General features: G+C 43.5%; 1 protein-coding gene across 1 annotated transcript; it reads right to left on the bottom strand.

The window, feature by feature from the left end:
• Positions 1-6,931: 6,931 nt before the first annotated feature.
• RPAP1 (RNA polymerase II associated protein 1) lies at positions 6,932-45,023 on the bottom strand. The gene is made up of 24 exons (XM_054400181.1): positions 44,834-45,023; positions 43,727-43,869; positions 43,110-43,202; positions 41,556-41,730; positions 39,400-39,576; positions 36,286-36,486; positions 32,252-32,367; positions 31,735-31,833; positions 30,580-30,681; positions 29,680-29,847; positions 27,076-27,258; positions 24,517-24,651; positions 24,175-24,354; positions 22,179-22,336; positions 20,683-20,862; positions 19,475-19,676; positions 17,107-17,216; positions 15,244-15,439; positions 14,324-14,473; positions 13,734-13,876; positions 11,652-12,456; positions 8,604-8,780; positions 7,866-7,922; positions 6,932-7,116 (listed from the first exon to the last, which is right to left on the bottom strand). Exons 1-24 carry the CDS (start codon positions 45,021-45,023, stop codon positions 6,961-6,963), a joined length of 4,296 nt encoding a protein of 1,431 aa, XP_054256156.1. The 3' UTR covers positions 6,932-6,960.
• Between the last annotated feature and the right edge of the window lie 15,925 nt (positions 45,024-60,948).

The following is a 60,948-nucleotide window of genomic DNA, read 5'->3' as shown; positions in this document are numbered from 1 at the left end:
AGTATCTTGGTAATAGAAAGGTCTGATGCAAGGAAACTATTTATTGTCCTTAAGACAATATTGGCAATTACATGCTACTTCTAGAGGAGCTCTGCAAAACACACACAAGCACACCTATTAACTTTTCCAACAGTGCAATTCTTGGCATTTGTGGCACAAGTGCACACTGAGAATGAAGCCATTTGACTTGTGATGCACAGGAGTAGTTAATTGTTACTGCTGAATGCAAATACTCAGATTTCTGCATCCTATTTTTAACTTACGACCTCTACTGCTACAACAAATATAAACCCCCTCACAAAATAAACTCCAAACAAACAAACAAAGCCCTACCCCCCCAAAAAAAAAAACACCAAACACCGAACCATGAATATCAGAGATGACAGTAAAACTTGGTGGTAAGAGCTCATTGCAAAGAAGCATGGTCAGCAAGTCCACACTTTCCTCCATAAGTATTTTAAGTGTTCACAAAACATTAACAAAGAGAGAGAAAGACACCAAAAAAAGTATATTTTACACCCTTTTTCCTCCGCCTTCTTTTAACAGTGGACAGACAGGAGGAGAGCAATGGCAGCTTCTGCCCAAATAACTTCATCGATCCAAACCTGATCAATCTTATAGCAGACAGTACCAAGAGGAACAAAAATGAGCTACCATCTGTGGCGTCTTTTGGGTGGCAGCACAACTAACATTTTGTGAGTGAGCTGACACTCATATCAGAGACAAGAGATACACGATGCTTTAGCAGAAACTTTTGTATCATTCTAAATTTATTTTGATAATCTATATTGAAAGAAATACTCATGCCAGGAGCGGCAAGCTGCTTTTTGTGAAGGATGCTAACACCCAGTTGCACGGCACACTTGTGTGACTGTCATGGTACCATCACAGTGTGACACAGACCAACCCCCCTTCAAAACTACAGTTCATTACCAGAAACACAATACCTGAAATTAACTCCAAGCTTCCTGCTGCTCTGAAGAGACCAAAGAGCCACCCTGAACACGCATTGCGATAGAAGCTAACAAAACCTCACATGCACTAAGGAAGCCTGGAATATTGTTTTGGGGATGTGAAAGAATGACATCTTTTAAGGCAAAAACTTAGCCTGATGGAAGTAACAACGGTGCAGAAAAGTCACTTGATACACAAGAGCCAGTCTTGCCTCCAGCAGGCAGACCCAAAGGATTAATTGCTGAAGTGTCATCAAACATCCAACAGCTCAGACCCAAGCGTCATGGTGTGCTTACACCACCTACACAGCAGGCAATCTGAGTCTTAAAAGTAAAGTTACAGCCTTCCTAGCTGTAAGGTTTCCAAAACAGGCATGTCACAGCCTGATTTATGGACATCTGCCCAGACCTTCAGATGAACACCTCAAGAGACACAAACTTCTACCTCAAAATCAGCAGCAGCTCAGTTCTCCAGTTTAACCACTGAATTACTGAGTGCTTCTACAAACAGCCAAAAGAGCGGGGAAAAAAGCCAAGGAAGAAGAACCAAAAGTTACTCTAATGGGGGAAAATTTAAAATAGAAGGGCAGACTGGGAGGGAAGAAAAACCTAGGGAAAGAAAACACACAAGAAAAGTACTAGGGGAGAGTGACACTGTGGAGAGAGAGAGGGAACCACAAACCTCAGCCCAAGGTGAGAGACCCTTGTTTCTACAATGGCACCCGAAAGCTGAGCCACCCTCTGTGCTCACTGGATCACACAGTCCTTCCCTTTGTCCCTTTCTAAAGCCTCAGACTGGTCACTGTGGTCAAGAAGCAAGGCTGTGCTGTGGTTGGACCCACATTCTCCCATTTCTCACTCTCCTGTTCCCTCACCACCAGGGCTGGACTTCCTCCTGCCTCCCATCTCCACACCCAGCAGCTAGAGGAGCCCAAGGCCAGCAGGTGAACCCCACGGCCCCCACAAACCACCCCACAGTGAGGCCTCCCTGAGGACAGCGCAAGGCTGGGGACTCAGGCAACTCACCTTCCTTCCTTGGGGGAAGTGTGAGGCAGCCACCAGCATAGCCCCAAAGCCACAGCAATCGCCTCAGCTGAGCAAAGGCCTCAGCCCAACAGGAACACAGCAGCCCCACCTCACAAAAATAAGAGTTTAATACTACTAACCTGGTCCATGGCCTCCACGGCCCCTGCCAGCCCCTCAGCACTCCAGAAAGGTGAAGAAAATAGATGGAATGCAGCATTCTCCTGCTGCTAGCTCCCCCACAAACTTTCTGAGGAGCGGTGCTAGCCCAGGTGCCCCTCATTAAACACCCAGCCCCACAGCTGCCACCCCTCAGCACGGAGAGTGTTCCAGAAAACTCCCGCCCTTAGCAATCAGCATAAACTGCGGCACCTGTGGCTGTGCTTCCACATCAGTAATACCTCTGGGTCATGCAAGCTCCATTTGTTACGGCCAAGACAAGCTGCTCCTTTGTAGTGGACATTAACACCAGTGGTCTGGTTTGTCACCACTGTTAAGACTGGGGCAAGGGAAAACACAGAGTAGATGTCCGTGGCCTTCTCATATGCTTTCAACTTTGTTATGATGTCCATAGACTAAATTTTCTGAAAATATTCATCGCTCTGACTGGACTTCCTGAGCCAGCTGCTCAACAGAGTACTGCAGAAAAGCTGCTCTGGGGCAGGATGAAGGACATTGCTCTGTTCTCTGGAGCCACAGGTGTCTGCAGTTATCTGCTAGTTATGGGCTAGCAGAAAATAGAGAATTGGACATAAAGATGGAGCAGGTGTCCCTGTCTAAAATGTCCTTCATTAGGGAACTTCTCCTGCTCAGCTAAGTGGGCCAAGTCACCACACAGGGATCCTAAACTCTGCATGTGGCTACCACTCAAGAGTCAGGGTTGGCTGGAGGCTCACCCTGACGCTGTCAGTGCAGCACTTGGTCCTTTTGCACAATACAGCCTCAGTCAGGTTGAATTGGAGCTCTCCATGCTCTTCTTCAGGCTGGCTAGAAATCCACACACAGCATTTTCACAGCAGCTATTTTGAAACTCAAGATTACCACAAAAAAAGTGTGGGGGAGAGGAGCACATCATGGCCATTTTATCCCTGCATACAAACACCACTCTTCACACAAAACACATCAGTTTCTGCGAGCAAGCCTTCACTGTGCACTCTCCAGTCAAAGGGACAGAGGGGAAAAGCCATTTTTAAAAACTAGGGCAAAGGCCAGTAAATTATCATAAAGTTATTTATACAAGGGAAATCAGAGGGCCAGATTTGTGAATGGAAGGCTTATGTGAGCTTCTGTAAGCTGAAAGAAAACATGTTTTGCCCCTCAGATTTTTCCAGCTGGACGCAGCACTAGTTCATTGATGAGACATTTCCAAGGAGAACTTTGCAGAACAAGGAAGGAGCAAAGGCACAGATCAGCATGCCTTTCTACTCTACTTTTTGTCTGACATCAAAACGTGTCTGACCTGTGGCATATTTATCCACCCACACCATATGGCTTGTTCTAGCTGTCCATGACTTCATCAGCAAGAGATGTTTAGGGTTTGTCTGGTATTAAGTGGCCAGACAGAATGCATTAGTCTAGAAATTAAATTCCACTGTCAAACTGTAGTCAATAATTACAGCAGAATACAAGCGCTTCAATCTTACAGCTTCATGCATACTTTACTGTTAAAAAGTTCCCACACAGAGGTGCTTCACTCCCATTTTGATGCAAAACTGTAACAGATCCACCATCTTAGATGCTACTCAGCACCAATACTAGGATGATCTTCAACTCATTTCCAGTCCAATCTGCCACATTGCTGCTGCCTTCCAGCAAAGTCCCTGCTGAATTTGTCCCTGCTGAATAGATTCTCACTGTTCCTACATGGTATAACATCACTAGCTTGATGTCCAGACACAAAGGACAAGAAGATGGTGGGTATTCCTAATTAAAAGACAGCATCTGGAGGAATTTTTTTATTTGGTTGTTGGTGTTCTTTCGTCTTCTGATCAGAGTTATTGGACAATATATGCTGTTGGGAGTTAGAACCACTTCAACCCCAGAAACTTATTTGACCAACTTGCTTCAGCAAAATTATTTTCTTCTCAAAGGTTTTGATAAGGAGTTGTCACATTTGTGTGGGGGACAGTTTTCATTTTCTTTATCTCTCACTCTGAGTAAACTGGATTAAGAGAACTGGCACATTTCTGTCCTGCTTCAGACTGCACTCTGTTTAAGCTTCCATTCACTTTACCAGGATTCTTCCACAACGCTACTGCTAGCATAGCATTTAATGATTCATAGCAACCAGTCACTTTAGAAAGTATTTAATTCTCCACACTTTCTCCAAAAGTATATGAAAACATTTTTTTAAAGGCATAAAATTTAAAACAAGTGTACAGGTTGGTGGTTTTTCAGGTTTTTTTTTAAGTTCCAATAGCAGAGCAGTTAAGTTTGCCTTAAAACTAAATGCACCAATGCCCTCTAGCGTCGTTCTGCAGAGATACCTGTTACAAGGCTGCTCAAAGCCTTCAAAAAGTCAAGCCTAGGACTGCTGTACCATTTCAGCTGACAGGCAAAGTGTTGAAAGTCTAAGGCTCACATGCAGCATCCTTAGAGCGTTCTGCACACAACTGTGGGATCCTTTCCTTCCCTCTGTTACACATCATTGCATCAGAATTTCACATCAAAAGATGGAGGTATTTTCTGGGCTTCAGGATGGCTTTTCTGATGGCTTGAGGAACATCTGGGAACAGGAAGGACTTTGGTGAATCATGATCCTTTCCTTCCCAGCGTTCACAAAATAAATGAAATCCACCTCCTCTCTCCTCACCTACAAATACAGCTGCAGACAGGGGTTTTTACTGTCATCTCCCCTGTGGCATGTAATGAATGACGTACTACCTATCCTTCCCCAGCTACACACAGTACTTGGTACCTTTTGGTATGATGCACCACACCAACAGTATGATGCCTTAGGCTTGAAGAGCGCTTAAGGAGCTCCAAAGATTAGCAGATTTCCTCAGAACAATAGCACTCCCAACACACGCTGCAAACAGAACTCTTCCAACTCAAGAAAGTATTTAAATAAGGACTGCACTCCCATAGTTTAAAAAAAGAAAAAAAATCAGTGCAGCTATCAAAATTTTTATTTACACCATGCACACATTACAAAACTCAGCTCTGCATTGCAGAAAGGACTGGAGGAGTTTTTGTAACTGGATCTGAGAAACAGAATGCAAAGTCCCTGGTGAAGGCTGCTCTTCAACAGGCACCCGAGAGTCCTTACATTTTACCATCCATGGCTCTTGAAAGACAACTGTTGGGCTCTCTAGACAGAAAAGAAACTTTAACGCCTTTCATTAAACTTTTAATCACATCAAGTACTTTTAAATAAATCATTAACCACCCCCCATGTCGACCACTGTGCTTCTGTTATTTTCTGTGCTATTGATCTCCAGCTGAGAGAAACCACAGATCAAAAGCTGCACTAGAAAGAGAAAAAAAAGAAAAATTAAAAAAGATTAAAAGGAAACCTCAGTTCTGCCCAGGTCCTATCTGAAATAAGAGAGGGAAAGATGAAACTGTATTTTCTGGAAATCTAAACGTTACTGATAGGCTTAGAAAATTGTCGATGCAAATACAGCACTACAGCCCTAACCTGCTAGCTGGAATTTGTTTCTTGTCTGGAACAATTTCAATCTTACAGGCTGGCCTATTAAGAGTGTTGCACATTCTTATTAGGCCATTCCCTGGAGCAAGGTTAATAAAGGTGTGGTTTCTTTGGAGAGAAGCTAGCTTGGCCTGTTTGATAGGTAAATAGGCTTAGGTCTTCAGGCTAGGCATCACCCTGCACTTTCCACAGGAATTTATTCATAAGAACAAAACATAACAACAACCCTCAACAAGTTTTGTATACATATAGAAGTTCTCCAAACAAAGGCCTGCCAGACTAATCGTAGTTCTGCAAAACTTTTGGGATATAAATGAAATATCCATGAGATCACATCTAGTGTAAATTCTGCACTTGACCTTGAACTTCTGGTGAACCTTTTGGAGGGTACTGTATTTGTACCCTGTGTGTCTGAGGCTGCAATACCGAAGTGGGATCAAATGAAGAATTTTTAAGATTAAGTTACGCTCAGGAACTCCACCTTAAAAATTAAGTTACATTATCCTCAGAGGGCAACCAATACATATAGCAACTAAATAGACAGACACCTCTTTTCTCTCTACTGGGGAGAAGTTACTGCTAGGCATTCTTCCCTGCAAAGAAATTAATTTGATCTTGTTATACATGTAAGCAAAGTAAAAGAGAAAATAAAGCAGTTTAGAGACCATGCAAAAGACAGCTAAGGGCAGAGAGCCACTGTTTATACCACTGCAATAGGAACTATTATTTCTTAAGAGGTCTGACACAAGACGTCTGTGTAACTGACTGTCCACAGGACACTGTCCTGGAAAAACTGCTTGTAGATACATTTTTAAAAAGCCCGTAGGGTTGGCTTCTTCCCTGTTGTACTGGCATCTTATTTGCAGGGGACGACATGGGGAAAGGACTATTCAAAATTCTGGGTCCCAAAAAAGCCAGGGAAAGACAAACATCACACTGATAACCCCCAGTCTCCAGCCTGATTGAATGAAAAAAGCTTTTCCACTTCTTTCAGTTAATTCAACAATCCAGTGTCTTTCAGACACATTCCCACATTTTCTGGGGAAGAGCAGAAAACCTGGAAGAGAATGGAGGACAATGCTCCAGCATTCATCACAGGGAGGCCACATACACATATCATCACATGAAGATGTGTCATTGTCATATTGTCTTGAGAAGATGTGTATTGCTCTGCAGGGCTGGGAGCATTCTACCAGTGCTTCACTTTGTGAAGATGCCAAAAGTGTCCACGTAAGACACTGGAACTGCTGAAGTGCACGTAGCTTCATCAGCGAAGCATAAACTGAGCTCTTCCACCCTTCACTTTGGTTATCTTGCTGGACAAGTGTTCTGCTATGAGATCAGCACTGGTGAATTCTCCTCATTTTCTTTCTGTGTCACCATCTGGAGGTACTTCAGTCGTATGGGAGGGAGCTGTTCATAAAGGTCAAATCCCAAAGGGCTCTCTGCATTCAGCAGTCTGTACAGGAGCAGGTGCTTTTTCAAGGACTGAAGAAAGAAACCACAGCCATTAAGCAAGTCTGAAAAGAATCTAATCTTTTCCACCCTGCCTCAATCATAGCAACCTCCTTCCATCATATCCAACATATTTAATTGCATCTTCTTCAACAGAAGAGCTAGAGAAAGTCAATTTCATCCAAGAAAATTCACTTTTGATTTGCATGTGATTTCCTTTTCTGAACACACCTCCACTGTCTCTTCGACAACCCCTCACAATGACTTCTTGCCAGAATCCCAAGTGAGGTTTTGAGTGGGATCTAAGAAATTGCCCTGGATGCTATAAGGGCCGAATGACCCTGCCCTGTCACAGGGGTGACAGACTTTGGCAAGCTCTGCAAGAAAAGGAGAAACCTTCCATCTGTTTTGTTCTTCCTGGGGGAAGCATCCAACTATGAGTTTAAGGAGATCTCTGCTGGCCACCCATTCATAGCTGTGCTGGCACCACCCCTCTACATCCTGTCACAATCAAATATAACACTGCTTGAGCAAGAAGCATGGAAATACAGTACAGGAGACTCATCTAGGTTCCAATGTGGTTTGAGTTCAATTAACTCTTAAGAACCGGATAACGCTTATTCATAGCCATCACAGGTCAAAATACTGTTGTTAATCTCCTCTTACTCTTGAATTAACAAGGTGGTTAAACACAAATTTCATAAGCCAAGAGGCAAATCTGTAAGAACACTGCATCTGAAAAACTTAAGTCCCAGTGGCAGACTGAAGCCTACAGTTCCTACCTCATCCACCAACAGCCACGTCTTCCTCAGCATGCTTTTCCGAGCAGCATCCATCTCCTGGGAACAAAACACCACATACTTTACCTAATATGGCACAATGCAACCTCTGCCCACAGGCACACAGCACTCCAGGGGATGCTTTGCTCATTATGATGCTGCTCCAAAGCACAGCTTGTTCCAGCAGAAAAGGCTTGAACTTAGATTCTGCCTCTCTCCTCCTTGCCCTGACCTGAAACTCAGATGACTTCTCAACTTTCAGGCAGAACTGTAGATCAGAGGTGATGTGTCAGCACCAGTAATCATTGCTAGAGGCCCCAAGGCCATAGGAGATCTTCTGCTTAGTTATTCAAGCAAAGTGAAAGGAAAGAGTATTCTGCACCTTAAGAAAGCCTCAGGAAGAGGCTAAATCTCTTACAAGCTCTCTGCCTGATGAGCTCTCTCATCCTCTCTGCTTCGTATTTCCTTCCACACCATAGTCCACATAGCTGCTGACTTTGAAGGTTTATGTAGGATCAGATATCATGAATTCAAGTGCTTTAGGGTGTAATCAACAAGAGCTGTAGTCCACGACTCACATGTGGATTCTCAAACAGATGATCAGTCTTCAAAACATTTGCTTACAACCTTTGTTTTCAAGCCCAGGGGCAGTGATTCACCACAAGCCACAAAGGACCCTTGGGAAGAGCAGATGTAGAACCCAAAGCTCTTAGCCCTGAGGCTCTGCTATCCATTGCCTACCTGTGTTGTGCTGTCTTGAGAGAAAATAAAGCTGTTCACATGAGCCACAGCCACCACGTAAAGGACAGGGCACCAGGCGTGGCGCAGAGCACCAGTGACCAGTGTTCGGAAGTAGAGTCGCAGAAGGTTCAGGTTGTCCTCAGGAGGGGAAGTGTATCGCTCCAGAGGCACAGGAAACTGCAACAAACCCACCCATAGGCAACATGACCATTTTGGTGTCAGTGAGGAGAACTTCACGACATTAGGGCACCCTTCCCCAGCTGTCTGGTGCGCTCCAGACTAATGTTAAGCTTACAACATCTGACATCGCTGTCCAGCTTCAAGAAATAGGTTAAAAAAGCTTTTAGTAACAACTCAGGTTTTTGCTTCTTCCCTCTCTACAAGCCCATTTTTCATTCTCCTCCATGTTGAGATAATTTCTCTAAAATGATCTATTTCACTGTGGAGCATCTTCTTTGCAGGATTAAAGACAATCATTGATTTTACTCAATTAAAGAAGCAGCCTGGCCACTAGGTAGGGTATTCCTACTGCCTGCTGGGTATTTTTAACTCCACTTAAGACAAAGTTAAAAACCAACCAAACAAAAAACACCACCTCAAGCGGCCTTCCTCAAATTTTCCAACATACTTTGTTTTCAAGCAGAAGGGCAATGTAAACATTGTTCACAGTACTTGTTCTAAGCACACAAAAAACAATCTGCTTTGAAATCATAGAATAGTTCAGGCTGGAAAAGACCTTTAAGATCATCTAGTCCAACCATTAAGCTAAAGCTAACAAGTTAGCTGCTAAACTGTGTCCCTAAGCACCACTTCTACAGTTTTTAAATAGCTCCAGTGATGATGATTCCCTGGGCAGTCTGTTCCACTACTTGACAACCCTTTCAGTGTAGAAATTTTTCCTGTGTCCAGCCTTCTCTCCACTGTAATATATGCCACAATTCTGACGGTACTGAGGGATCTGGTATTGATGAATCAAACACATGATGTGGAACTAAGGCTTTCATCTGGAACATGGTGTTCAGCTATGTTCCTACATATGTGAGTAGAACATGAATAGAGGTAGGGAAGGGCTACTGGGAGCATCAATAAAACAGAGCTTACCATACAAAGCAGGTGACAGTATTTTGGCTTGATGTAGGAAGGTAGCAAACCTTTGAACATCTTTTGAGAAGGCTATGTTTTGTCTTTGAGTTGGAAAGAATGTAAACATCTTGTAACTGAAGAGAAAGACTAGGCAGAAGTCGACTGGGTATGTTGAGAAGCTTGTTTGTCAGTATGAACCTATTGTATGCTTTGCTTGGACCCATGTCAATGACAGGATAGCCAACTGAGATGTGACAGCTCTGTATTAGAAAACTATGTAAGTTGACTATGTAACAGAGTAGAGGCTTTGGCTTTAGGCTTTGGCTTATGCTTAAGCTCTTGCTTTGCTTTTGATTGTGCTTAGTGCTTTGCTTAGCTGCTTAGGCAATAAATGCTTCTGTCTTCCTCAAAAAAAAAAAAAAAAAAAAAAAAAGAGAGAAGAAAGTAGAAGAAGAAACGACAAAAAGAAGTCAGAGCAGGACCTGAAAGGAAGGTTAGAAGTCCAGATGAAATTTACAAGCAAGACCTGACAAAATTTAAAAGCACCTCTAAGAAAAAGAAGAAGAAAGAAGATAAAAGTCAGAGGTGAGCAGTTGGGGCAATTATAAAACGGAGTTGTAATTTTTTTTTTTTTTTTTGGTGAGCACAAAAGGGGGAAGCTAATGTCTAGAGAAGAGAAGTCTATGAAAAGAAACTCTGTTTTGCTTGCATGGCTTAGAGAAAATGCAAAAAATTGCACGGTGCAAAATGCTGCTGAACCTATAACCTGGGAGAAGAGAAAGAAAAGTTTTGATTGATGCTGCTAAAGTTGCCACTGCTACTGCTTCAGATCAAAGCTCTGCCTTTGTGCCTCTCCCCCCCCCCCCCCCTCCAAAGCCACTGCTGTTGCAGCTTGGACTTTGTCGCAGCTCTCTGCTCTACTTTAAGAGACAAAGGCTCATATGGCCATATTGATATAAAAAACCTGGCCACAGAACAAAAGGCCTGCAACCACAAAGCGGAGAAAACCGATCACACAAACTGCTGGTTCCATGTCGTTTGGAAACAAATCTTTTGAAAAGTTCTCTTTTTATTAGCAAACTTGAAGCGAGATCAGCTATGGTTTGTCAACTGACACAGAACTTAAAGCCAGCTAAATTCTGTCTCTTGTGCTCTGCTCATTCGAAATAAATGCAACCCTGCGCTCAGCAGATCAAATTTTCCTGCTGAGCTACCAAGCAAAACTAAATGCGGAAAACTGGTTAAGAGGGAAAATGACTGTTCATACATGGGACAATGAAAAGATTCTCACCAAGGTAAGAAAAGACTTAAGGGAAAGGTAATTGCTGGCAGAAGAACATGGGGTGCAGGCCAGCCCTTCATACATATGGGCTATAAAATTACAAGTTCTCATCTACCAAGCAAGATGTGTGGCAGTTTACACTGAAGATTGAACAATTTCACAGCTCCTGCCCTCCACAAAGACACACTATGTGCTCTCAAAACAAAGTTCATCAGGTTTCTGAAAATTATTTTGTGACATGGGCTTACATTGACAGGAGCTTGGCCCCTGGAACGGGCTGCCCAAGGAGGTGTTTAAAAGAAGGCTGCATGTGGCACTTGTGCCATGGTTTAGTTGATTAGATGGTGTTGGGTAATAGGCTGGACTTGATGATCTCAGAGGTCCTTTCCAACCTAGTTAACTCTGTGATTCTGTGAGCTGGACTGTTCCTCAGACCCTAAACTCCATCAGCAGAACACTGCTCTCCATTCCTATTCTATTTTACATTCCACACATTGGACTTTAATCAGAGAGAATGAAAAGCTTCTAAGGAAGTATGATTAGTCTACTGGACAAAGACTTCCCCTTATCAGTAATCAGGGGAAGTCTTGGGAGGATGACCAAGTCAGTACTGGAGAAACACAGGCAAGAGCCCAGTAATTCAGGAGTATGAAGTGACAGGCAATTACCACAAACAGGATTACCTGCTGGAGGGGCACTCGCAGTGCCTGCAGGATACTTGTGTGCTCCCCAAAAAGAGAGAGTCGCAGATGAACACTGAAACATTTCTGTAGAGGCAGAAGAACAAAGGCTCCAAAAAGAGGATCTCCAAAGGAGACACCTTCAAACTGCTCCAGCAGACTAATGTAGAGATCGTGGAAAGATGCCAAACCAGGGATAGAAGCATCCAAGTTCAGGGAGTCCAATGCCTTGGGTTGGCAATACACAGAGAGAAGGGCAGCTGTGTAACGGTGGATTGGAGCTTCTAGAAAGAGGTCACTGCCTGTGAGGAAGACACACATAAGCCGTGCAAGTTTGGCAGCAGTAGGGATGCTCTGAAGAGTTTTAGCACGCCAGGTTTCTAGCAACAAGACCCACTGCAGGTTCCAGGTCACAGTGTTGACGAGATCAAGTGGGAGAGAGTTCAGTACAGCCCCACGTGTCTCTGCATTAGTTACTTTGTTGTAGAGGCTGATAAGTGGAAAGAATGGCCAGTCTGAAGGCAGGATGGGCCCTCTGACCTCAGGAAGCAGCAATGACTGGATGAGGTAATTCCGTCCTTGGTAAGATGCTTGGGAACGTGCAAGGGTAGGCTGCAAGTGGACAAAATGAGAGAGGTAGCAGGAGCGGATGGAAGGCAGGCTCTGGTACGATTCTCTCAGCAGGGCACCACGAGTAGCCTTTGGAAAACAGGCTGCTGCAGAGCCAGGCTGTGCCAGTTTGGCACTGGTGCCCAGATGCAGGATGTCAGAGAAGTCAGCTGCTTCTGGCCCTCCAACTTTCCCTTCACTGAAAGATAAAAGACAAACATTAGTTTAAGAAACATAGAAACTGCAAAATACCAAACAAAAATTCATCTCTACAACCTACCTGGATCAAGGGCAGTAGGTATGCACAGGATTCACAACACCTTCTATAGTATTTGGTGGTGGTAACACTGAGTGTCTGTAAAACATCAGCTCTCTAGGTATTTACAGGAATACTATGAACTACATTTGGAGTCAGCAACACAAAGGACTCACCATGAAAAACCTCCACACAGTGCCAGCAGTCTGGTGTGGAGACTGCAGCCCCTTGTCCACAGAGGCACGCTACTTGCCACACCAGCTGCCAAGGTGTTGAGATGAAATATTGCATATCATGTAAGGCCTACATGAAGCAGTAAGGTAATTCTCTAAATAGTAGCTCTGCAGCTGGTCAGAGGAACTATATAGACTGGGAGCTTGAAAGTTAGAGCATGGGTGTTTGTCAAATCCATGTGCCATGACCTCAGACCAGAAACTGACCATGGTCTCAGGTTACTTGCCAAATTTGATACGCAATAGTATCTATGTAGCAAGTGTTTGTTAAAAAAAACAAACAAACAAAAACCAAACACCAAACAAAAAACAACCACAAAAATCAAGCAAACAAACCAAAAACCCACCAACTTCAACAAACCGATTCACTCAAACTTTCCTTTTCTCTGGAAAACTGCAGTACTTTCTTGTAGCACCCAACCTACTACGGGGACACACCACAGCATATTTCTAAAGAGACTATGATGAGCAAGATACACTGCTGCCATTTTCATAGCCAGATATGGGAGGACTTCACATTTGAGATGCTCATGATTTCCTCCAGCACAAGGTGGAAGACATCACAGTTAGCAAATCAGCAAAAAATTTGTCTAAGACGTTGTATAAGAAGGTAATTATTATAAAGTTTAATGAGGACTTAATAAGCTTTTCAGGTTATGTCAAATGCCTATGTATCTTCTAGACTCAGGACTCTCAGGACAGCAGATTCTATCAGGAATCACAGAACTCCTACCACAGAGGAGATCAAAACAAACCGGTTACATTTCTCAGCATTGGTACATCAGAGAGAAGTCTGCAGCTTCAGATCTGCTGGTCTGATTAGAAGGCTCTGTGACTGCAGAATATGCCAATGAGTAACTAAAATTTGAATACAGGCCCCACCAAAGGCCACAACTGATGAGCAAAGGCAGTCCCAACACGTGCTTTCTCAATTCCCCAGGTTCCCGCATGCACCAGGCTACAGCAGGGAAAGAACGCAAAGCTTACGGAAGAAACTCCGGATTAAAGGCAAGATCCAGTAAGACCTCATAAGCCAGATGCTCACTCCCTGGCAACAGACGGCTTAGCAATGCCATGGCAACAGAGTGATGGAGGGAGGCATGCTGGGCGTCATCCGGACAAGTGCCTGCCTGTACAGGAAACAAAACAAGAGAGAAAAGCACCGCACCATTTGTCAACAAGGCAATCAACGAGGACAGCAGAGTCAACAGATCTCAGCTGAAACTGAGAGACTGAGGCAGGCTGGGACTGTCAGTATTCATACCAAGATCTTTCTGCCTCTCCTGACCATCTTAGATAGCCAGACATCTTTTTTAGAATCACACATGTGAAAACTTTGCCCTAAGACAGGCATTTTACCACCCAAAGTATTTTGAACCTAAATCCTCACATCAGTAACTGTAAAAACATTATCTGCTAATGGGGCATGAAAAACAGCTAAAGAATCACCAGACCTAAGTCAGATATGAGAAAGAACATGGATGCAAGGAGCAGTTGCCAGCTTGACACTAAGATGGAAAGGCCGGGGGTGAAGTCAGTTCCTCAGGTGAAAGAAATGGAAGGACAAACAGCCATACCATTCTCCGAGCCAGTGCTAACACAAAGTACTGCAGATGGTATTCATGGCGCAAGATCCACGCAGATGAAGGAGTCACAGAGGGAGGTCCTGTCTGCCAGCTTTGATGCAGGTAATCCTTCAAGCCTTTGGAGCCCAGCACAGAGATGTACTATAGAGAAGTCAGCAATGGAGACCATTAGCAACCAGAGGAAAGCAAAACATGGGCCTCTCCAAAGCCTACCCTGCTGCCTTCTCACATGAGAATTCCTGTTAGCTACTCCAAAAGGGGTATTTTCAAATAGCCTGATAAACATCTGCTTTTCTCCATCACGGCTCACCTGCACCCATGGTGACCATTACCACTACAGGTAACCAAGCCACTGCCTGCATTTTCCATGGTGCTTTGTGAGGCAAAAGTCTGGCCAGTGGCTCAAGATGTTTTTCTCTCATCTTCCCAGACATTCCTGTCAGTAACCAGTCAGCTAATTCAGCATAGAGTGAGGGAGGATGGCTTTGAGAAAGCATATGTCAGGCACTCCATCTCTCTTTCCACTTAGCCAAAAATCACTTATTTAGAATCAGAGAATGGTTTTGGTTGAAAGGGACCTCTAAAGGTCATCTAGTCCAATCCGAAATTTAACCCTTGTCAGCATTCTTTAGAATCTCATCCTTTAAATGACATCATCGTTTATCACCTGTTCTGCAATTCCAGTTTCCCAGTGTCAACTGGATATTGGAATTCCATGACAGAAGATATTTTTCATATTCTTATCTCACCTGTTCTGGAAACGGGGGGATTTCTCTCTACAGCACTTAGATATTCTTACAACAAAACCACACAATTCCTTTTTAATAGTCCTACTGGAAACAATCTTAAGCCTGAGAAGATACAGATATTAATTTCCCTCACAAACTTACAGTGAAGAAGTCTTCTCTCACCTTGCAGGTCAGGCCCTTGTGAATGCGAGTGACGCTATTGATGAGAAATAGGAGAGCAGTGAGGAAGGGGAAAGGTGACTTGGAACCAACCAGACTCAAAGGAGGTTTGCCTCCAATGCAACTCAGAGATGCAATGCTGGGAACAGATTCTGGTGCTGGGGAACAGGACAGAGGGTTGCACAAAGCAGAACATGGCCTGTGTGAACAGAAAAATAGAGAGGGGTCAGGTCACACTGCTGAAGAATTATTTTACAGGAATGTTGCTATCTGAGCTGTGCCATGCATTACAGTAAAATAGATGCCCCAAGGACCGGGGAAGAAAAAAAAAAAAAAAACACCCACTTGGTATCACAGTTACACACAGTTAGTCAGATAAGCACTATTGCCACGGAAGCTAATGCCAGAGAGCTGTCATGAATTCTAATCTTCAGCTAAGTTGTTCATGATGTGCAGAAATATCGATGCAGTGACGCATCTCTGACAGCAAACATCTGAAAGCTTTGGGCTTTTGGTCTAAAAAAACCAAGCAAACAAAACCCCTCTTTCCCCCCCCACACACACAAGCCAGGCTAATGAAGCTGCCGACCTATACTCAAGGCATTCCAATAACGAACTGACAGGCAAAGCCAAAAAGCCAGCTTACACCTAAAACTGACATTGCCAAATGCTGCCCCTCATGATGTCCTCATGAAATGCCTGACTTAAAAGTTTGTTCAGAAAGCCCCCGGCTTTAATGTGCATGAACATGACCCTGCATACTGTTCTTGGTACGTGTGCTCACTCTCCATGGGCAGAACTAGAACTTTTTGTACCAGCAGTGCTTGCACAGCCCACACTAGACAATGTTTGTACAGGCAGGACCACTGCAAGAAGAGTGACTACACTGAACAGTAACAGGGCAATGGGGCAAATCCTGTCAAAGAGCCATACCATTAGTCTGTGGCAGAGAATTAATTCTGCGCATGCACTGCTCCTCCTCCCACTGGCATTATCATGCAGGGGATACATGAACGCATCTGGGGCTCAGAGTACCCTGAAGTCCTGGCCCTAATCTGCCCAGAGTGATTAGACAAGGCTGTCAAAATACTATGGCAGACTCTCCATTTTTGCAACCAGATGTCTCCCTGACTACTAGTTGGGCATTTTAGGCTTCCCCTTTCAAGAGGATTGATCACAGACTAGTAGGGAGGCTCCCTCTACAGCAGAAAGACAGAATCTCTGTAGTAGTTAACAGTTCCCAGAGCCAGAGACAAAACTTATATTACCCAAATGTCTGAAAGAACAGTTTGGTATCTGGCCTTTCACTTTCTTGCAGGGGCTTTCAAAGCCTTAGTGAAGCTCTGCAGGAGCTTAAACATGAGTCTAGTTGAAATTTTTATGAAACAGCATCCCACAGAACACATGAATGTTACATGCACACACACTCACCTCCCCCCATGAAAGAGGGGAGTGAGAGGAAGAACTGACGCTATTTTTTTTCTTAAAAAAAGAAACAAAACAAAAACAACACAAACCCAAACAAAAATAAACCAAACAAACAGTGAAACTGAAGAAAAATAAAAGCCCAGAGTGACCGAAATCAGTCTGAAATTGATATGAAAAACACAGCTGCATGGAAGGGCAGAGATACAGACTCTGTGGAAGCACCAGTGGGGAAGGAGGAACTGGAGAACCTCTGTGGCCATCATACTTTTTGCTGTGAGAGGAGAGAGAACAAAGCAGGGTATAGCACTACTACTGCACTTTGACTCACACATATATGGGGCACATATGTATGGGGGAAGAAATAGAAGGGGGGAAACTGCCACATAGTACAGTATAGCAATGAGGCTCCCTTGGTTTCTGGCAGTGAAATGATTTTACCTGAGCAAGTCCCACATGCTGTGTATGGCTGGCTGGCTGAGAAGGGGCTGCAGCACCTCAGATGTCAGACGTTCCAGTTCCTCTAAGCAGTCAACTGGATTGACTGATGGCTGCAGAAGACAGAAAAATATGATGAACAACGGCATTGCAGTGAGGCCAAAAAGGTAACACTGATTTAACTGCTTTCTCTGTGTTTATTAGCTTTTTGTCAGACCACACCATTTTACACAGTGATCTTGCTCTAACTTAGAATTGGCCTCACTGCTGGTAGTGGAGAAGCTGAGATCTGGCACAGCAAGGTGTTCTCACATCCAGGGACTAAAATGCATCACAGAGATTTCTTAATTGCCTGGAAGTAAGGCATGAGATCTCCAGAATCAAGATTCCCTAAACAGAAACTAATCCTCTCCTCATACCATCTACATGATGATCTTTCCATTTAACTTGCAGACGACATAAAGGTGATCATAACTACCTTGAGCAAGTAGAGTGGCACCATGAGGGTCTCAAAAAAAACCCCAAAACTATTAAGAAAAACAAAAAGTCAAATGTATGAAGTGGCATCGACCTACCCATCAAAACATTATCATGGATAGAGGAGAGATCTGGAGAGATCTGTGGCTTTTAGAGAGCCATCCGAATTCTTTCAACCCTAGTAAGCAATATCTGAGGCTGAAGGAAATGTTAGCAAATTTTCATGCTTTGTTTTGCCTTTCATTAGAATGTTGATTTAAGATACAGAAATACCCATTTCCACAACACAAAAATCTATTTTTCCCCAAGTGAAATCCCCCTCCAGAAATCACTAAAATCTACATTAAGATGTTAACCTTAGCTCCTAGTAGTCTGACAAAAGTATTTCAAGAGGGTCCCAGCATACACTAATCTAGTTACTATAGAAGTTGATAATTTTTTCACTAGTCCATTCAAACATGCTAGATGCAAATTTTTAATGTTTTACATTAAAAAAAAAAAAATTTTCATGTTTTACAGACTACCTAACCACAGTCAGATAACCAAACTTATTAAGTGGGAAAAAAAAAAACCCTCATGTCATAGTTTAAGGACTTATATTGATGATATTATTTTGTCATCCATTCTTTTGGGATACCTACAAAGGTTAAAAAGGAATATTAACTTTTGTGTTTTACTGGTTCACTAATGCTCAGGACCCAATGACAGCATGCAAAGGGTATTATCAACCCCTGGGGCTCTGAAGATGTCTTCGAAAGATACTATCTGTTTCTACCCCAGCCACAAGTAACAAACTCAGCTGCTCTGAGCAAGTTGTGAATAACTTCAGCCATTAAATTATCCTCACACCTTGAAGACAACTCTCCCAGGTCAGAACTCAGGCATGCCAGTTGGGCAGTAAAGAGGAAAATTGCATTTATGCAATGAACATGAATCTTTAAGGTTACTAAAGTGTAAGACATTACTCTTCGATAGCATCACAAGGTTATGTCACCTTCAGAAACTCACTTCAAAAATGGTCACATACTACAACTGTAACTGGCTTGCAGAATTTGACCTTGAATGTCAGTGGGGCAGCTAATAAATTAATCTTTATTGTTGCCTATCCAAAGTTCATACAGCATGACCCTCAACACTCAATCTTCCAACCAGATCACTGCAGTGTAGCTGTCCACACATAAGCTCTCAGACTACAGCAAACGCAAAAAAAGTGCAACTTGATTTAGCCCACAAGGAGAAAGGACTGCCAAACCAATTTAGGTCAAGAGGGCTACAAGAGATCTGGGGAAGGAGTTTTTACAAGGGCTTGTGGTGACAGGACAATGGGTAATGGCTTTAAAGCTGGAAGAGGGGAGGATTTAGACTAGCTATCAGGAAGAAATTCTTTACAGTGAGGGTGGTAAGACACTGGAACAGGTTGCCCAGGGAGGTTGTGACCTCCCTAGAGGTCTTCAAGGCCCAGTTGGATGAGGCCTTGAGCAGCTTGATCTAGTGGAAGGTGTCCCTACCCACAACAGGGGAGTTGGAACTAGATAATCTTTAAGGTCCCTTCCAACCAAAACCATTCTAAGAATCTATGAATCCGTATTTGGTTCATGCTTAGGACCTGTGCACCAAATCAGAACAGCCACAGCAGTGCTGCATACCTTGATGAAGGCTCTGAGCCCAGTTGAATAAAGAACAAGAAAGGAAGGCAGTGATATTTGGCACCACTAACGTGAAGGATCAGCAGACTTAACTGACCCTAAATCGTACGCAGTCTTGATAAAAGCCTTAAACAAAATCTAGTCCTCAGCTAGATGCCTCAGCATCTGCCTTCTTCAGTACTGCAAGTTCATGTTTTTAGAGCTGATGGTGGTGAAATGAAAAGACAACCTGTATTTTCAGGCCTTACCTGCTGGCTGCAAGCACTGTAATAAACTCCCAAGTAGATCACATAGGTTGTGGTCAAAGGCTGGAGGGTGTACCAAGTTTCTGTCTGCGGTATCTCCTGGAGGAATTTTTTCAGACTGGTCTCAAGGAAGGGCTGTAGGCCTGACACTTGATTCCATGCTACTGGAGGAGGTGGAATCTGTTCACCGTCTTCTGAGCTATTACTGAAACACAATGGAAGAATGACACAGGATAGTAAATGTGTCTCAGAAACATTTCTCTCTCTAAATCATCCTTTTTAAGGGCAAGATTTCTAATTATATGTAGTCTGGAAAGCAATACCTGACAACGGTCTCTAAGGGAAAAAGTCTTTGCACAGTCCCACAGACCAGATCAGACCAATTTGGGCAGAAAGGATAAATGTACAATCTGCTTGTGAAAGCTGCATTTTCTTCGCCTGCACTACTCTGTCCTTGAACTATGCTCTAATTTTACCAGACACTACCTCAGCTTCCAGCTTTAGCTAGAGTTTCTTGCTTTTCATCAGATAAAGTACCTCTATCTTCAGTAAACCATGGAATCATAGAACATGCTGGGTTGGAAGGGACATCTAGAGGTCATCTAGTCCAATCCCTGTGCGGCAAGCAGGGACATTCCCAACTAAATGAAGTTGCTCAGAGCCCCATCAAGTCTGACCCTGAATATCTCTAGGGATGGGGCCTCCACCACCTCTCCAGGTAACCTGTTCCAGAGTTCCACCACCCTCATAGCAAAGAGCTTCTTACTAATATCCAACATAAATCTACCCCTCTCTAGTTAAAATCATTGTTCCTGATGTCTACCAAAATGAACAGCCTCTTAATCATGACTCATCTTGGTTTCTGCAGATAGTTTCTTTACTCCAAACCTCAAGAAGGTTACTATGCTTTCCCCAAAGAGAAGGTCAAAGGAACATCCCAACTCTTTTCAGCAGGGCATTTGGATAACACTGTCCTGCCCTATAGCTGAACGCAGATTTTGACAAGCAAGCACACAGCTGTCTGACTCAATACTGCTTCTGACCTTGTGTCAGGGGGAATATAGCTCCACCGTGCAGAGATTCACATGTGAGACAACAAACCACCCAAAATGAAGGAAAAATGAAGGCAATAGCCAGGTCTCCAGACCAAAAAGAGGGAAGTCAGGATGCCAGCCACTCAGACACAACAACTGGTGACAGAGCAGGCCTACCTGTGCAGCTTGGCCTGCAGCTCTGCTGCGTAGCCTGCCGTTTGCATCACATGTGTCAGCAGAGTAACTACTGCCGCAGCTCGCTGCACAGACAACTCCATCACAGGGCTCCTTCCACGGCAAGAGCTCAGCAAGTCAGGCAGGGACTGCAGTATCCTCACCAGCACCGGGTAAAGATCCCTGGAGCATGAATGACAGAATAGATGAGCTTGGAAAGAGTCTCTGGAGATAATCTACAGTTCAAGTCCCTGGCTCAAGCCAGGTCCACTAGAAAAAGCATGCTCAGGAACATGCCAGTTGGATTTTGAATATCATCAAGGATGCAGAGTCCACAATCTTCCCATGCAATCTGCTCCAGGGTTTTGTTGCCTTCACAGCAATAAAAAATTTTCTCTTAAGTACCATTTTCTGTGTTTCCATTTGTGCCCACTGCTTCATGTAGTTCCACTGCACACCACTGGAAGAACCTAGCTCTACCTTTTTTGCATCCTCCCCTCACCTATTTCTAAAGACTGCCAATACAAGATTATGAGAACCATTACCACCACCAACATAACATAGACAGATGTGGAAAAAAGATGACAAAGGGAGAATACTGTTATTCCACCTTCATCTGAACAGGACCCATTTAATATTCCCCCTCAAAGCATCTTGATAATCTCTTAGATAAGCTACTTTTATTGTATTCTTGTTTCCCTAGTTCTTAAGTTTTCAGGCAAACTATCCACAGTTACAAACATGCAAATCTGAGCAACCTTCTCTTGTTTCTTTCCTCAACATTACAGTGCTAAAATATTACATAATGGTTTTGCTCTTCATTAACCAATACACCTCACTAGGCCAGAAAACACAAAATGCTGTTGCAGAGAGAGAATATCCCTTCTGAAACTTAATCCTGGTCTCTCTCTTATTTCTCTTCAGAAGAACTCCAGAAGCCATCTCCATGCTTCCATGTCAGTGCAATTACAGGAAGATGATTCAAGTCTGAGGCAGGTCTGACTTATCTTAGTGTGGACCTTGACAGTCAGACACAAGAACTTGTACTGAACTAAAAGTGGATGCAGCTTGCAGTCTGTCTGCATCAGTCTGCCTTGCTTAGTGTGCATGCTGGCGACTGCTGCCCACAGCCTGCCTTTAAATCATCAGATTCCATCCTAGGCGTGCTGCAATAGATGCGTACTGATGTCACACAAGCACAGATTATTCACGCTTTTAAGGGGCAAAAGATGCAGCCCCAAAAGGTTAGGGTGATCTCCCATAGTGTGGAGGAGAAACAATAAAATATCAATGCTTAAGCACAACCAGAAAGAGATAATACCCAACACAAATACCTTTAGAAACTGAGTTCTACTGCAGAAGGCCAGAGAAAGGGAATAAAGAGTCCCCGAAGGGAGTCAAGACTGAGCCTGGAGATCCCTATACTTGCCCCTCTGGAACAGGACATTTGTTTTCTCTGTTGGGCCCTCCACTCCCATTTCTCCGGCTTTGGGCTGTACCTGTAGAGGTCACAGGCCTGCCCATAGCCAGCAGCCACAGCCCACAACCGGAAGGCCTCAGTACTCAGCCTGATGGCTTCTTCCCTTGGCAGGGGCAGATCCAGTGGGTCTTCAGCTATAAATCGACTTAACCGGCTTTTCATTTCAAATTGGTTCAGCTGCAAAACAAACAAACAAAAAAGAAAAGAATGAACAACAAAAACACACAAAGGGCTAAGAAACCTCAGCTGCATGCATCATTATTTCACTACTCTAACACACCAGAAAGACTGCAGATTTCAATTCAGCTCATTCTGAACTCCTCCTGCCCTGTTCATATCTCTTTGTATCCTCTGTAATCTTAAGGAGCATGCTACAAAGGATCAATAAAGGTCAATGGCTATTAGGAGAGCAGAATTCCTGGGAGGGATGCCATGGTGTTACCTAATCCATTCCTTACACAGAGCAACAATACCTAAATCATTTCTGATGGAGGTAGCACCCACACACACTCGTGTTTTGGATGTTCTCTGCAGCATTTAACTTGATTTTTTAAAATATAATTATCCTTCTTTAAGGAGTCATAAATAGAAGTCTATTAGTCAGGATTACATGTAAAAATTATGGAAAAACACCGTATACCAAAGTACTGGCCTGACGCCAATGTTCTTTCTGGAAGGTCACACAGAGGTTCTACAATCTAAATCTTTCCATGATTCTGTGTTTGTTTTATAAAAAGGGTGCCTCCTGCTGATTACTTCTGTAAAATTATAGAATTTTGATGCCTTGAAAATGTTCTGAAGTTATTTTAGTATTGAATTAAGCATGACATGACTCATTTGCAGTTCTCTAGAAATAGTTTTTATCCTCCCCAACAACAGGGCATTTTTGCTTAACCATAAAAAAGAGCTTCTCTTTCCCTCTCCCACACATACAATACCTTGTGTGTGCTCTGTCTAAACAAATGAGTTAATAATGTCTTTTTCCTAACACAAGGACATATTATAGATAATTTAAATTTCAAATGCTTTAGAGACATCTTGTAGGGAAATCAATGCACAACAGCAAGAAAGCCAAGGAGTTGATGAATCAAACTATGAATTCTGACACCCCTCCTACAGAACAGAGGGGTAAGTCAAATTTACTTCCAGAGGAGGGAGTTGGAAGAATTTTGTTGTTAGCTAAAATGAATTCCTACATTGATGGTTTTGAATTGGTTTTCTTATTGTCTTCCACCGCTACATTTAAGCATCCCTAACAAGCCATATGAGAGCGCAACAGAACCAAAGCCTGAGTGGCAGGAACCTTGCAAGAAATTTTTGCATGCCTTGGAAACCCTGAGTGCAGAAAGCCTGAAACAGGAAAATTCAGAGATTTTCTATTATGCTCATAGCACCACTTACAGCCTTTAAATATCCCAGTATCCATGACAAGTGAAATGCATTCTATCTATTTCATAGCACAGACTGCTGGGGTTCTGCTGATGTTGACAATTTCCTGGATGGCAATTTATTAGGTGCTGTTAACAATGCTGAACCAAAACCCCTGAGAGATGCTCACGGCACTGGAATGGGTGCTGCTCTTGGTGGATGTGATGCATTTATAGCACCTAGATGACCTAGATGAGCAAAGACCTTTATCTCTGAAGTGAAAAACCTGTCCAGAAGTAGGTAAGAGGATTGACAAATGACTTTGGAGTTATTAAGATAAATTAATAGCAGGAAAGTTCAACCAGAGGTGTAAAGCACAAGGACATCAATTAAATCTCTAGTTTATACAGTCCTAAGCTGCCCATCTCTGGAACATGGGAGAGCATAGAGCGTATCACACCAGTGTGTCTTCTAAGCATCTATTATTGATCAAGATCACTGAGCTGTGTCCTTCAAAACACACATTCGCACCTTCTTCACAATGATTGTTTCAGCTTCAGCTCAGACTCCTCTATCTTTACTTAGAAACTAAAGCAAAGAGAACAAAGGCCTTTGCAATCAGAAGAGCTCTTTTGAGACTCACTCACCAGCCTGGCTGTTGCATTTCGGCCTCCTGACGCCAACACTCTGAGGAACTTCATAGCAGTGGCACAAGGAACACCGTGGAGGCTGGTGAGTAGACACCCTGGCTCAGCCACTTGGGTATCCCACTGAGTGGGGAGAAATTCCCTGACAATGGTCTCAATCAACCGAGGACAGTCAAGCAGCTGCAGAGAAATAGCAGGTAGCACAAATAACTAAAGGCATGCAGAAGACATGCAAAACACATAAGGTTGTCTGATCTCCTCGCTCTAACTTTACCTGGTCTTCCTTCCCTTTTTCAAACCTTTCTTTACTTTTCCTGAGCTCTTGTACAATGGGAGATTTACCTGGCTGCATGCTTCAGAGGAGTGCCTTGCTACATGGGTGAGGATGTGCAGTATATCCAGGACTACTGTTGGAACAGGTCGTACCACCTCCAGGATGTACCTCAGCCGGTGCTGGATCCGTGTCTTCAAAAGTCCCTGAAAAACAATAAATTCCATTACATTATTAACCATTGCTTTCTGAACTGGAAGACAAAAGCAGATTCAATTACATCTTCTGTAGAGAGATTACCAGTGAGGAAACAAAGAACTATGTTCCTGTGGATTTGCCAGTAGGCTAGCAAATGAGCAAGAGTTAGCTCAAGAGAGCAGGAAGGACTGAACTTCTGTTCTGAATCAGACCACCGGTGGGGTTTGAATACTTGTGTTTTCCAGAGTACAAAACTGTAGGTAACAGGGAATATGAAAATAATCTTCTGTACAGAGGGCTACTGAAACCTAATGTGGCTGAAAAGGGTTCTCATGCTTCTTGAATCATCTTGGCTGGGTGCTACCTCCAGCTAAGGCAGCACTGTCTGATACAGTACCTGTTATGTCAGAGAAAGATGACAGAAGCAGAGAACAGACAAAAAAATTCCTATTTAGGAGCAGGAAGAGAGAGATGATGTAATTTCTATTTTGTTTCACAGAGCAGAATACTGCAATCAGTGGTGGTGCCAGGAAACATCCCCAGTTTAAGTGACAGTGTTATAGAATCAGAGAAACATTAGGCTGGAGAAGACCTTTAGAACATACATTAACCCAAAGTGACTAAGTCTCCTGCTAAACCACGTCCCTCAGCACAACATCTACAGCATTCCTACTTCCGAGAATGCAGTTCTGAGAAAAGGCAACTGAGAAAACCCAAGCTCATAGTAGTGATACTAAAAAAAAAGTTGCAGTGAGGTAAGATTGTAGTTCTAGACGTGACCAAGTTCAGCTGCTAGGTTAAATATTCCTTTTCCAAGTATGGGGAGTTGTTGGATTATAACATCCCATAAGCAGGTGTGAAATGGAATTTCACAACTGGAACAGTAGAGAATTTAATGTCAAATACCTTCTGAGTTCAGGCCACTTGAAACAAATTGAAATCTTTTATGCTGAACCACATACCTGTTTCTAGAATCACAAACTGGTATCACGTCTTCTATCTACAACTCTTTTGTTAAGCTTTTTGAGCAGTATCACCTAGCAGAAAACATCTGAAATCCTGAAGCCTCTAAACAAGACCAGATATAAAGTAGAGCAATTCATTTGGCTCAGTGAAGCTTTTAACCAAGAGCCATTTGAACACAGGCTCAAGCACAATAACTGATGCGATCACAGATTTTAATGATCGCAGCAGACAAGAGAGTTGGAGCAGCTCCACCGAGGCTGAGTGTGAGGTAACAAAGGTTGTTATTTTTAGATCTCATATCAGAGATGTGCAATTAGGCTTATATATGTGAGGAACTCCTTCCAAATACTGTATCTGAGAAATGCAATCACAAATTGGAGAAATGCTAACTAGCCACCTTATGTCAAATACACAAAGAGTATCACTGTACAGATCTAACTAGTTTTCATAGAATCATTGAATGGCTTAGGTTGGAAGGGACCTCAGAGATCATCTAACTCCAACCCCCCTGCCATGGGGCAGGGACACCTCTCAACTAGACTTGTTTGCCCAAGGCCTCAGCCCATCTGGCCTTAATCATCTCCAGGGAAGGGGCATCCACAATGACTCTGGGTAACCTATTCCAGAGTCTCACCACCCTCGTGGTGAGAACTTCTTCCTAAGATCCAGTCTAAACCTACTCTCCCTCAGCTTAAAACCATTCCCCCTTGTCCTGTCACTGGATACCCTTATGAAAAGTCCCTCTCCATCTTTCCTGTAGGCTCCCTTCAGGTATCAGAAGGCAGCTACAAGGTCCCCCTGGAGACTTCTCCAGGCTGAACAACCCCAGCTCTCTCAGCCTCTCCTCATAGCAGAGTTGTTCCAGCCCTTTGATCATCCTTGTGGCCTTCCTCTGGACTCAACAGTTCAATGTCCTTCTTATGATGGGGACTCCAGAACTGGACACAGTATTCGAGGTGGGGTCTCACAAGAGCAGAGTAAAGGAGCAGAATCACCTCTCTCGACCTGCTGGCCACGCTCCCCTTGATGCAACCTACAACTTCTGGGCTGCCTGAGCTGCAATGCTCGCGTTTAGCTTTACAAAAGCAGACACAGACACTTCAATAATGGCTGGAGCCTTTTCACTTTTAGCTCATAAAAGTGAGCTTGAAAATCATGTCTGCATGAGGCCTTTCAACAAATCTTATAAGCTATCAGCGTGCTTGATGCCAGTTTCCCCAGAGGAAGTTAGAGATATTTAATGATACTGAAAACACACAAGTCAAGTCTCTGTATTTTTAGAGATGAATAAAATTACACTCCTGGTAATATGACAGCAACCTAACATCTAACAGCCAGGGAACAGTTATAATTCTTGTTCAGAATGTTCTTAACAGCATACACAGGAGAGCAGACACTTCAACAGCACACACAGCCACTGTGTACAGCCTATTTTCCTAAGATTCCAGGTCCAGCTCTGTGCTTACCTTTACAACATCATATCTGGCCACATCTGGATCTGGCTTATTTTCATCCTTTAATTTTTTATCTTGAGACTTCTCTGTTCCATTTAATTCTTCCTCCTCCTCCTCTTCTTCCTCGTCATTGTTGGGGACGAAGGGGAACACAGCCATCCCTTGGTACCATGAGAAAGTCCAGTCAAGATATTTCTACAAGGAGAGTAAAAGCACATAAAATAAAATTCGCAGAAAGAAATCATGGAAGACAAAAAGCTGTCAAGGATACTTTTGATGACAGAACAATTTAATGAATCCCACCTAAGCTTGGAGAACAGGCACACAGTAAAGGGTATTCTAAACATGTACAATTAGAATGGAATGCATTTTCAGGGAACTGATTTTAACTTCTGACCCATGTGCAGCTGGGAAGCCATGAGAAGCAAATACCACGAGGTGAATTAAATTCACTACAGCAGTAACAGAAATGCAACTTAACTAGCAAAAATTCACAATAGAGTAAATAAACAAACCACCAAGGCTCTAGAAGTTAAACTGGAATTTGGCATTTGTTGGCTCTAATCCCATTTCTGGACTGTGTGGAACTCAGGTCACAAAAAATACAAAATGGTCAGGTTAAAATTGATACATTAACGACTCCCTTATGTATTTATTTGTGTTTGTTTGGTTTTTCTTTGACTACTTCTCAGCTTCAGCAAATAAAAGCCCCACTTTGTGTTCACAGCTAATGACAGTGTCAGATACTCTCAAGCTCTAGGGCAATACTGCAGTAAGTTAGCTTTCAACATTTCAGAGAGCAGATTTTTCCTGTGGCAGACCTGCACCCCCCAAAATACTTTAGAATATGAAAGTCAGGCAAATCGAATGGTTAGGATACTTTATAACTGCTTCAAACTTCCATTCCTGAACTGGCAAGAAAAAATATCTAACACATTGTTCAGAAAATAATGGTTAGACTTTAAACAAACCTTGAGGTTTTTGGAAAAAAATTTCAAATGTGAGCGGCAAGGAAATCGACATTATTACCAGATATTAAAAAAAAAAACCAAAACAACCACCAAAAAAAAAAAAAAACAAACCCAAACCAAACCAACCAAACAAAAATACAATACAAACAAATAAACAAAAAAATCCCCACTGAACCAAATAAATAAAATACAAACGAAAAAAAGCACCAAATAATAATAATTTTTAAAAACCCACACCACCACAATATGAAACAAAGTTGGTGAGTTAGCAACATGGTCAGAAGAGAGCTGATTTTAGGGGATGAAATCCATCTGTAATACATAGTTTGGTAGCATAGTTTCCCTTTCACCAAGAGAAGAAAAAGCACAAGATAGAGTATCTGGGTCTTTGAAGAAAACAGAGAAAGGAGCTTCCTTCCCCCAGCCATTGATGAATGAACAAAACCTTCACACAGCATGATTTTTTAATGTGTTGATCTGTATTTATAGTGGGGTTAAACCCTGTTTGTCTTACAAATTCTGGAGCAAAAGGCCAAACTCCTATCTCTGTGCCTTCATCAGAGACCTTTCAAAACTCAGCAGCATGAGACTCCAGGAAGGACTCTAAATGAGAAGAAGATACTGACACAGCACTCTGTGCTGCTTTTGGCATCAAGAGTCAGCAGTCCCCACTTATACAAGGTATCATGCCACAAGCTTTGATCCAAGAATCAGAGCACTGCAGTTATAAACCAGAGTAATATCAGAAGAAAGAAAAGAACATTAAGAAGCTGATTCATAGCGTTAATTGCCTACCATGGGCAGGCAGCCCTCATCTGGCAGAGCACCATTAAGCTCACAACGTAGACAAGAAGACACCTTTTCTTCAAGAAAGCTACCTAGTCTTTTTTTTTTTTTCCTTTTGCCTCCCCACCAGTGGTAGCTCTAAAGGCCTAGGACAAGTTGCAAGAGGCTTCTTGAGATCTACCCACTCTTCTCTATCACCAGCCCCTTTGCAGTCTTGACACAGCTTTTGGATGCCATCTTGAAACAAAGACCAGTGCATAATTTGTGTACAGTGGACTGCTTCTGTCCAACCTTAATCTTGCTGCTCAGGGCTCTCTAGTACCTCTGAACACACAAAAGAAATTTCAACCTTCTAACAGGATAGAAAGCTGTCAGGTGAAAATAGACACAAAAAGATGAAATTAGATATTTATCAGTGTAAGAAAAGCACATGAGAACATAAGAAAATGGACAATGAGAGAACAAGAAAACCGCATCATTATGCAGCATAATGGAAAGCAGGGAGAAGCAGGAAAACTACAAAACAAGAAGCTAACAACATAAGAAGCCATATTAAAAAAACCCAAACAACATATAATTGCCTAGATTGTAAAGAAGTCAAAATGAAGAGAACCTTGGCAGCCTGCACTGAATTTAATCATGGGGCAGAGCTAACTCCAACATAAGAGATGTCTGAATCTCTCACACTGGGATGGCACACTCCCTTGCCTGTCCCAGAGCACAGCAATGGCATTGTACTGATCATTACACAAACTCCTGCAGTAAGCCTTTGTTCAAGCTACTCACCATGTGTTCTCATTCTGATTCCTGTGAACAGCTCAGCATGAAATCAAACCCAGTCACTTAATGATCATCTCACCTCATCATCTAGTGACACCAGCAGAGCCCGGAGAGCGCCGGCAGCCGCTGCCATGACGTTATCCACTGCGTCATCCAGTGAGAAGCGCAGCAAGAAGAGAAACCCAGCATCAAGCAGCAGACGCACAACGCTGCCCTTTAAGGAGGAAGCAAATTCTCCAGCCTTGGCCTGAAAGGTATGGCACACAGAACCTGTGTTAAAGCTGTCTCGACATTCTGCATGTTTGCTTTTTACTGTAAAGCAGCTAACATGTGCGCAGGTGTTTTTTTTTCTTTATTTTTCTCCTCTGCAGAGGCACACAACTCTGGTTCCTTAATTAAGGATGTCAGTCCTTCTGAAGTCTGGACCCATCTTTTGACTTCACCCTGTTCTGCCCCAACATTCTTCTCAAAACCATGCTGTGCCTTCCACTGTCACTGGAGTGAAGGTTAGCACTTCCCCTAAGAGTTAGGTGGAAATACGCACAGAAGCAAGTATTTGTTCTGTTTTATGCTACTTGCACAGTGCTCTCTAAGCAGGCCAATTCATTCTCACCTCTTATGCAAAAAGCACATCATGAAGTTAGCTCAAACAGGACCAAAAGGGTCATGGCCAAGGATAGGTTTGTCACAAAATTAACACCAAAAAACCCCCAACAATTTCTTCCCAAAGCAACAGCAGAACTGAAGTTCCAGCACTACTGCTGAAGAACACTTGCAGGCATCTCCCTCCAGAGAAACTCTTATGTCCCAACACTTAATTCTTCTAACAGTAAGGAGATCCTCAGTGCAAAAGAATGCCCTGATGGTGGTTTTGTTCACCATTGAGTACTAGAAAGTAAACAAGTAGTACTAGAGAATCTGAGTCCTAATCCACCAGGAACTTGAATCATGGGGAGGAATTCCATGGAAACTGACTTACCTTTTGAACAATATGACCCAAGACCTGTAGAGCCAGTGTCCTCTGTTGAATAACTTGGCTGCGAGACAAATGAAAGAGCTCTTGGAGAGAATAACCAGCCCTCTAAATGGGGAAGGAAAAAAAAAAAAGCAAACAACACAAAACAAAAATTAAAAAAAACACCAACAAAAACCACCCCACCCCTCACCTGTAGGTAAAAGCAGGCCCCTTAAAATAAGATTTAACTCTAAAATGCTGCATAACAGGACATAAACTGCAATGCAACATTGTTTGTTGCTTTGTGGCAATTGCAAGAGATTCCAATCATTGATGTGACAGGAAAAAAATGAATTTCTGAAGAAAAGGATGTATGTGCACCTTTCTCCAACACTGCAAATCCTCAGGAGTGTGTCCAGCAGATCAAGGGATCTGCCCTGGTGCAGCCACACCTGGAATATTGCATCCAGTTTTGGGCTCCCCAGTTCAGGAGGGACAGGGATCTACTCAAGAGAGTCCAATGGATGGCTACCAGGATGATTAAGGGACTGGAGCACTGCCCTATGAGGAGGGGCTGAGAAACCTAAGGCTTTTTAGTCTGGAGAAGACAAGACTGAGAGGGGATTTGAAAAATGTTTATAAATATCTGAGAGCTGGGTCTCAAGAGGGAGGGGACAGGCTCAGCTCAATTGCACCCTGGAATAGGGCAAGGGGCAACGGATATAAACTACAGCACAGGAGGTTCTACCTCCACGTGAGGAGGAACAACTCCACTGTGAGGGTCACAGAGCACACTGGAACAGGCTGCCCAGAGAGGTTGTGGAGTCTCCTTCTCTGGAGACTTTCAAGACCCATCTGGATGTGTTCCTGTGTGATCTGTGCTAAATTCCATGGTCCTGCTCTGGCAGGGGCGTTGGACTCAACCTTCGGAGATCCCTTCCAACCCCTAACATCCTGTGATCAGAGGCATTAAAGGGAGAAGGCATTAATGGAGTTTTCTGCAAGTAAAGCTTTTAACACATGCAGACCCAACTCCTCTTCAGTAGATTGTTTCAAAAGGAAACCAGTCTTCCATACTTAAAGGTTTTTGTCACTAAAAAGTCTTGATACGAAAGAAATCTGACAAATCAAAGAGAGAAAAGGGAAATCAGTGTGCCCTTTCTACTGAATTACACCTACCTCTGCCTCTTCTCCATGGTGATGAAGGCCTAGATGTGTCGGTAAATCAGCATCTGCAGGAATCAATTCTCCTTTTAAACTGAATCGAGCTTGCATTCCCTACCACAAAAGAGCAGAGGGAGAAAAAGACTATTGCTATTTGCCTTCCAGAACGTTCATCATCTAAAATACTTTTTACATCAACTGCTAGAAGGTGACAGGCTGAGATACTGTCCAGGTCAGGCTACAAATTCTTTAAAAAAAAAAAAAAATTGCTCTTTTTTTTTTCTTAGCTTTCAAGACCTGTTTCATCCCAGATTACAGCTGACAGACTCTCACTTGCTAGCTCTCTCAAGCACTACAGGCTGAACTGATCACATATCACCCCACCCTGTGGAAGAAACTAAGCAGTCTCTCCGTTTGATGAAATCCAACAGATGGAGTAACCACAGGACTAGTTTTTGAAGCCTTCAAAACTGCTACTGCTGAGAAGCATTATCCAGACACAAACATGAAAAACGAGTTTCTGCTTTCAAACCTCTTTGGTTTTCTTCTGCCGAGGTGCAGGCAAATCTTTCATCCATTCCAGCTTCTCAAACTCCACATTGTCCATGTGAATCCATTCCTTCTTGGGCTTTACAGGTAGATTGTCTTCTTTGGAGGTGGGGGGAAGGAAAAAACACGGCAGTGTTACCTTCCAAGGCAGAGATGAAGAAAATACTATTCCTTCTTTGCCATTCTGTGGCTTAAAGACTGCATCAAATATAGGATTCATGAAAAATAAGTAAACAATTTTCAAACTGACTGTTGGCTGATGCATAAACATCAAAGGTTTAAAATTGTTTTCATCTTCCCTGAGAGCTAGAAGAGGAAGTAAACAGAACTGTAATGAAATTCACAGACAGAGCTAATTTGGGAGAAGTTGAACAGAAGTCAGGATACAAATAAGGCAGAGTGATCAGAACAAGGGCAGGGAAATAGTATCAGCCTGACTTTTGCGAAAGCAAACTAGCGTCATCCAAGGAAGGAGGGTGCTAGGGCAGATGTGAAATGATACAAAAGTATTAATGCAGAGGTCCAAGCAAATTTGGAAGGCAGTAAGATTTCAGTGTAGAAACGCTGGAGAGAGCACAAACACTCTTACTCGTGCTTTTGATGCCTTTGTGATGCTGCTCCTCATTCTGTGTTCCTCTCTAAAGGAGGACATCAGCTTGAGGAGATCAAAACAATTGACAATTTACACAGCTTGCCTGAGAAACAGTTTAGTGGGGAAACTGGACAGCTGAACAGGAATTTCAAAGGTGCAAGTACTAAAGGAATAAATGACTGATTTAACTTTATAAATAGTTTTGACTAGAGGAATTGGAGAAAAAAGACATTTATGTCTGACATCACAGGAGTTGCCCTAGGAAAGACAGAGATCAGCATGGGGAAGAATCTCAGAAGCGAAGGGATGGGATTGATGTAACTGGAAATTACCAGAATAGTAGGAACAGGAATGCTTTGTTAGTAGTACACTATCCCATATCAACAAGAGAAGATAACTTAAAAAGTCTTTGCTGTCTCCAGAGAAATCACACAAACAGAACAGGCAGTTTGAGGGCATGAAAAGCAGCAGCATCACTCCTGCTAGAGCAGCCCAGAACTCACTCGTACTCTGAACTCACAGCACACTGGTCTTAGAATCATAGAATATAAGGTTGAAAAAGACCTCCAAGATTGTCCAGTCCAACTGTTAACCTAACACTGCCAAGTCCACCACTAAACTATTTCCCTAAGCACCACATCCAGATGGTTTTTGAACACTTGCAAAAATGGCAATTCCACCACTTCCCTGGGCAGTCTGTTCCAATGCTTAACCTCTCTTTTTAGTGAGGAAATTTTATCTAATATCCAACCTAAATCTCCCTTGTCACTGCTTGAGGCCATTTCCTCTTGTCCTATCACTGGTTACCAGGCAGAAGAGACCCAACACTCACCTCACTATTATCTTCTTTCAGGTAGTTGTGGAGAGCGAGAAGGTCTCCTTTGAGCCTCCTCTTCTCCAGACTAAATTTGTAATCCCTCAGCTGCTCCTTGGTGTCTTCTCACGCAAGGAACAATGAGTCCTACTGAGATGCTCTTCTTTCGTTGTATTTTTTCCTGCTGATAACTGGCCTGAAACCTAACCATTTACTTTCCTCCTATTAGCAGATAAATTTTCAGGAAGGACACTCATCCTTTCTAGGTTGAAGCTTCACCCTTACGATCAATGTGGTATTGAATCAGGCAAGGAACCAAGCACAGAATTATCTTCCTCAGCCACAAAGCTGTTCCACTGAATTTAAGCCAAAACACAGATTTTAATTGAAGAGAAGGGAAAAGCATCTGAAATGTAAGAAAAGTGGAATGTTTGTGGGTGGTAGGTACAAAATTAGAGGAAACAAAATCAGCAGAAAAAGGAAATCTATTGACATTTGCAATCCAACAAATTATTTTCTCCATTAATCACTAAATTGATAGGGTTGGGTTAATAATTTTATGAATAGGATTATACCTATTACCAGCAGTCCTTACTGTTAAGATCTTGTCAACAAGAAAAGACAGATACATACTCCAAGGCAGCAGCAGATTGTGCAGTTACTGAGGAATCCCTTTAGAGAAACACAAGCTGACAGTGTCAATGCAACATTTGCACTGAACTTCTTCAGACTTGGGTTATACCCAAGCTCTTCCCTTTCTGCTTTGCTCCCCCTTTTGTCTGGGTGACAGAATTTACTTTTACATTTGATAAAACTACAAGTTGCTGGGTAAAGGCTTCACCATCTTATTATTAGAAACAGTAGCCTTCCATCTCATTAGAAGGAGGTTTGACTTCTGAGCATTCCCACTGCTTTCTGTCATCATCCTCTCCCTGGGGAAATTCAGAATAACCATTTTTGCTGGGTTATTCATGATGATTTTACTTCTGAGCACAAACATGATGCAAAATCTCAATGCTAAGCACTAATATCAAATTAATATTTTACATCTCCTGCTGACCAAGATGGGCAGCAGGCATAAATTCAGGTGCCAGAAAGGGTTCCCTTGGTTTTATACATGTAGTCCAGCTCCTCCTTTCTTTGTTATTTTAAATATCCTGGGAAGACTTCTCTTCTTTCCTGTGCACTAAAAGATGTTGCCATGCAAGTAAAAGATGTTGCCAGCACATGAATCTGAACGCTGAGCTATTCCCAAGAGCACTACTACAATCTTGTTCAGCCTGTTCACACTTCTATTGCTCCTAGGGGAGGAAAAGAATGTCATTTAACCTGGTGTTACTTGTGCACTCAGTTGTTCTGGAAACAAAAAGCAACTAAAAATAGTCTTCTTGATTAAGATAAATTTGTGGAAAAGTAAAACTTGGGAATAAATAGTGAAAGGACTGTTGAATGAACTGTCTTCCTCAATAAGAGACTAATCAGCTTTCCTTCTCCTGCACGTGTGTACACACACTCACAAACTCATCCCTCTCATCAAGAAAATGGTAAACAGCTGCTATCTCTTGGAACCACCAAGTTGAAATCCAGGAGTGATTCACAGACTTCTTTAATCAGCCTGCACGTTGCACCAGCACACAAAAAATGCATCAGAAGAGAGGATCAAGAGATGGTGTCAGCCAAAATGTGGATTGAGGGAGCAGCATGCTAACAAAGGAGAGAGACAGGCTATGAACAGAAGTGTGGGTAGGATGAGAATGGAAGCCTAAAATCACAACAAAGAAAAAGAAATGGCTAAAAAAGAAAAAAAAAAAACAAACCTGCAATGAGCAAAGGAACGATAAGAACAGAAGTTTATGGGCAAAGCACTTCTTTTCTCTGCCATCAGACTACATGGGTTGCTCTAGATGTTGGGGATAAAGCAGCTTTCTCCTCATATAGCCATATATTGAGTATTAAAATATTCTCTCCTAAGAGGCAACAGCTCTGTACAATTCTTCGAAAAAAAGCAGAACATCTTAATACTTCCCTCCATCCACAGCACACAGAACTGTATCCTGTGGAATTCACTGTGTGCTCTGAGGAACAAGTCACAGAACAGGGCCATCAGCACTGTCATGCTAAGACACACCTGCGCTATATGAGCAGTCTCCCTGAAGGAAGACTGACTGTCCTCTCCATGCTACCCTTGAGTAAACCATGAACTCTGACTCCCCAATGCCCTCTTGTCCCCAGCTGGTTTGGGTTAAAAGAAATTACTCAAGCAACAGCTGAATCTCACTATCATACTCTCCTGTTTCACTGTGCACATGCCTGAACAGAAGAGCAGTGATGCCCACTTTTCCCTTCAGAGATCTCAGAACAAATTTCAATAAGAAAGCATGACCTCCCACTGAACAGCTCACCTCTGTTACACTACTAACATCCTTCCAGTCTGAAGCCCAGCTAGAAATGCCAGGTGCTCTTTCTTGAGCCCAAAATATACATGTTTTTAAAATATCATGAATTGGACAACTAACACGGTGCCACATCAACCAAATCCGGATTGATGCAAACACCACATGAACTTTACGTTTGTGTTCAGAACATCAGCAATGTGCATTGTGTTTCTTACCTGTGATTTCTACCTTCCTATTTTCTTCCTTCTTCACACATTCTTCTGACTCCTGCATGCGAAGAGATGATCCCACATCATGCTGAGCCACAGGCAGAGATTCCACAAACTCCTCCGGTCTGTTCTGTTCCATTTTTAATTCCTTTTTCTGGCCTTCATTGCCACCACGTCGTGACTTTAAGAAAGCAACTAAACCAGGATCTGCAAGTATTGACAGAGACAGACAGAAAGTGACAGAGTCTGAAAATACCTGATATGCCTAAAGCTCCCTGCGATTTCTGTTTCAGCCTTTTCATTCCTATTCCACATACCCTCTTCCTCTGTACCAACTGTCACTTCTTCTCAAACTGAGGCACTTAACTGCTTTATGACCTGTTGAGCACATAAGCTGAGTACTGACTGGTGAGGTGACACCAGACAAAGAGCTGATAGATGTCTTTCAAGGTAAAGCAACCACAAAAATTCTAGTTATTCTCCCAGCTTCCAAATAAAGAGATAATTGTTTCTTTTCCCCCTCACTGCCACTGAAAAGGCAAAACCAAACAAGAATATTCATTGTGGAGAGAAGTCTGGTCTGTGATTTACAGGAGGAACCCAGGTCTGACATTTTGCCTACCCTGCCCATGGACTGCTCAGTGGCATCAATCTGACTGCTAAGAGAACACACGTAGCAGACACCACAAAAAGCATTACCTGCTCTTTATTGAATTGCACTGGAGCTGCAGTGCATGCTCTGGATATTATGTTAGGAGAAGGAGATCTTGTTTGTTGTGAATTGACTCCTCATCCTGAGAGTCAATTACAGTCTGACAACAGCCAGAAAACAGACATGGCCATTGTTTTCATGCTTTAGAGGAAAAGAGGAACATTTGGGAGGCAGGACTGCTCTGAAGGACAGATAATATTCCTATGGCCCTAACAGGAAGATTTCAGATTATTATTTTACTTTCAGCTATCCCACATCATTTTTAATGGAGCTCACTTTCTCTGGACACTCTTCACCTAAAAGATGGTGCTGGGGTGCTTATGCCAGAGCTGAACTGTATGAGCCTGTGCATTGTACCTCTAAAAGGTACAGAGACACTCCAATGAGGAGTATCAGAAATGTATAAAGTAACAAGACTGTAACACCTACATTGGTTATTTATTCTTTGGAGGACAAAGGACAAGCAATTCAGAAGTGCTCTGTACTTGAAAGAATTAATCTCAAAAAGGAAACAACCCTCATGACTCTGAAACAGTTCAAAGAGGCTGCATGGATTGCTTTCACACTCATGACTGCTGCACGCTCTCCTCATGATGCAGTTTAAAGCTCCCTCAGCGAAGGGAAGACATCTAGCTCAGCCCCATCAAACCACATCTATTTTTCAGCCTGAATGCTAACAGAGCTCTCACTTCCTCACACTTCCCTGTACACAGCAAGGGAAAGACTGTATTCATTATTTCATCATTTCACAGAAACAATAACAAACAAGTCACTGATTGTGTCAACCAATCCCACTTCTGCCCAGAGTCTCCATAGGCAAAACCAGAACAGTAACAAAAATAAGACCATTAAGACAACGCCCAGCATGCAATTGCCTACCCATCCTCATACTCCACACCAGGAAGTCTCAGCTGCTTCATAACTAAGAGGTTAATTCAGCAACTGTCACTAAACACCCACAAATTATTCACACTCCTGATTATGGAGAAAGAGTCTCTTTAATCCACATCTCTAAGTCTGCCCGGCTCCCAAAGTCATCTGTAAACCAGTAATTTAGTTGAGGAGTTGCTTCACCATGCATAATTCCCTAACCACAGATATTTTGGGAATGCCAAAATTACTCCCAGTTTCCTTAAGGCTGCAAAGACTGAAAGATTAAAAATTTTAACCCGCAAGGCACATAAACAAATACGTCATTTAAAAAAATTAATTTATTGTTCAAAACTACTTAAAACACATCCCATCCTTTTTAAACTTCCTAAGTATTTGCCTCTCTAATATCCCAAAGGACAGAGTGATAGAGACAAGGAGCAGAGATCACAAATCAGTGACAAGAAGAGAGCATATAAACAAGACGTTTTGCATAAACAAGGCATTTTTCATACACATGCCACTGCTATAAGCACTGAAGTTAAAAAAAAAAATATTGTTTTTTCCTTCAGATGCTTCGGAGAGCTCAGCTCTGAAGGATGTACCTAAATATTCTGTCTGCAATCATTTTGTGCAGGTGCTTTGCTACCTTTCCAGTTACACCCATGCTGTCTCCAACGAAGTCAAAACCATTTATATGGTTTCAGCTTAACCCCCAAGAGATTTACACGTCTGAAATGCCACTCACACCTATCTGCTATCTACATCTCTGCTCCTCTTGAGCATACAACGTTACTAAAACTCATGACAACAACTCTTACAGTGCCCTAGATCACACAAAGCCTTATCAAATGTACCACACTCAGCATTCTCCCCCATCTTGTCATCAGCTGTCAGTGACAGGCGTTCCTGGAACACCACTGTGGACAGGGCTCCAAACCAGAGACTTGACCCCTGTCAGAATTCCTCCACCCAACAGCCGGATAACTAAAACGCTTTGTCAAGAAATTTAGGGTTAGTTGTAAGTTTTTTCTGCTCTACCAAGTATGGATTTGAATTGAAACTTCCCCCATGCCCAAACATTAACCCTATCTGGGTATTGACAGTTCCAGCCTAAGTCTCAAAGAGGGAAAAACCAAGGGCTCTCTCCCACCTCAGCCACAGCCTAAGAATTTCTAAGAATTGTTTTGCTTTCTTACCTGCTTCAGAGAACTGTATTTCAGGACTTCAAAATAATTTGCATGTAACCAGGTATTTGGTATGCAAAGTAACAGGATGCATGGACCATCTTAACCCACAGCAAAGGGGAGATAAAGCAGACTCGGGCTACGCAATGAGGAATTAGCACTCTTTAATCCCTTCACACTTAATTCTTATTCATAAACTACTGACATGACATGGAAAATCAATCATCCACAGATGCAATAAGCAAGTACCACAAGCTCCTGTCTTTGGTCTGTGAATTTGGTAAGACTTCATGACACCTAAACATTCAGCTAACTTCCAGGTCCCTAGAATTCACCCTGGCAATAACATACCCAGCTGAGCCAGCAACTTTTCCTGCTCCTGCAGGATTTCTTCCTCAGACATGGACCGTAGCTTCTCCAAGTTTTCTTTGTGAATAGCTTCAGCTTCCTGCTCACTCTTTCGGCTCCCAAGACCCTCTCCCGTTATAAGACAAGGCCGCTGAGAGGTCAAATCGTCACCAGCTTGATCTGTAAGATCCAACAGAGAAAGAAGTTAGTTATTTAAGTGTCTACAGCATTATGAATGCCTTGTGATTCTGTTGTTACCAGGCTTGCATGGGGTTTTTTTGCCTTGGAAGCTTAGTTAAACTAAACTTCACTCCTATTTTATCTTCAAACAGAAGTAAAATATTTGGGCTGTCATCCCATATTACAATAAAATGTCATTTCCACCTTTAGTGGTTGGAAGAAGGATGGGGAGGAAGAAATTTTGGTTCTTTAATGCGAACCAAGAGCAAAAAAAGGCAAACCAGAGCACAGTTCACACTTGATGAGTTGGAGCATTCTTCCAAATTACTGAATATGAGATTCTTTCTCTGTCCAAGAACAACAGAACCCACATCTGTACATCAGCAGAAAAAATGACCTAATAAGCATCTGTAGAGCAAGACAGAGAACTAGAATTGTTAGGTAAACCAGTTACCAGCATGATACAGGATCCATTCAATCAAACAGGCATGTTTGATTCTAACCCATGTCCCGTGTTCACCTTGAAGGGTTAAACATATCAGAAGTTCCATCAGGAAGCTATTTTTCCTAGCCCAAAAAAATCAAAGTTCCTTTACCACCTGATCTAAATATTTTCTAAAGGCTTGTTTAACTCTAGCACTGGGGTAACGTGTTCCTTTGGTCAGAACAAGACCCTGCAGCTATACAAGGATCTGACTTCATGACTGTATTCCTTGTGAACTGTTTTGTTCACATGCTCCATATAGTGACTTGGAACACGCCTATGACTCTAAACCAGGCAACCCTGAAAACATCAAACTCCCATTCAAACAGCACTAATGACACTCATCACAACATAAGCAAGGTTTGATGTTACTTCCACAGCAGTTGTCTTGCATATTGAGCAGAAAGAGATGACCAGAAAGAACCTGACAGAAGTTTCAGCAAACTTCCCACCATCAGCAGCTAAGCTGAGGGTTAGTAGGCACAAACACTTTGGTACTACAAGAAATGGAGCTCTCCCTCTTCTCTTGCTTCTAGTGATCCTGCTGCAATAATCTTGCCAAGGAGGTCACATCATTTCCTGATCTCTCCATTGTGTTGCTACACTTTAGAAGCCTTGGGCTTGCAGAGGATCAGAGCTACAGGGCTGCCGTACAGGTGCACAGCTGTAATAGGATATACACTAAGCACGGTATACTGACCCAGGTAGTGGATTTGTGCATGCACAGCACCTCTGGAGCTTCTCTTACCAATTCTCTGACAGAGGTCAAGGCAGACAGAAACCTTTGTCAAATGGTGATAACCCTCAAATGACATCTGGCCTCTATTTCCTTGTGAAAAAGAAGGTGTCAGGGAAAAATGTAGACACATGGTGGGTCTAAGCAAACAGGAGTGCCTAAGACAAAAGATAACCAACAAAAAAGAGATGCTGGTACCAGTTGAACTGGTTTCACCATTCCCTGTCACGTTGCTGTCAGACAAGTAACTGCCGAAGGTGGCACTGACTCATCTGCACTGCCTCACAGCACTCCTTATGGAGCAAAGCCACCATCTCATGGCAGCAGATCCGGTGACAGAAGACAGAGCTTTCAGCTTCTAGGTAGGAGTGACAACCTGCATCACAGTGGTCTCAAACACCTTCATCAGACTTAAGAATCACCTGCTTCCTAAAATTGTGGAAATCAACAACGAAACAAGAAAATCTTTACACGTAACAGAGAGGAGAAAAGGAGGACAAGAAACTTGAAAACTAAACCTGCTTGGTCCTGTGTGAAGCAAAAAGGAAATCAGTGAGAAAGCTAACCCAATTTTTAGAACATTCATTTGGGTCTCAAACCATTCCAAAACCTTGTCACACCACAGACATTCCAAGTGACCTTGAGACTCCTAAACTGAGGACATTGCTACCCTAATCTAAAACAAAGATGCACTGATATAACGCTTACTAAGGCATTGCAAACACCGTAGGCTGGATAAGCAGAACCTTCTCCACTTACCATCCCTGATGCCAGGGCAAGGTACCTCTCCTGCTGATCCCTGGAAGGCATCTGGAGCAGCTGATCTGACGTGCACGCACTCAGCAGCAGAGGGAGCTGCTGCCGCCTTTTCTGCAGTTCTTCTCGCTGCCATCTTTTGTGCAAAGATGCTTTTTCTTCCAGATGACACCTTCACCTGCAAACAGGGAACACGTGTCACCACTCTCCTCTCCAGATTCCCTCACACACCTGCCACTTAGAAATTTATAGATCTGATCTTAATGACACCCTCAGATTAAGCTCTGGGACATGACACAGAGAGGCTGCTGGCAGCCACTTGCCCTTTTCTGTGAGTGTGCTATGCTTTTTTTACATACACAGTTCAACGAAGTTAAGAACAGAAGGACAAAGCCATTAATGTTTTTGGACCTAGAATAGGAAAATGATTAATCAGATGTGAATTCAAGCCAGCCAAGTACACCTAAAATATCACCAAACACCATAGTTCCAGGTTTCCTGCTGTTTGGAAACTGCATAGCTGAATACTTTGCATTTCTGAGGATAAATGGGGCTGTACTGCACTGTGCTCACCACATGCTTGGAACAGGCTTCTTATAAGGTGATTAGAGAGCAGCAGGGTGAAGAGATTTATACAGTTAGAAGTGGGCAAGTGGTGCTAAAATAATCCTGACTAAATTACTAGGCTGCTTACCTAAGGGATGGAAGGACATGGCTCCGAACAGCCTTGCACAGGATGCACAGGAAATTCAAAGCAGACTAAGCAAAAAAAAAAAAAAACCAAAAAAAACCCAAAAAACTCTTGCTAGTTCCCAGTTCAGAGAAGCAGCTTAAAAGGTAGTCTGGACACTTGGTAGCTGCTTCATGTACTCCTCCATCAGGTAAACACAACTGGTAGTTGGAAAAATTATTACTCTTTACTTTCAAAAAAAGCTGTCCTTCAAAATAAGCTACATCTTCAAAGCTACCATAGCCATTTCCAGCATCCAACTCCCACTCAGCTAGCAGCTCTTGCTACTACAGCAACTGCTGACAGCAGCCATGGCTTCCAGTTTTACAGCCCCAGGAAAAAAAAAAGAAAAAAAAAGGACAAAATCCCAAAAGCTGCAAAAGACCAGCTATGCAACATACTCAGATCTCACACCAGGAGTAAGCAGGTGCAACTTCAGGAAGTAAAGACTTAATCAAACCTGGTGGACAAATTAAGAGACATTGCTCCTCAGAAAAACAAGCAGAATAGGATCGATTCTATTCCAGCAGCACAGATGTGATGCATCTCACTGAAGTTAGCTGACAAGAGATTACCTCTTTCCTAAAGCAAAAGGATTCCAATGTTCTTTAACTGTAGGGTATGGAATGCCTACTTCATGGCAGCTTGGTAGAAGAACTTTCTCCTACACTAAGATAGCAATGCCAGAGATATGCTGAGCTACCTCAATCTCCATCATGCCAAGTCACTTACTTTGAGCCCTACCATCTATCAAGAATTAGGCTTTGACATAGGGAAGTTTTAACTGTTAATGAAGGTAGCATAACACAGCTGCTCCCAAATCTTACCTCATTTTTTATCTCAGAACGGTGAAACGTCCTTGGAAACGGGTCTCCTGTGGGTACTGGCATGGTCACTGCTACTGCACTTGTGTCTCGTTCCTGCAGCAAAAATCCAAACCCTCTAGTAACCATCACAACAACCAGACACGTTCATTTCATCTAAGACTGAACTCAAAATCTCTCAGCCCTGCAGCTCACAAGCTGTCTCCTACATTTCTGTCAGGCTCAGAGTACCTTGTTAGAGTCTTTGGCTCTAAAAGCCCAAAAACCTGGGCTGCCAAACTCCACACCCCACTCAAAGAATGAAAGGAAAATTTGGGCCAGTGCAAAGCAATGAGAACATCCTCCTTAGAGCCCAGAAACTCAAACCCACACAGGAGCACATGCTCTGCACGCAAGCAGTATGACCTACAGCCATTCTGGACTGGAGAGCAAATTCAAACCCACATTTAACTGGGTTTAACCACATTTAACAGAGGTGCTCCAGGACACTGGTCTGCAGTACTACAACTGTTTCATTACACTGTAGAAATGAAAATGAGAAAAAGAACCTTTCACCCCTTTCACTGCTTAGTTCACAGTATTCAAAAAAGCCACTGGACAATCATAAAAACCAGACATACGATAATTTTGCTGAAGACTGCTGTAATGTGTCGATCATGACTGTCTAGCCTTTCCTCAGGATCTTCATCCTCAAAGTGGACACTGGCACTTTTGGACTTTTTGGGTGGAGCTGGTGTTAGAGCTGGGAGAGTATCAGGAAAATCTGGAAAGGGGAAATAATAATTTTAAAACCAAACAATTAAGTTACTCATATATAACTACTGTGAAAAAGGTACCAGACCAAAGCTCCGTAATAGCACTTATTGCTCTTATGAGAAAAAGAAGCTGAGGAAGCAATGAGACAACTAAAAGTCCTCTGACTTGCACTTGGTAGCGGAAAGAAAAGTGCTCAAGAATATTATTATTTATGTATTGGCACCGAGGTCTTTTGAAAGAGCTGCACAAGCAAAAAAGGGTACCGAGGCCTGACTGCAAGCATTAGGGAAGAAGCAAGGCTGTACAGAAACAGAGTGTCCCTGCAGGCTGTATTCAGGCACAGAAAAGCACATTTCCACTGCCAGCTAAAACAGAGAGTGATTTGCATGATCCTGAGCAAGAAGGCCTCTTTTTCACTATCTATAAACTGGAATCATATTTCCTTACCTGGAAGTGACTGCAAGATTTAAGCTGTTGCTGTTAAGAAAGCACCTTGAGCTTCCAAGACTATTAACCCCCTGGCAGAAGTGTTACAGTTACAACTGATGGAGGAAAACAGAACCACAGGAAGGAGGCTTATCACACCACATCTGCTGGCTGAAAGCTGAAGTTGTTAGCAGAGCTAAATCTCAGAGACTGAGAACAGGGTCTGGATAGATGGCAAAATAAACAGTGAGTGTCCAATGGGTACAAATCACAGAAAATACATCCTGCATTGAGGCTAGCAAGGTACCACAGACAAGTGACAAATGCAGACAAAGGCAGTGTGTTGCAAAGGGGGTTCTGCTGGCTGCTAGTAACACTGGACAAGGGCATTTTCCAACAAGCCTAAGAACAAACAATACTGCAAGGAGAACACGCATGCAGGGCAAAAGCACTGTGTTGAGAGAGAGGTGAAAAAGCAAGCATACAGCAACACTGCAAAGGCCAGACGATCCTAGCAATTCAAAGCAGCCCACAAGGGAAATTACCATCCAACATGACTACATCCTTGCTGTCCTGCAGTGGGGGTCTCTCAACATCTGTGTTCCCTTCCTCCCCCTTCCTCTTGTCTGCTTTCTTCACAATCTTCACTGCAGGTGAGGCTTGGGCTGCCAGGAACTGGTTTTGGAAGTGGAGCAGGTCTGCCTCAGACTCCCCAGGCTTCGGCCTTGACAACATCCTGCCCTCTTGTGCTTGCAGCCCAGCCCTGAGCGCTGTTCACATGGAACCTACTGAAGACATGGAAAACTGGTTACAGAACAGGATTTCCCAGGGACAGGATGGGAACAGCAAGGGAAAACTACTAATTTTTGTCCCGCTCTGTACATACTGCAGCCACCCTTCTTCAGGATCACCCCAGGACACAACTAGTTGTACCAGAGTCCCAGACAAACTGCTTACTTTGTTCTTCACTGCTGAACAACATGCTACTAGGCAAGCCAACACCTGGTCTACCAGCCAGCTGGGAGCAGAACGGCGTCCATTCAGCAAAAAGCCATCCAACAGGTGCACCACTGCCAGAATGGCAACAACACGGCCTTGGATTTGCAAAGTCACAAAAGTACCTGGTCCAAGACAACAGATTCGATTTACTCCACGACCAGTACCAACCCAGAACATCAGAAACACGGTACCACGCAACCCCCCTGCATCTTCCAGCATAGGAGCTCCTCAGGATCCTAGCCTTAGGACTCCATAATTTTTGAAAGACCTTGGAGAACAGGGGTGGTGCCTGAGGACTGGAAGAGGGCCAGTGTCACTCCAGCCTTCAAAAAGGGCAAGAAGGAAGACCCAGGCAACTACAGTCCAGACAGCCTCACCTCCATTCCCAGAAAGGTGATGGAGCAGCTCATTCTGGAGGCCATCTGCAACCACATGAAAGAAAACAGGGTTATCAAGAGTAGCCAGCATGGATTCACTAAGGAGATCTCTTGCTTGACTAATCCGATAGCCTTCTGCAAAGGCATGACCAAATGGACAGATGAAGGGAGAGCAGTGGATATTGTCTACCTTGACTTCAGCAAGGCTTTTGATACTGTCTCCCACAACATCCTCAAAGGTAAAATCAAGAAAAAATGGCTTAGATGATTGGACCATGAAGTGGATTGGTAACTGGCTGAAAACAGAGTTCAGAGGTTTGTGATCAGCAGCACAGAGTCCAGTTGGAAGCCTGTGGCTGATGGTGTTCCCCAGGGATGAGTACTGGGTTCAGTTTTATTCAACATCTTCATCAATGACATGGACAAAGGCATTGAGTGTACCCTCAGCAAGTTCACTGATTATATGAAACTGAGGGGGTGGCTGGTAGACCATCAGGCTGATAGACCTGTTGGCCATCCAACAAGATCTGGACAGGCTGGAGAGCTGGGTTAAAGAAAAGCTCATGAAGTTCAGTAAGGACATGTACAGAGTCCTGCATCTGGGGAGGAATAACATCAGGCACCAGTACAGACTAGGGGGCACCCTGTTGGAAAGCAGCTCCATGGAGAAAGACTTTAGAGTCCTAGTAGACAGCAAGTTCTCCATGGGACAGCAATGTGGCCAAGAGATCCAACAGCATCCTGTGGATGCATCAAGAAAAGTGTGTTCAGCAGGTCTAGGGGGGGTTCTCCTTCCCCTTTACTCCGCTCTACTGAGAGCACACCTGGAACACTGCATCCAGTTTTAAGCTCCCCAATTCAAGAGAAAGAGGGATCTACTGTAGAGAGTCCAACAGAGAGCTCCAAGAACGATGGTGGGACTGGAACACCTCCCCTGTGAAGAGAGACTGAGATACCTGGGGCTGTTTAGTTTTGAGAAGAGAAGGCTGAGAGAGGATCTTATCAACATCTATAAATATGTGAGGGGTGGGTGTCAAGAGGAAGGTAATGGTCTCTTTTCGGTGGTGCCCAGTGATAGGACAAGGAAGAAGTGCAAGCTAGAACAGAGGAGGTTCCACTTGAACACAAGGAAACGCTCCTTACTGTGAGGGTGACAGAGCACTGGAACAGGCTGCCCAGAGAGGTTGTGGAGTCTCCTCCACTGGATGCTTTCAAAACTCATGTGGATTCATTCCTGTGTGGCCTGCCCTATGTGATCCTGCTTTGGCAGGGAGGCTGGACTTGATGATCTCTGGAGGTCCCCTCCAACCTGTATCATTCTCTGATACGGTGATGCATGAGCCTGTCCGCACAGAGCTGAACAATGCTCTCACTCTGTCTGTTTGTTCTCTCACTCTGTTTGTTCTCTCACTCCAATATCCCAAGTGAAAAAAAGGGTTTTCTTCTGTATCTAGTCTTCCTGCTTTAGTTCTCTCTCACTTCCCTCTTAATGGCAGAAGTCACGCTACCTCCAAGCATTTTCATTCACTGGGCAGGCCAGCTTTCAGCTAAAAGCCAAGGGTTATAGTATTTATAAAGATTTTTACCTCTCTACATATAAGATCTTACTAGGAAGGCAACTACTCTGCCTCTCATCTACTAAGCATGAAAATATGTGAGCACTGCTCTCCACAGCTCACTCCCAGAGTCTGTGACCATCAATCCATCTCTCACAGGCAGCAAGTGTTTGCAAATACATTTCACACTAATTGAATCACTGATCAGCATTAATACTACAGCCTGGATGCCCTCCCACACTTGGTATGTTGCATTATTTTGTACACAGTTGATCTCTCCCACTGTCAAAACCCCATCAGTTCTCAAAGATTATTTATTGTGAAGTTGAAAAGGCAAGTGGATATGGATTTTTAAAGCCACATTTATCTGCCATATGGATAGGCTTCATGCATGAGCAAACACAAAGCTTGGAAGTAAATCTCTGTCTTAATCTCAGATCAAAACAAAGTTCAATCATTGTGCAGGCACAGCCACTGCCCTGAAGCCAATGTTTTGTCTTGTGCTATTATCATATTTTATTGCAAAGATATGTGTGGAGGTACCTTGTGGGAAGGATGCTAACAGACACAAACATTACTTCATGCAGTGTTTATGACCTACACTTGGAATATTTATGCTGTTTTCAAGGATCTCCGTCTCAACCAAGGTTGATTAGATGTGACACTGCTGGTTCCAAGAGCACAAGGAGATCCAGGGAGCTTTATATTTGGTTGGTTTTATTTAAATCAAGGCCTTAGTGTAAACTCACCAACTATGTAAGGCTTGCTGAAATTCTTTTTCCTGACCCACATTTTGTGCAAAAGCTGGGCTAAAACCAGACTTGAGAGTTTTCTGTACCAAAATAAATTGGGCTTCCAGAAGTCTCACGGTTTCCAGGAACTCCATTCACTTCAGCACTTCATGACTGAGGAAGCAGACCTGTTCATCCAATTCCAACATCACGAGTTAAGTAGCTCAATTTCAGACATCTCAAAACACTGACCTTAATAAAAGCTGTCAGCTCAAGTCCCAGAACGACTGCTTCCATTTACACCAAGCCTACATATGATGCAAGCAGCAGCAAGCAGAACTTCCCTGTACCCTCTGAACAACAATACATTACCCTAGCGCACAAGGAAAATGTCTGACTTCTCTACCAGTGCTGCCAAGGACATCTATGGAACACAGCCACTAGGAAAGGCTTCCTCATGACAAGAGGGAAAGGGTGCTACAACGTCTTGATACTGTTGGAGAAGGACTTAACACAAGAACACCTGAGGACGTCATTGCAGTTCTGACTGATGCTGAGAAAGCAGAAACACTCCTTTTCATCCCAGCTCCTTTGCAATTGCACACCAAAAACTGTAATTTCTGCAGACAGCTACTTTTTTGGTTTTGTTTTTGAGCACCCCTAGCATAAGCACACACCTACATGCTGTTTATTTATGGAGCCTTCTGCCACAACAGGGGCTCCCATAGTCATACTTCAGTTGACAGGTCCCTCTTTGATATGCAAAAGTAACACCACATGCATCAGAAGCCAAGTGCTTCATGCCCTATCATCACAGGCTTCAAAGCCCAAATAAGGATGATGCTAGGATTAACAGAAACAAGACATCCAGTTATAAGCAAAATGTGCTGCTAATCTTCCCTCTTCCACACAGGGATGTACAGACACTTGTCCAAGTCTCTGCATATTAAAAAAGTTAAAAAAATATAGCTTAAACTGACTTCTTTGGTCTGGGAAATTGTCAGGGACAAGAAGCCAACTGTGTAGGCTTCTAAGGGGTTAGATGGTGCTCCAAGAAACATCTCCTCAGTCACTCCTTCCTCCATATGGGTAGAGAGGCCACCCAAATGTACAGTTGCAAGATGGTAGTACAGAGATGGGCATTAGTTTGGTGCAAAGACAGATGAAACCTTTAAAGGTGTTCTTTCTGTATTTCAAGTGAGTATAGAAATTTAATACAAGCACAGCCTTTGACTTGGTCATTCTGCAGTGCAGTGAGCTAGAAAGGGCTTAAATACTACTAGTACAAGCATCAAACTCTCAGACAGACAGAACATAGTGAATATAGTTCAGATTTCTAATAGTACCTTTGTCCATGCCCACTGAAAGCCATCTAAGCACGTCAGCAACACTCATCTGGCCATCTTAAGAAGTAATCTTTTATCCACCAGAGCACAGAGAAAGCATGGAAGAAAAAACCACGCTACTAATTATCAGCACTATCCCCAGCATCCTGTGTTTTGGTTATCTCCAATCTTGCAACTGACTACTTAAAAGCCTACCACACACAAACTGCTTGCCTATAGGGGCCACCATATGGTGTGCAGTCTATCCAACACACACAAACTGCTGAGGATATTGTCCTAGGAATGAACATAAGGAATCAAAAATGCTGTCAAAGAACCATGAGCACCTATGTACACCAGAACATGGTGATTACGATGTGAATACACCATCCTCTGCTGGTTTAGCCCGTCTGCACTTCAAAGTCTCAATAAAAAGTTTTCTGTCATGCTCTGAACTTTCCATGGAAACTGTCTGAAAAGCTATCAGTGCTGCAAGAAGTTTTACAAATGCAACTGGGCAGTGTCCCCCAACAGACTAAAAGAACATGCAAAAAAAAGCCACTGAAAGCAATAAAGCCACAGACTGCTTCAAGGGCCAAGATACACTTCTGGATCAACTAACTTCAGCTCAAGTGTCAGCCTGAGATGGAGAAGGCCAGTTAGAGCAGTAAGGGGTCCTGATCACCAATTAATACACCACCAGTGTATCAGAAAATGGCATTTACTATACAGAGAAACTAAGGGCTGAAATACTCTCCCAATGCCTTCCAGTAGGCAGTGTTTAAGCTTCCGAGGCATATATTACCAGCCTCTACCACGACTCTTGGCAGACATAAAATAACCTGAGAATCAGGTGCAGGATTTTTTTGAACAAAGTAGCACTCCCCTCCGATGGAAGGATTTTACAGGTGCCATCAGGCTACAAAAATCCAAAGTATATCCTATACATATATATCCAGTTATATCCATAGATACATATATATCCACTTATAATCCAATACCCTTTTGATTCAAGTTCATGTGCATTTATAATGCACTTCCACAGCAGTAGAGCCTTTACAGCCCAAGGGAGACACCTGCACACAACAGCCATAAGATAGTTAAAAGAGAAAAGGCAGCCAGTAGACTTAAAAGCAAAGATTCATCTCTGATTCCTTCTGATTTCTGAACCATGCCACTTTTTCCCCTCCCATCCTCAAGTCTACAACTTTATATTCTTTTGCTAAGTTTATCAGATCTGGAACAAAGAACGTAACATGCTGGTGTGTACCTCAAATGCATGTACTTCTTCAGGCCTTGATGGTTAAGGTAAGGAAGTAAAAGGAGAAGAGGAGTAGCATCTCAGCCTTCCCAGGGCAGCTCAGCAGTCAACAAAAAGGTGCAATTTCTCAGATTAAGATTAGCAGTCAACAAAAGCCTCACTCGAGATTCTTAGCTTACTCCACTGCAAAGTGGTAATGTGTGTGCTCTGTTCTGTCACAAAACCACTTTCTGCACACTGTAATGACTGACAGTCTAAAACACCTAGGCTACAAGACAGACAGCAACTTTCATCTGCTATAGAGAAGGAGGAGAAACCCAGTCAAAAACTGCAAGAACGTCTCCTCAAAGAGACTCCACATCTCACACTGGTCACATAAGATTCAGTGCCTGTTACTTTGCCTGTCAGGCACATACCGTGTCTACACCTAGCACCTTGCCTCCAGACACGCTACTGTCCTTAGCTTGCCCTAAAGAGTCTCTGCAATTAAAAGGCACCAGGGTGACACAAAATAAAATTAAAGGCAAAAAGGTGCTATTATCAAACTAAAGAGCTGATTCGTTCCCACGGCATTCACAGCCCTCACGGGCTTTCTCTAAGCCTGCGTAAATCGAAGTCCTAAACATGCACAAGCAAGCTAGGCCCAGAGGCCTGGCGCGGCCTCTCCCTGACAGTGAACTGCTCGTAGGAGAGACCCACCGAGCCGGCCCCGCAGCACAGAGCGCCGAAGGGCACGGCCGCTACCCCAGAGACCGCACGGCGCCTTAAATCACGTTTCTCTTTACATGACAATAAAGGCGAAGCCCTGAAGCCCCCTTGGTTTCCCTGAGCGAGGGCCGGCCTGCCGCCGTCCCGGGACGCCCCTCAACCCTACGGGACAACGGCAAACCCCGCGTTACCCGCACAACACAGACCACCACCCACCTGCACTCAGGCCGCTCTCCGCAAGCACTTCCGTTCTGCCCCGAGGCGGTTACTTCCGCCCGGCTGATGTCACTTCCGCCCGCGCCGCCGCTGCCACCTCTCTGCCGGCGAGGGGGTGGGGCGGTTCCATTTGCCCCGTCCCCTCGTGGGTGTGCTGTGCTGGGTCCGTGGAGTGGCGCAGGATGCGTATTGCTTCTGCGAGCGGTGAAGTGCCGGCTAACCCGCTGGCTGGGGAGGAGACCTGGGGAGGCTGCTGGCCGCTGCTGGTGAAAGAAAGTCTCGCTCTTGAATTGCCACTCCCAAGTCGGATCTTGGCTTGTGCACACTAAGTGCAGGTTCCCCCAGGCGTTTTCGCTGGATCTAACTACAGGGCACCTTCCTCCCGTGGCGTGTATCTGCACATACAGAAGTACATTTATGTAAACACAGCATCTCTTCGTTATTACAGGGCGTTCCTGAGACTGGAGGGCTTTCGAGGAGAAAACACAGCTATATAAATATGGCTGTAATTAATTATTCATTATTCATTTATTATATATGCCAAACTTTATTAAAAACAACAGGAAAGCTGTCACAACTTGCAGAAACATTGATTTTAAGATTGGTCATTATTTTTAGTGCTTGGTCGCCTTTCAGCCTTTTCACCGGGGAAATTAATTCTATGAACGTGAGAACAGGCACAGGTTCTAATCTGAGCTTGGAACTGGGTCAAGTGGATTCACTTGTTTGGGAAGGACTTGCCACAAGTACCCTAATGCTGTAAGAAGTGCAGCTCATTTTAGCCTAGTGGATCTCACTTGGGTTTTTAATCCCTTCAGAAAGCTGTGATACTAAGCAAAATTACAGCCAGAAACGAGCTTCATCTGTTATAAGCATTTAAAGCACTTAAATCTATAGAAATGGAGATAAACCTTCATCCTGTTAACAGACAGCCAGTCTTAATCACAGTGTCAGGGAAGTAGGGCAGTGATAAACTTGGACAAAATTGAATTTCTCAGTGAAAATGCTGAGTAGAAAACATCTTCCTCAGCGGTGTGCCTCCTGACAAGCAACCATGTTCCTGTGAGGGTGAAGCTGACAACTGCACTATTTTAGGTCGTTGAACACTTCTTGAAGTAGGAACCACCAAAATTGCTTGAAGGTGCCCCATTGGAACAACTAAGTAGCCAAGAGTAACCCCAATTCTAACCCGATGGGCAGACATTTTTCTACCACCTGATTCTGGCACAGGTGCATGGGCAGCTACTGCTGTACATCTGGTGCTTATAGGTGCCCCTAGCAGAAGGAATAAATAGAGCTGTTCACTCTTAATTACATTTGGAGATTCTCAGAAGGCAGCCTCAAGAGGATTTGGAGTGCTTCTTTGATGCTGCCCTGCCAGACTGGAGTTCATCAGCTGGTGGAGCTCTACTTTGCACTCCCTAAAGGGACTGGAATCAAATTAAAGTCAAGCCTAGTTTAGGAATAGCAGTGACTGCTGAGAAATGTGATGTCCAATTCTCTATTTCACTGAAATCCAGTGTTACCCTACCACCACCATCTGCCACTTAATTTTGTCGCTCCAAGGTTCTGCTGTTTTGGGATGCAAGAAACCCTTTGAAATAATTTTTCAAGTTTCTTGCTGTTAAACCTCAGGACCAGCAGTTTTTTTCTCCTTTCTCTGTGGTACCACCTGACATTTCTGGTGGCTCTGGGACTCTGTTGCTACCACAGCATGGCTGACTGAAGTGGGAAGGTTACTGTTCCCTTTTGTACCTTGTTTCCTTTTGTGGATCAGTGAAGGTTTTATAGGGCTGTTCCTAAAGCTGTTGAAATCAATGGATTGTGCCTCTGCTTGAGGTGAAAGGTGGAACTGGGATTTTAGCTTTTTGCACCATTCAGCACTGATTTTACAAAAGGGTTTGGCAGGTACACTGGTGCCAGTAGACCTCTTGTACTTTGAGGCTTTGCTGAACTTAGGGACAGTTTCCTGTAGACCTCAGTGAAGATCATAGAATCAACCAGTTTGGAAGACACCTCCAAGATCGTCCAGCTGTATCCAATCAACTAGACCATGGCACTAAGTGTCCCATCTGGTCTTTTCTTGAACATCTACAGGGACGGTGACTTTACCACCTCCCTGGGCAGCCCATTCCATTGGCAAATCGCTCTCTCTGTGAAGAGCTTCCTCCTAATATCCAGCCTATACCTCCTCTGGCACAACTTGAGACTGTGTCCCCTTGTTCTGCTGCTGGTTGCCTGGGAAAAGAGATCAACCCCCACCTGGCTACAACCTCCCTTCAGGTAGTTGTAGATAGCAATGAGGTCACCCCTGAGCCTCCTCTTCTCCAGGCTAAACAGTCCCAGCTCCCTCAGCCTCTCCTCGTAGGGTTTGTGTTCCAGGCCCCTCACCAGCTTCGTCATCCTTGTCTAGACACGTTCCAGAGATATTTGTGTTCTCTTACCTGGACAATAAGGCAGGGAGTCCTTGGCATTGGTTGCTTTGGAATGTGTTTGGGTTGAATGTGGGGACTATTTAGAATGTCTGAGGTTGAGCTGTTCTGACTCCAGATGCTTTAATAATTAGTTGTAAGGTCACTTTGACCTTACTAGTGTTGATAGCATGGAAATGATATAAATGAATGACTATTCCTCCTGTGAGAAAAGACACCCTAAAGGTGTCATAGGATGTTTGACCCTATGTGTCTTTAACCAAGTCATTTCAGTAAACCAGATGGCCTGAGTCATGAAAGAGTTAAGGTTCTTTGGGGTGATCTTTTCCTTTTAAACCAGGGAGTGGTGCCTATGGAGACATAACCAGTTGAATTTTGCTTCACTTGAGTAGTCCTCTGATTCTAATGATAAAAATGTTAACTTTGCTTCTTGCTTTCTGCTGAACTAAGCCTGTATCTTTCTGTCATGTTTCTCCTGTAAATGGTGAGCATTGAACTTCCAAAGCTACCATGTGTTAGCTGACACTCATCTGGGGGTCAACCAGGCAGAGCTGGTCAATACCCACAGATGGTAATCCTGTCCTGAGCCCAGAGTGGCATTCAAGCCTGACAGCTATAAAACATTTTTGCTCCCTGATTTCTGTCACACTGACTGTGCAGGTTCTGCAGCCACATGCAGGGTCTCTCAGCATGCATGTGAAGGGGGAAAATATTTTTTTTTTATTTCTCTTCTTGTCAGGTATAAAAATACGCTCAGATTATATGAAATTAATTTTAATTACTGCAAGGCAGGAATGCTTCCCCTCAAAACTGCCAGAATTCTATGTATCTTTCTTCATTCCATTAATTATTTACCTTCAGTTTTAATAATACAGTTAGGGGTACTATATATAGCTTATGCTCTATCAATAAATCATGCTTGTGCATCTTCATATTTATCCTATAAATTTTAAGTACCAACACACTTGTGTAGATCTGCTAAGCTATTCTGGCAAGGGAATTCCCATCAGAGCGTCTCTGAGAGTCTTTGGAGGTGAAGTCCAACATTCCTCACTTAAGGGGAGCCACTTTATGAGATTTTAAAAGGTTTTCAGTCGTCTCACAAGCCCAAGCAATCCCCTTCTTCTAGCTCCCTAGATGTTTCACGTGACTTTCTGGAGAATGTTTTTTGTCTCCAAAAGCAGGGAGAAGCATGAGAGCCTACAGCCAAATGCTTTCTTGATGGATTATAACAGGAAAGGGATCATAACAACAAAGACAATATGGCAGTGGCCGTCGTGGGATTAGAAAGGGTGAATCTGTAAAGCAACAGTATTATCTTCTGCAGAGCTGATAAATAATAGGATGAGTTGTCTAAGAAGCAGGTGACCATGGAGACAGATAATCCTACTGGCTTGTTGTCAGAAGTCAGAAACTGAGGTTGAGAACATAGCAGGAGAGCAGGGTGGTGGGCAGCATGCAGGTCTGCCTGAAAAAGGAGAACAGATGATAATAAAGAGTCAGTCCAAGATGTGAGTCCTTAATTGAGGACTTGAGTTCTCTTGTGAAAAAGAGTTGAGCCTGGTATGACAAAATGTTCAGTAGTGAGTTCTCACCTGTGCTAAAGGTTCAGCTCTGTATACGACTAAACATAAAACTCAGAAGGAATGGTAATACATCATGCCTCATAGGAGTGGTTGAACAACAGATCAACACCACTCTCTACAGGAATCCATCTGGAAGAGTGAAAGCCCTGAGCTGCAGAGCAGGGACTTACCCACAGTGGTGTCACACACAGCATAACAGAACTCTGCTAGTGAAAAAACTACACATGTTCTTGGAGAAGTGAGAGCAGAACTGGATTGTGGCCAGTCCATGGCAGCTTCCTTGCTGGTGGGAGAACACAGTAGGTGAGCAGAGACGGGGTGTGTCCAGGTATCCTCAGAGACTCATGCACAGAGCCTTGAGTGGCTTTTTCTGCTGCTGTGGTCTACTTTTGGGGTGGAACCCTGGGACTCTGCATCACCAAGCAAAGGCTGCTGGGCATTGCTGGGACCAAACCTCTACCTGCTCACCAGTAAAGATCACACACCCATTGCCAATGGGAATTGATCTCGCCATGTAAGTGAGGGAGAAGGTTTGCATGTTTTAAAAGCCCAAAAGAACAGAGTATTTACTTATCTCTAGCATTGCATCTGTCAAATATTGTATTGGCTCTTGACAGTTAACGAGATTTCCTCTTTGTTGTTTATCAATTGCTTCTATAGAAATGCCATTTTTACCAGATTAAATTTTAAATTACAATATCCTGAAGTAACAGCCATCTTCAGCAAATAGAGACATTTCTCACCCCATCTGTTTAATGTCTGCCTATCACACTGGGTTTTCCTTCCCTCATTACAACACCAGAATAACACCCAGCTAAAAGTAAGCTGCTGTGCAGTTGTGGCTCCAGGGGACGGAGTGCTGTGGAAATTAGAAGGGGCAGCCACGCGACTGTTTTACTCAAGGCAGGTCTCTCAAATGCTGCCTCTGAAGAGCATTGCAGGTGAAAATCAGTGTTTGCACAGATGGTGGATGTGTCACCGTTGACAGCCACTGTTTCACAGGAGGCTTAAATGAAAATGGGGCTCTGAGCTGACCCTGCCTGACAATGCCCTCTGCCCCAGCCGTCATCACTGAGAAAAGCAGCAGCTCAGAAATTCAGCTTCTTTGTGCTGAGGACAGTGTCTCTCATGGCTGCTGCTGCATGATGTGTCTGCCCAAATCTGAGTGATGCAGTGGATGCCTTCAAGTCAACTGTCATCGATTTTAAAGGAAGCCTGTCAAAGTGCCTAAGCCTGACATTTCACGCAATTTAAGACACTTTAAACCACTGGATGTGCTCAGATGATTATCCTTCATGGCGAATATCCTGAAGACCTGCCCATTTTGTTGGCAATTCAGGATCTGTTCCTTTCTTCTCTTCAGATTATTTAGTGTCATATTATGGGGAAAACCCTATAGTTGTGCATCTGAAGAGGATGAGAGTGATGTAAACATACTTTATCCAAATCCCATCTGTACTAGGGAGACCTTATGCTGAAAGGAGAGCCATGGGAAGTTCACCTCTCCCAGGCTTCAGCTCCAGCACCCTGGGGACAGCAAGTGTGGCCTCTGCAGCGCACTCACTTTAGGGAGCTCACTATTTGGTGTAGGTGCCTGCCCAGCAGCCTGCTAGCTCATGTTGCTGGTGGAGCTGAGCCCGAAGTACTTAACTCTAAATAGCTGTGCTAATGCAGCTAGATCTGCCAAGAGTTTTCAATAGTGATGATCGTGATGTCCTCATGATTTAAGTGGTCTGGCAGAACAAACTGCAGTCACACAGAGTTGGGGCTTTGCCTTCGTCTTTGGAAATGTTGTTCTGGGTAGCTTGTGCCTCATCTTTGTGAATGCTGGCCCATGCAGTCTCATGAGGCCAGAACTGCTTTCCTATCTCCTTGGGAGTGACATAAGAGCTGTGGGGTCCCGGAGGAGTGTGCTGGCATTGTGCTTCTCAAGTAACAACACATACTGCTTCACCCAGCTTTCTGGGTAGGGAGAGACAGGGAGCCTAATGAGAAACAACTGCCCAAAAGGACAGCCCAACAAGGTGGAAGAGATGCCTGGAAGAGAGGTGTTCTAAGGGAACTGCCAGAACTGTATTGTTATCATACGGGACAATCTAATACCTAGATGGAGCACTGGTATGTAGTGGTGAGTCACTTTTGAACTCTGTTGCCATCTCATCCACTGAAGAAATGGTTTTGCCAGTCTTCCATAGAGTAGGACTTGTACCCTGTTTTTACAGAGGCTCAGTGCTTCTGAAATTTGGGGTATGTCTTAGCACCAGGACAGGATGGTTCTCTCACTGGTGGTTCCCTACTTGGTGATGGAAGCGAAGCCACCAGAAAGCTTCAGCTGTACACACTTCTCCACCAGGATGATGTGGAAGCCTCTCTCTAGAGTACTCTCTTAGGCTCATTATGTGCCTGATAAAAAGTTTTCTTCAGTGTTGGATTTTTAAATTATTATTTCTATTTTCAAAAGTATTTATAGCTGTTGTGAGTTGCCTGCATCAGGAGCAAAAGTTGATGGTTGCCAGGAGACAGAGAACCCCCCTCCTGTAGTGGCAAGTGGGACCATTAGAAAAGCCAACATTTAAGAGCCATTTTCTTCACTAGCAGTCATAGGAGAAGCAGCAACAATCACTCCAGTGCCTGCTCAATGTCATCGTGCAGGAGCATTGATGGCTCAGATGTGTGTGTGCACCTTTTCATTTTGGTTTGTCACTGAGGGCCACACATTTTAAAAGTCTCTTTGGCATGGTACAACAGCTCTGAGCACTGGCAGGCTGCCTTTTAGAGACATACAGCAGCAACTGCCCAGCTTTCTTCCCATGGGAAAATGTTGGTAACTGTCCAAATTTTCAGCTTGGCTCTGAAATGGCACTGCCCAGATGGTTGTTCTGCATCAGAAGTCATGAGCCATGGAGGTCAATGGATAGATTTGGGCTTTGGAGTTTAACTTGAGAAAGAAGCTGGCCAAGCCCCATGATAGTTAGGTATTTTCCACAACGTGTCAGAGCAATTGCTTTTCTTCCAGCCACACAAGTCACATTTTGGTGCTTGAAGACACTGGTGATGGGCCTAGGATTGCTCATCTGGTAGGACGCTGTCTTTAAGGACCTCTCTTTCCTATTGAAGATAATAAAATATTGTGAACACATTCTTTCATTGCCACTCCTTTTGCTTTACCCTTTGATTGCCTTCCCCTCAGTGCTGAGGAGAGAGCAGTTGGGAGCTTTAAATGCCTCATCATTGTCCATAGCACCCTATTAAAAGTGGGATGCCTTTACAATATTTGTAAAAAGACATTTGTCCTCATTTGTTCTAAAAAAGTCTGCAAACACAACCTGGCTAGTATTAAGATGAGCTACCAAGTCCCACTGAAAAGCAAAATACATCAGCTCAGGCTTGGAATAACATGAGCAGTACCACCAGCCTCAGAGGATGCTAGTGGACTACTGTAGGCATGACTTTTTGCTGTGCCCATCTCTCACAAAGAAGGGCAGAGGCAGCTCTAGGTTCCTCATACTGCCCATGGCCCTTCATGACCCAGCGGTGGCTGAGAGGACAGTAACTATTCTGTCTCTGTCGTAGAGGTTGGGGCAGGCTCCAAAAGGAAGAGCAACAATTTGAAGAGAGATTGAATTCTGCTCCAATACAGTTAGCAGAGGAGTAGCTTTTGCTTATATCTAAGTGCTTCTTGGGGGTGACTGAAGTGCTGTAAGTGGAGATGAAGCTCTTGGTGACGGTAATAGGGACAGAAGTGGGAAAGGTTTCTCAGGACTTACAGTTTGAAAAAGCTGGGAAATAAGAAGCTGTGGGGGATGGTGATTGCTCAGGTATTAGAAATAGCACATCAGAAGAAACAAGATAAGGGAAAGAGAGAAATAGGAGACAGGTGCCAAATTCAAAAAGCACAAGCCAGAGGAATAGATGAGAAGGGAGAACATTTCATTCTGAAAGAGCGAATGTCAGTGCAAATTCTGGCATGGTTGCTCAATGCAGCAATAACATTACTAAGCCTAGAGCTTGAGAATAGGCACCACTGGCACCATGAAAGAGATGGTAAGAGGCAGAGCAGGGACATCCAACAGAATGGGAGGGAGACAGCATGGAAGCAAAAAGCCTGAAGCATGGAGATAGGCTGAGAAATAAGAAGACAATCGACAGTGTCAGAAGATGACAATGGCAGGGGGTTGCAAGGAATGTGGAGCACTTCACCCCTCTAGAGATAACCCTTGTCTGAGGCCTCATGTCTGTGTGGGTGTCACCCATGCTTTCCAGCCACATCAGGTCCCCAGAGGCTTTGTGTGTTGGCTGTTAAAGCCCAGGTCTCTCAGGCCACCAAGCCTGTTGTTTGTAACAGGGGTATTTGTGTGCCAGGGTAGCAGCAGTACCACCCAGCTCGTTGCATGCTGCTGATTGGAAAAGAATCACACATAAACAGCATAGTGGTTCATCTCATTTGCAGTCTCTGGAGCTATGATCATCATGCTGAGAGTCAAAGTGCCCCTCAAAATGAGGCATCTTTGCCAGCACCAACATATCAAAGTATGCAAAGACATTACAACCTAAGAGACAATGGTGCCTTTGTCCTCTTTTCCTGCAAGAAGGCAGCAAAACCAAAAGCACTGGAGGATGTAATCCAACTGCTAATAAATTATTGATGCCTCCCTTCAGCTTTTTACTTACTAAAAGGATATCAAAGCTCATTTTGTGAATGGTCCAGACCGATTCTCTTTTGCTATATCCACAGTTTAATTCACAAATATTGTGCTAAGCGTTAATATGGAAGCAATGCAGTGCTCTCTCTTTGCAGGCTTTGCAAGGGATAATGGACATGTTTTGGATTACACAGGCTCATAAACAGACACAGTGAAGGAAATGCCACTTGTGACTCCAACAGTGGTTTGAATTTGTAATTTAGAAAAGTCAGAGCTTATTATTATTATTAACTGGGAACACACTTCTTGGATTTTTGTATTAAAAGCCTGATTGAAAGCCTGTTGAAATCACTGGACTCTGTGTAGTTCTTTGGCAGCTCCATGAGCTGTAGGACAGTGTGACTTTTATTATATTTAGCAATAGCTCCTCTCTCCCAATATGCCTATTTGCATAAGTCAGCTCACAAACCATCTGTATTGGAAATACTCTTCCCATTACTGTCAGCTCTGGGGCAGCATGTGGCACTTCCTTAACAGCATATATTAATTTACACTTTTTTTTTTTTTTTGAGCAGCAGAGAAGTAATTTGAAGTCGTCGTACTGCAGTTTCCCTGGTAGGAGTCTCCCCTGGACAGAAGGTTCTCTTCTCACTGGTATCAGGTGATAAAACAAGAAGCAATGGCCTGAAATTGTGCCAAGGGAGGTTTGTCTTGGATATTAGGAAAAAATTCTTTACAGAAAGAGTGGTCATACATTGGAACAGGCTGCCCAGGGAGGTGGTGGAGTCACCATCCCTGGAGGTATTTAAGAGATGTGTGGACATGG

Source organism: Indicator indicator, chromosome 4 (assembly GCF_027791375.1).
Source record: "Indicator indicator isolate 239-I01 chromosome 4, UM_Iind_1.1, whole genome shotgun sequence".
NCBI classification, from domain to species: Eukaryota; Metazoa; Chordata; class Aves; order Piciformes; family Indicatoridae; genus Indicator; species Indicator indicator.
The sequence above is the reverse complement of the archived record's forward strand: the minus strand, read 5'-3'. Positions and strand labels throughout refer to the sequence as shown.

Excerpts from the sequence above, each read along its gene's own strand:
- RPAP1 (XM_054400181.1), bottom strand. The coding sequence starts at position 45,023 with ATGTTGTCAAGGCCGAAGCCTGGGGAGTCTGAGGCAGACCTGCTCCAC. Across the intron at positions 41,731-43,109 it reads GTTCTGAGATAAAAAATGAG|GTGAAGGTGTCATCTGGAAG; the intron begins GTAAGATTTGGG and ends CCCTGTTTGCAG. Across the intron at positions 22,337-24,174 it reads GAAATGCAACAGCCAGGCTG|CTGAACCAATTTGAAATGAA; the intron begins GTGAGTGAGTCT and ends TTTGTTTTGCAG.